Here is a 72,089-nt window from a genome sequence, read left to right as displayed (position 1 = left end):
CCAAACTACACCGACTTAAGCTTTAAGTTCTTTTGTCTTGTCTCAGTGTTAGAACCAGAATGATCGCCGGGACCCATGGGAATTTTGAATGTTCTTCATTAACTCAGAAAATTAATGCTATTCTTCCACTTGTTTCACTTTCTACGTTCACTTCTAGTGGCTCCTGTGGGTCCTGGCTTGGAAAGAGAAGGGAACAGCACTTTCTGGCCCATAGTGCTTTCTCTAGTCTTTGGAAAATGGAATTCACTGTGATACCAGCATTTATATTGTGAGGTAGTCTCAAAGTGTCTAAAATTCCTGCTTTGCTTTTGACTGGTTTAGGACTCTCTGTCTGGTTCTTCGGAAGCAAGTTCGTAATTCAGTAGGTAGACTGTGTTTGATTCATAGCTTGTTTACTTTTCCCACCTGGGCTTGTTAGCAGTCACCTGGTCTTGTTATTAAGAATCACATCCCCAGGCACTTTAAATAGTTAACATGTGCTTCTTATTTCAGACCTTGCACAGATGGTTGGACCATCCATGAGGTCTTTACTCTTTCCTGAGAAATGCTTCTAGCTGTGATCACTTTTGGAGATTCTTTCATTCAACCCACTTAAACCTCCCTCCTGGATTTGACTCACTGTAGTTTAGAACATTAACAAAATAACAAAGAATTTCACTTTCAATTTTACTTTATCTTTAAAGATTAAATTGTAGTCTGGTGAACCATGAGATTTAGAAAATGGAAAACTAAGTGCAAGTGTGAGATGTAGCTTTCATAGGTAATTAATTCAGATATAGACAAATATTAGCACTGAAGATGGACTCTCACCCCATGTGCATGTGCCCTTGATGTATAAGATTGAACTCACAATTTTACTTCCCGAAAGACTTCCTTATTTTTGTCCGACACAGAAAGTTGAATAAAAACTTGACTTGAGTACCTGGGAATGAACTTGAGTCAATTCAATTCTTAATGTTTATCAAATCACTCACAAATCTCATAGATTATTCATCCCAAAGGATCTCTTCTCAATTCTTTTAACTTTAGTCTCCTTGCCACATTAGTCCTGGCTTTTTGTGATGCCTCCTAGACATCTTCCCAGGCTACACTCTAACCTGTATTTTGTTCCTTGTACTTACATTCTCCAGTTTAATCTTTAAGAATGTTGCTTTTATATTGTTCCTTTAGTTATTTCCACACTCCAAGGATTATTTCCAAATTACTTCAACTGACATTCCCTATTTCTCCTTTGCCCTCATTATATTTCTTAATATTCATAATAATGTTGAATTATGGTGTTTGTGACTCCTCACAACATGAAACAAAACACCTATGTAGTCTCATTTCTGCAGTTTCTTTTATCAGACCCCTTTTGCATTTTAATCCACAATCAGCGTTCCTTGTCTGCTCTGTGAGCTTTACTGCCTTTGCTCCCATTATTCCTCTACCATAAACATCATCTCCATTTTCAACATATACAAATCCTATCCCAGCTAAAAGTAAACTCTTCATCTCAGACAATAAGGATCCTGTCTTACTCCTCTTTGTATTCTGGATTCTTAGAAGAGTATATGCGAGTAGTGGACTACCAAAACAAAAATAAAATAATGCATGAATAAACTAATATGAACACTCTGTTGACTCCTTGAATTTTCTGAAAATACCATTTTTGTCTCTCAACCTTTTCTGAAGTTATTTTATTTCCTCAATGTTATCTTCTTCTGCCTCTGTTAACATTCAGGGCTAACTGAGCTTTGCAAAGCCTTCTCTTGCTAGGCTTCATCATATTCCTTCCCTGAGTTCTCATAATTAACTGAGCCATACCACACAATCTGGCCCTTCGTTTTGCAGTCTTTTGTTGTTCTTCAATTGTTTCAAAGTATGTAAATCTCATCTGCCCATGTTGACAATGCTCTACCTTCTCAAGGACAAAGATTGTGTCTTCACTATGCTGCACAAATCTATCACAGTGCAAGGTCAACAGAGGAAAACAGTTGTTGAGATGACCCTCCAGCTGAATGAAGTCAGCCTTCAAAACTTTTAAAAATAGAATGTTGACCTTGCCAACTGAGAGTGTGGTAGCCAAAGCATATGGATCTTTCTTTCCTCAACAACAGAAAATAGCAGCAGCACACCAGGCTCTTGTGACAATGTGTCCTTGAAGTGACTGCTATTTGGCTCCTTTCAGAACTCCAGTTGAGTGATATGTTCATAGAAGGAAGTCTAAGGCAACCATTCTCAACATTGGACTTTACACCAGCTATTTCAGAATACACAGAGAATCTGTTAAAATTCAGATTCCAAGCTTATACTGGTTTATGAGAAAGTTTCTCACCTTAACCTCTGTTTCTTCTAATCCAGACATTCTTAGGTTATGCAATAAATATACTGCCCACTTTTTTATTGCTGGGTGAGTAGCGTCAGCATTGTGTGGTGGCTAGGATAGACTTGCCTCTGGAGGCTGCCTGTGGGCTTGCCTTCATCTTATTCACTTAAAAGGTGTGTACATTTGATCAAGTTACCTGTTAAGCCTCAGTTTCCTCATTTGTATAAGGGGATATTAAATGACTGGCTCTTATGGTTGCTGTGCAGGTAACACACACATTTAGGAAACACACTTAACACTGCCTAGCTTATGGTGAGAATTAATTAAATATTAGCTATGTTTACTACTTAAAATGGCCCATTTTAAGAAGTACAAATAGCTAATATTTATTTTATATGACTCGTGCTTCTGCATAATCTGTAGACTGTTGAAATTACTGCATATTTCAAAGATAAAGAAAAACTTTCTTAAAATTTTATAAAAGTTGTGTTTTTGTTTCCATCTCTAGAAAATGTAGGTTATGGAAATTTTAATTCAGTATGAAAAATATGGTAGGCTGTGTTTTATCAGATCATAAGAATTATATAACTTGATATTTTTCCTTTTTTATGCTTATCTGAAAATTCAGAATTGAATTTAAAAATTACTCACTTAATCCATATTAATTAGGGAGGATGATATACTTCTCATTCACCAACATGAATTTATGTTTTCATTATTTTTAATACAATCTTATTCTCATTGGTCTGAACCTTTTTTGTTTTAAAGAATAGGCTACTTTTAAAAAGTAAATAGTTACTTAATCTCCTCAGCTTGTCAGAAGTTGTCAATTTAATTATTTTTAAAATTTTATTTTTGAAAAGGTAATGGATTCATGTGGTTTAAAGCGTGATACAATAAAATAACTGTTTCTCCATCCCTGCCACCATCTACTCAATCATGAATACTCATTTTTATTCATTTGTATGTATACTTTCAAATTTTCTTGATGCATATAAAAGCAAACATGAATACATATCATTTCATATATTTTACATAAAAAGTTGAATGTTCTGCATAATTATTTGCATCTCTTTTTTTAATCTGAAAGATTTTCTGGAGATCTTATATCAGTGGGTGAAATGCTGTTGCATTGATTTTTAAGCTACATATCATTTCATTATATGGATTTATAGTACATATATTATTCATTATATGGATTTATAATACATATAATGGATTATATACATTATATGTATTTAGCAAGTCTATTTAGTTTGTTTACAGTCTTGTGTTATTATAAATAAGTGCAGTGAGTAACCTTATACATAAGTCTTTTTGTATATATATGTGTATCTGTAGGATACATTCTGTAAGATTACTTCATCAAAGAATATTTATTTGTAATTTTGATAGATATTATCAAAGAGTCTTCAGTAAAAGAGCATATAAGAATGTATGAGAATGTCTATTCCTACAAATTCACCGATACTGTTATCACATTTTTGGATTTTGCCAATTCGATAGGCTTAAGGGAGGTAAGATTTGGCATCTTCACATATTTAAATGTGATTTGTGTTTTCCTTTTATTAATTGCCTGTATATGTGGACTTTGCCCATTTTTAAAAAATTGGGTTGTAAGCCTTTTAAAATCAATGTCTTAGAGTCCTTTATTTATTCAAAAGATTAACGTTTTATTTTCCCGTCCTGCCAGTTTGTCATTTTTCTTTTGTAAACTTTTTATTTTAAAAAGTTGCCAAAGTTTGTTGTTACTGAGTACCATTCGCGTAGGAATTGCTAAAATGAACTTAGCTAAAGGCAGTATTTTCTGGAGCAGCAAGTTTTTATCTAAGTTTCAGGAAGCCTCAGGCTTCCACAAGACATGTCTGTGGAGTTTCTTGAAATACAGTATGGTTACAAGTTAAATGTTAAAAATGCATGTTTTCTATCTCCACCATGCCATGCCAGAAAGCTGTACCCAAGGATGGCATGACAAGACATAGATATATGTAGAAATGTATACAAGTTAAAAAAACTACCCATCTAGTAAATAAAGCTCTGAACTATGGGAAAAGATTTTACATTTCTTTCATTTCCAATTTTCTATTTTTGTGTCTCATTATTGCTCTATGCCAGTAGATTCCTCCCACCCCTCCTTTTTTTTCAAGTATTTGAGCTTTCTTTTTTTTTTCTTCAAAGGGAACTTTATGAGGAGCACTGAAGTGGAGCTTCTGTGGTTGAAGGCAGGATGGAGGGAATGGTAGGCCCTAACGCCTCTTCATCTGTTCATCCCTACTTTTTTCTTTCTCCTTCTCATTCTGCCATACCTAGAGGCTCCAGATGCACTCAGAAAGACCCTAGGACTCCATTGATGTAGTTTAGAAATCTTGGCTGTAGTCTGCCTCCTTAAGAATGATGTAATGCCAACTCTTTCTTCCAGGAACTTTGTGTATTTCCATATCTGTCTACCCTTGCTTAGTAGAAATGGCTTTCTTATGTATAATGTCAATCAAACATCTTGCATAATTATCTTCTTAATCTACTTTTTATTGAAATGGAAATAATGTCTCTATAGTAATCAGATTCATAAAATTTCTAGCAATTTGGTGGTAAGGGAGTGCCTTTAAGACTACTATATAAAGCTCGCACCAGTGGAGGAATTGCTTCTCCAGTATTTCTAGCCCAGCATCACATGGTCTAATCATACATGGTCTAATTTGTGGCTATCCCACAAACAGCTGCTTTCATTTTGCTCCAAGTCTTACTATTTGAAAGTTTCATTTTATATTGAACCTTCTTGTGCCTTCCACCCACGGATCCAACCTTGGCTCTCTAGAGCATCACAGAATAAAATTCACTTTTCTTCAATAAGCACAATTATTTAAAGAAAGTTACCACATCCCCTTCTTTATTCTATTTTCCAATTTCAGTTCTCTCAGTTAACTTTTGTTGTTCCTTCCACTATATCTCAAATCAAAGAGATGGTAATAAAATCCTGACTGCTATCCTCTAGGCTCATTCCAGTGTGTCAATGGCTGCTTTAAAAAGTGGCAGTGCCAAGGGAACACAGTACTGCATGTAGGGACTGGCAGGTACGTAGAACCTAAGACTGGATAATCCATGTAATCTAAATAGTACTTTTTCTGTTCTTTTCCTATTTTGCTTTTTGTGAGGCTTTAATTTGCCTTGAAATCTGAATCATCAAAATTTGTCATGGAACAGTGCATGAAGTTTTGTCTATAAAGACTTAGGTGACCCCAGCCTTTGAAGCTAGAGGAGTATCTAGTGATCATTTAGTCTAACTGGTTCATTTACAGATGGAGGAAAATTTAACAAGATATGCCGAGTGGGAGAGCTTTCTGAAAAATTCACATCTTCCTTAAGGGATGTACACAATGGGACATTCAGAAGGCCTGTAGCCATATGTCATTTAATACTCTCTATAATAACGCAATTTCCCCAGTGCAATATGTGGTAGGCAGAACAATGACCCTCCAAAGACGTGCATGTCCTATATCCCAGAATCCATAAACATGTTACCTTAGATGGCAAAAGAGATTTTGCAGATGTGATTATGGTTCAAACCCCCCTGGGTTATACTGGTAGGCCTGATCTGATTACATGCATCTCTAAAAGTAGAAAATTTTTTCTGGATGCAGTCAGAGAAAAATGTGACAGAGGAAGAAGGACCAGAGATAGGCAACATTGCTGGTCTTGAAGGTGCAGCAAGGAGGCAAGAGCCAAGAAAGGAGGACAACATTCTCCCCCAGAGTTTCCAGAAAGAAATGTAGCTCAGTCAATACCTTGAGTTTAGCACAGTGATGCCCCATATTAGATTTCTTTCCTACAGAGCTCTAAGATAATATGTATTGTTTTAAGCTACTAAGTTTCTGGTAACTAGTTAGCAGAATAGAAGTTGCAGCAATAGAAAACAAATACCAGACAAGCCCAAACACTAAGCCAAATGCATTCACAGCTTTTTGGGCCCCAAACGTTAAAAATATGCAATATGTGCAAAGTATTATGGAGCCAAATTTCCCTTTTTTGATAGCCATATCCTCATAATGAGCTAGGCCCTTTTAGAAATTGCATTAATAACTCAGGATACCATTTAGTCATTATTGCTTCAGTGTGTTAGCTCTTATCCTGATGATGATGGCCTAAATCTCCTAAGACACTCCCAGGGAATTGCTCCTGTACCGGGAAAAGTATCAATTTAGATTAATCTTTCATATTATCACTTTTAAAAAGCATGTTTGTAGAGCATTTTGTAACCGTCTCTGCTTTACACCTGGGTTCACGTGGCACTTGTTTCCATAATAAAGGCCAATTTATACTAAGTATGTTTCTAAACCAAGTTAGAGTTTTATTAATTTACTAAGTGCTTGGAGACAGCACAATTTTCCCTAAGAAGTTGAAAGCAATGGAGGCTGCTTTAAGGCCTTTTTCCAAATATGTAGTTTCACAAATGCACTGCCACCTGGGTTGGGTATTCCTTCATGGGTTGGAGCAGAGATGTGTTTGTATTTCATGGCCTTAAACTGCCTTTCAAAGAACAAAGAATCCTTACTACTTATTATTTTGTGCTAAGTAATGGACATATATTACTGAACATAAATTTCTACATCTAATCATCAAAACTCTATGAGGACAGTATTCTGAAGCCCTATTTCAGATGAGGAAACAAATTTGGTGAGAATAAGTCACATATTCAAGTACACATAATTTATAATTGCTGAAATGAGACTCCCACAATGACTGGTCTTACCCCAAAACCTGTGCTCTATCTATTTCTACATGTTGCCTATTCATTTCTTTATTCCACAGTCTCTGGAATGTGATGGGAACTCTGCAAAGGTTATTATGTGGATAATGAGTGAATGAATGAATAAAGCCTAGAGAGACGTAATGAAGAACTTGTGCTTATATCTTCACAACAGTATTAGGGATTTTTATAGGTATTTATAGGTATTTTTTATAAAGTCATTATGAAGATCTAATTAAGCTAAAAAATTTGAAGCAAAAAATAAACCTTTAAAAATATATATAATGTTTTATATCTGCATTTCACTCTCTTTCTTTCAGTGGTGTAAACACACACACACACTAATGTGGTTAGTGGATTTGTTTTCAAGTACATTGCATGCCTCTGTAAGATGGGCAGTTCCTTGCCCTCATCCAGAATATGTAAATACAAAGATTCCTGGGCAGAACAAGGAGACAAGATGAATGCTATACAGTGGTTAGGCTTTAATGTTAACTTTAGAGCAGCCTTTGACACAATGCTGAAATTTTAAGCTGTTGTAAATTTTGTGTGACAGGTAGGCTTTGAAAAAGTTAAAAAAAAGTCACGGAATTGAACTTTCTTTGTGTGGTTTTCAAACTTTATTTTTTATTTTTTTTAAGCAGCTGAACTCTTTTTTAAAAGAAAAAAAATAGAACCTAGTATATAAAACAGTTATGAGGATGAGCTGCTTTGAATGAAGTGGGGATAAGGGACCCAGAGCCTCACTTGCTCAACTCCAATTCCCAAGTCACCCCCTATTGAAGTTCTAGTGCTCCAGAAAGCCCAGTGTAAAAATTACTGTATTAACGATTCTACCTTTTGCAGAGTTCTTCAAACTATAGTAAACAGAGAATGTTGTGTAAGATTTACTGTTACATGACCTTTATCATTTGACTCATATAAATGTCTATTTTATCACTGGAAATACTTGATATTTCCAAGGTCATTCATTTCATGAAAATACACATATTTTATTTCCTGGACATCCTAGGAATCAAAATGAAATGACTGCTTTTAGATAGCTTTAGTCTAGTGCACATGGAGATTTTTCTGGATGTGGATTCTGTTTCGTATGTGATATGTCAGATACTAAGCATGGAACACACAGGAAAGGGATCCTATTGGTTTGTCTTGTAAACAGGAAGTTCTCAGTACAGCTTTGTTGGATAGACGGTTGAAGTGAATTCATTGTTCTATGGTGAAAATCATCAAGTATCAAGTTCAAAGATGAACAAATATCTTTTTAAGATAATTATCACTGACATGGTTTTCTGCCCCTTCATTATTTGTTCAATATTGAAGTAAAGTAATAGGGCTTAAGGCAGATTTTTAGCTATAGCTTTTAGGGATTTCAGCTAAATACTAGACATTTTCTAGCTAATTCCTGCTACTGTTTATCTCAGCAATTACTAAATGTCAAAGAACCATGAAATGTTGTGTTAGGCACGATATTACTTGATCCTCACAACAACGTTGACAGGAGTTACAGTTATTTCCATTTATATAAGAGAAAACTGACACCAAGAGAGGTCTATTAACTTGTCTGACGTCATCAAGTTTGTAAATGTTAAGGCTGGGACTTGAGGTCAAGTCTTCCTGGCTCTAGAACTCTAATGCTCAACAGCCTGCCTGCTAGGAGTTACTGCATAATTTTTGAAGAACTTACAATGTTCTATTTTGACTTGAGGCATGCTTGGAATTACAATTATGCCAAACAACAGTGAAAGCACATCTAGTACTTTATCACAAGGAAAACTTATTCTACATTATCCTGACCATGGGGAAAGACTTGTATTTTGGTAAGCCAATTGTTGCTTACTTATTCTCTGACCTAACACACTCTCTTTCTAGCACCCCAAGCTGTTTCCACGGGGCTATAATGCAAATTCGGATACACTTCTTTATGGACCTTGAAATCAGACTGTTTGGCAAAGAACATAATCCACATTATTTTGGAAAGCCAGCTGTATCACTGGAGTCTACTTTTATTTAATCTTTTATAGCCAAGAAATCTATGGCATTTTTTTTGCCAGTCTCCCTGATATTTACATGGATGATGAAATGTCCCCAAATTTCACTGAACCACAGCAAACACTTTGACTACTATTGTGGCAGGACTGTAATAACATTGAGTGCCCCTTCAGGAGGTCGAGGGAAAGATGGCTGTGCATACTGAAGAGAAATGGCAGCAATACTAAAAAGGTCCCCAAAGTGGCAGCTGCCTGTTGTGCTCTTTGATGCCTTGCATGGGAAGGTGAGGGGAAATTATTTAAACAAGTGAACTCAGGAGACCAGTACATTACCATTGCCTTATTTCATTGTGGAAGACAAACATGCTCACTGGAGCCAAATAAGAACTAGATACTGCCCTTTAGATTCCATATTGATACTTACTCTAAAATCAGGGCAAATTTTATTGAACTAATCAAAATAATGTGAATTGCATATTTTATTATTTAAAAGCATCACACTCAAAAAAAAATCAAATGAATAAAAAATAAACTATATAGCTATACAGATTAATCTCAGTAAGCATAATCCCAGTAAGCATAGCCTTATTATTTTATTCTCGTCTTCATTTCTACAAAAGTCACCAAAGTTTCTCTTCTCTGCCTTCACATATGGAAGCGTATGTGGGTGGTGAGCAATCTGTTGTGGTGCTTGAAGACTATGAAGCTACATCAGACAGGACAGGGTAAGTGGTGGAAGGAGGCCAGAATCTGACATGAGTAGGATCATCTCTCGGGGTGTTTGAGGTCTAAAGTTACTTTATTGTCCTTTGCAAAAAATATGAAAGGGTTTCATCTCTGAATGTGTATTGAACTGTCTTCACATAAAATCTAAATCCAAGTTGGAATTCAAACTTTTCGTGTCTCCCCTTTCACCTACTCGTCTTCCATTTTATTTCCCTAAGCTTTGTATGGTCTTTTGTCCACCTTCTTTTACAGACCTGCTCCCAACCAGGGACATTCCCTTGCTTCTTTGAGCCACACAAATATTTGCAGTGCTTCACTGAATTGGCCTCCTTGCCATACTTTGGTTAGCACAAACACTGCCTGCAGTGATTATAAGCTTCCTAGTCCCTGGATTCTTATTCACGAGAGGCTTAAAAGACAGGTTAGAAAGTGTTTGTTTTTTTAACTGAGAGACCTGCCCTGCAAAATATTATGCGACTAAAATTTAATGACAGTCTCCATTCAGACGTGAAACAGGCTAATGAGCAGGCTGTTTACATCTTTCTTTTACATTTTATTTTTTTTCAAGCTTTGGAATTATTGTAACTTATGAAAATTTGTCTGTATGCTGTCCCTCATAAATCGTTTGGCCTCACAAACAAGTTGCTTAAGGCCTTGGAGTCATAGGAAATAAAACCATATTTGCAACATTTTTAAAAAGAAAATAAAACAGAAGACAAAGACAAAAAGCAACTCATGCTTTGGTTCTTTAGAAAAATCACTTTAGCAATGATTAGGACAGAAATTACCAGAATCAAGTGAATAGCAAGCAAGAGGTACTTACCTATTTTTAGGAGTAATGAAAAAAACATTGTAGAACACCTGTTATGGCATATCCTTTTTTAGCAAAAAAAAAAAAAAAAAAAGGCCTCATTTAAAATAAAGGTTTTTAAGTAACTATGGAAAATTCCTCACACAATCAGTTCTCTAATAAATATCTGGATGTAGCCATTAGCCAAAAGTTTCTGTAGAAAGCAACTATGTTTTTGAAGGAGACTTAAGACTTTCATCTTAAATCATGTCAAGAAGTGGCCAAGAAATAGAATCTTGTCTAGAATTAACAAAAGGCCACTTTCTCATCTTTAAAAGAGACAACCAAATATTAAAATAAAACAACTGTAGCATCCAAACAAGCAACAGACAAAAAACGCTAGGAGAAATAAGGAAGTTAATGACAGAATACTTTTTTCCTACTTTCTTTTAATTTTGTTTCCACCCTAAAATAACATCAGATCACTGGTGAAAGGCAATAACTCTAATAAGACATGCTGATAACATTGGGTGTGGTTTTCTTTCTTTCACTGTGTAGACTCAGCGTTGAATTTCTAATGGATTGTCTTTTTAAATTATTTTTATTTAATAAGCATTTGTTTTCATTTTAATTAGTTAAAATTATTCTTATACTCTCTCCAAGTTCCTGCATCTCTCAAACACAAGTGTCTACTTCATTTTGAAGGAAGAAAAGAATAATATGAAGAGAATAATGACGAGGTAGTCTTTCTCTCTGCAAAGAATTGAGGATCTGGGTTCCCTACAACATATAACATTAACGGACAGATTTTTCACAAAAGCTTTAAGACCTTAGCACAGATGATGAGTGAGGGGGATTGTGAGACTTTTTCTCCGTGGAGTTATCTACCAATGGGAATCAGAGGCAAACTGCTGGACTATCTGGTGAAGTTAACTCCCTGCTGCCTAAAGCACACAATCTCATACATTTGTTAGTCAATACTTTGTTTTCAGGTAGAATTTGTCAAAGCCCTATCCCCATGTGTAACGATTGAAGATCTGATTGAAGATTCTCAGAGTTTGAGTCATTACAGCTCTGAAATATTTCTGGAAACTTACTCTGCCCTTTTTAGTTACTTTTTTTTCAAATAAGGAAGGAGAGTGAATTTGGGGGCCACCATTATTTACCTGGTAATGTTGCATTTCCTTGCTAAGGGAGGGCTGGGAAAGGCTGACTTTCTGAAGGGCATACATGGATATACTCTGCTACTGTATGCCCCCTCTAGCACTTGGCTTTTAATTTTTATATCTGAATTATGAAATGCCACCTCTACTAGCTACTGCCAGGAGCCTGGAACATTAATATTGATGTCCAGAAAGGTTGGGAGCACAGCTACAGAAGATTTAAAGATGAGAATTATCAGGAACGTCACTCAAGTAAATAAAACCACTATACAGTTTACTTACCTTTTCACACCAAATTTTAAAGGAAATTTATTTTTAAAGAAAGAGAAAAATCACCATATGATCTGAGCCCACTAAATATAGCATAGATGTTTCCCTCTTTTCTTCCAACCACACTCACCTGTCATAATCACATATGATTGGTACGGGCTGAACGCAGCGAAGTATGTTGCAGCACCAAATAATATAAATAGAAAAAAAAATGAGGGGAACAAGAGACAGAGAGAAAGGGCAGGTTAGGACACAACACGTGTCCCCTTGAAATTTTATACTTAGTTATAACCACATCAGTGTACAGAAGGCAAACTGTTGCTTGTGATTTTTGAGAACCATCTGCTGAGCCTAAGGCAAATTTCACATTAAAACCCAATTTCAGTTGTGACCTAAAAATGAGGAGAAATGCTGTGGTTCTGAGCAAATTCCGCTTTGAATGTCTTTTCCCTACCCTTGGCGTTGCGAAGTGAAGCTTATAGGGTAGGAACCTAAATGAAACAAAAGCCACAGGAGGCAAACAGAAAGTGCTTAGTCCTTCCTTCTCTACCCCAAGATTTGCACAGCTGTGGTAGTGTTCACAAACCTGACTGAAGTCCTGAGATGAGGACTGATTGCAAATCTGCTGGACCAGCTCCCACTCACAGTGGAGCAGGATTTGCTTATTTTTCATTTTCAAATATGACTCCAGCTCCCACAGTTTGATTTTCCATCAGGAACAAAGGTTTGGAATCCTCATGTAATTAGGGGAAATCCAAGCATAGTTTTTCTTCAGGAAAAAATTAAAAACACAAAATAAGAAATGAAGGCCAAAGTAGACTTGATTCTAAATTCCCTCTAATAGTTATTTTTCTCCAGCCCTCCCCTCTCCCTCTTAAACAATGGTAGATTACAAAGCCCGATTTCAAAGGATCTAATCAAGTTGAGGAGATAAATACAAGGCAATTTAAGCTATATAAGCAAAATGCAGCGCTACGACTTAAATCAATTAGTACTTTGATGCACATATGTGAAGTCTTTAGAATGGGACAGAAATATCTTCCTAGAGAAGGTAGGAATCTTAAAGAATGCAATGGGTGTGTTTTAATGATGCAAATCGAGGACTTATGCACTGTAAGTGAACCCACCATAACTGAATACCCAAAGTTTGCTTGGGCACTGCATTGTCACAGTGCATGAAAGAAGCTTGTGGGACCCTGGTTCAGTCTCACATGAAACTGAATTGCTGACCATTAGTGAAATCAACACATGGCTGAAATGACTGTAGATGTTCCTCTTGGCAGCTCATTACTCTGTGCTTTAGCACCTGCAGGAAAAGCCTTTGTCAGATCCTTCTACAGACCAGTGTTTCCCAAGCTTGACTGTCCACATGAATTACTGGGGGCTCATGTTAAAATGCGGATTCTGATTCAGTAGTTTGGGGGCAAGGCCTGAGAATCTGCATTTCTCACAATCTCCCAGATGATGTGAATACTGCTGGTCTATGGAACACACGTTGAAGAGCAAAGGTACAGGACTAACAGTACATTTATTTATATAGTTTTGAAAATTTCCAGGTAGAAGTGCATGTGTGTGTTAAGCTAGTGATGGTGATAGGAATACTAAAATCGTGATCCAGATGTCTTTTGAAAGCATAAACTAGCTTGAGAGAATTGTACACATAGTCCTTGGAATTTGGTACCCCAGTGCCTCTTACTAAACAATGGCATTACATTTTGGTCAAAGCCTAGAAGTTTTGTACAGGTGGCATCTGTGACACTTTTATTATTCTTCTTTCCCCCTAAAGTCTCTGTAGAGCAAAAACTTGGATTGCTTTATTAGATGAATTATGACTAAAAATTCCATTTCCTTTTCTGTGGCAATAAAAATGTGTTCAAAACCTCTTCAGAATTCACTGCTGCATGTTTGGTGCAGTTTCTGCAAAGCTGCTTCAGGGTCTTTCACAAACCTATATAGGCCTAATCACAAGGGATTCTGTTGTAATAGCTCTTTCAAAGTCTGGTTGCTAAGCTTTTCTAGGAGTTTATTTCACAATATAACATTTTTGTTGCTTTTCTTCTGCTTTAGCATTCAGCGGTTCAACAAGGATCTTTTGGACACTTTGTGAAAAAAAAACTCCTGGAAACTAGAAAAATGCTTAATACTTGGTCAGGCATCCCTGGGTTCAAATTGTAGTCCTACCTGTATACCCACATGACTTTGGGCAAGTTTATATAACCTAATCCTCAGTTGCCTAGTCTGTAAAATGGGAACAATAATCCCTGTTTATCTGTAAGATTACACAGGATAATGCATATGCAGTACTTATAATAGCATGAAATATGTAAAAACTAAAAGTGGTGTCAATTATATTATTACAATATTCATTCTGAGATAAAAATTAATAATATGCTTTGAAGTATGTGTGTATGATTGTGTTTGTGTGTTTCCCGTAGCTTGCACAAGTGGAGACATTGTCTTATAACCTTGGTTAATATTCAATGGAAGAATTAAAAAAATTTTTTTTTAATTAGAGATGGGGTCTCGCCGTGTTGCACAGGTTCCTCCCAAACTCCTGGGCTCAAGCAGTCCTCCTTCCTCCACCTCCCAAAGTGCTGGGATTACAGCCGTGAGCCACCACACCCAGCCAAGGACTGTATTTGAAGAGAAAAAAAAAATGATGTAGAAAGGAAAGGCTTAAATTTATGAATAACGGATGGTCCCAAAAGGAGCTCCTAGAAACAAGGAAAACCTAAATTACTGAAGTTTTACTTCATTATTTCTTCTTATAATTGGACCAAGGAATATATTGATATTGAAGCAGTAAGTGATTCTTTTGGTATTTTTTTAGGCTACACTAAAGTTATTTTTAATTTTTTTATTTCAATAGCTGTTGGGGTACAAGTGGTTTTTGGTTATATGGATGAATTATATAGTGGTGAAGTCTGAGATTTTAGTGCACCTGTCACCCAGGTAGTGTACATTGTACCCAATATTTTGATTTTTATCCCTCATGAAACTCCCTTTATGAGTCTCCATACCACTCTGTATGTCTTTGTGTACCCATAGTTTAGCTCTCACTTATAAGTATGAACATACAGTATTTAGTTTTCTTCACTTAGAATAATGGCCATCAGCTCTATTCATGTTGCTGCAAAAGACATTATTATTATTATTATTATTATTATTATTATTTTTTTTTTTTTTTTTTTTTTTTTTTTTTTGAGACGGAGTCTCGCTCTGTCGCCCAGGCCGGAGTGCAGTGACACGATCTCGGCTCACTGCAAGCTCCACCTCCTCGGTTCACGCCATTCTCCCGCCTCAGCCTCCCGAGTAGCTGGGACTACAGGCACCCGCCACCATGCCCGGCTAATTTTTTTGTGTGTTTTTAGTAGAGATGGGGTTCCACCATGTTAGCTAGGATGGTCTCATCTCCTGACTTCGTGATCCATCCGCCTCGGCCTCCCAAAGTTCTGGGATTACAGGCATGAGCCACCGCGCCCAGCCTATTTCATATATTTTTATGGCTGGGTAGTATTCCATTGTTTATATATACCACATTTTCTTTATTTACTCATTGCTTGATGGGCGTTTAGGTTGGTTCCATGTCTATGCAATTGTAAATTGTTCTGCAATAAACATACATATGGAGGTGTCTTTTTAATATAGTGACTTCTTTTCCTTTGGGTAGGTACTCAATAGTGGGATTGCTGAATTGAATGATAGATCTACTTTTAGTTTTTTAAGAACTCTCCATACTGTTTTCCATAGAGGTCGTACTAATTTACATTCCCACCAGCAATCTATAAGTGTTCCCTTTTCACCACATCCGTGCCAACATCTATTGTTTTTTGACTTTTTAATAATGGCCATTCTTGCAGGAGTAAGATGGTACCTCATTGTGATTTTAATTTGCATTTCCCTGATGATGAGTGATATTCAGCATTCTTTCGTATAGATTTTGGCTATTTGTACGTTTTCTTTCTAGAAATGTCTATTCATGTCATTTGCCTATGTTTTGATGGGGTTATTTGTTTCTTTCTTGTGATTTTTTTGAGTTCCTTGTAGATTCTGGATGTTAGTCCATTGTCAAATGCAAAGTTTGCAAATATTTTCTTGCATTCTGTGGGTTTTCTGTTTACTCTGATGATTATTTCTTTTGCGGTACAGAAGCTTTTTAGTTTAATTAGGTCCCATTTGTTTATTTTTGTTTTAGTTGCTTTTGTTTTGGGGGTCTTAGTCACAAATTCTTTGCCTAGGCCAACTTCCAGAAGAGTTTTTCCCAGGTTATCTTCTAGGATTTTTATGGTTTCAGGTTTTAGATTTAAGTCTTAAATCTATGTTGAGTTGATTTTTGTATAAGGTAAGATATAGGGATCCAGTTTCATTCTTCTACATGTGGCTATCCAGTTTTCCCAGTACCATTTATTAAATAGGGTCTTCTTTTCCCAATTTTTGTTTTTGTATACTTTGTTGAAGATCAGTTGTTGGTAAATATTTGGCTTTATTTCTAGGTTCTCTAATCTGTTTCATTTTATTGAATATTTGTTCTGTGTCTATTGAGATGATCATATGGTTTTGGTTTTTGTTCCATTGGCCTATGTGTCTATTTTTATACCAGTACCATGCTGTTCTAGTAACTGTAGCCTTGTAGTATAATTTGAAGTCCAGTTAATGTGATGCCTCCAAATTTCTTCTTTTTGCTTTCATTGATTTGGCTACTTGGGGCTCTTTTTTGGTTCCATATAAATTTTAGGATTGCCTATTTTTCCATTTCTGTGTAAAATGATGATGGTATTTTGATAGGAGTTGCATTGAATTTGTAAATTGCTTTTGGTGGTAAAGTTATTTTCATGATATTCTTTCAATTCATGAACATGGGATATGTTTCATTTGTTTGTCTCTTGTACAATTTCTTTTAGTAGCGTTTTCTTTTTTCTATTGCTGCTGCACAAATTAAGTTTTAGTAGTGCTTTGTAGTTCTCTTTGTAGAGCTCTTTCATCTCCTTGATTAAGTATATTCCTAGTTATTTTATTTATTTTTTTGTATCTGTTGTAAAAGGGATTGAGTTCTTGATTTGATTCTCAGCTTGGTTATTGTTGGTGACTAGCAGTGCTAGTGATACATTGATTTTGTAACCCAAGACTTTACTGAATTTGTTTATCAAATCTAGGGGTATTTTGGAGCATTCTTTAGGATTTTCCAGGTATACAATCATATCATTGGTAGGTAGTGATAGTTTGAGTTTCTCTTTTCCGGTTTGGTTGCTCTTTATTTCCTTCTTTTGCCTAATTGCTCTGGCTAGGTCTTCCAGCACTATGTTGAATAGAAATGATAAAAGTGGACATCCTTGTCTTGTTCCAGTTCTCAGGGGGAATGCTTTATACTTTTCCATTCAGTATGATTTTGTCTGTGGGTTTGTCATATATGGCTTTTATTATTTTAAGTCCTTTCTGTTCCTAGTTTATTGAGAAGTTTCATTATAAAAAGATTCTGGGTTTTACTGAATGCTTTTTTTGTGTCTATTGGGATGATCATATGGTTTTGTTTTTAATTCTGTTTATTTCATGTATCATAGACACATTTATTGACTTGCATATGTTAAACCATCCCTGCATCTCTGAAATGCAACACACTTAATCATACTCTATTATCTTTTTGAGGTGCTGTTATTTGGATTAGCTAGTATTTTGTTGAAGAGTTTTGCCTGTATGTTTATTAGGGATATTGGCCTACAGCTTTCTTTTTCTATTAAGCCCTTTCCTGATTTTGGCATCAGAGTAATACTGGCTTCATAGAATGAATTAGAGAGGATTCTGTCCTTCTCAATCTTCTGGAATAGTTTCAGTAATATTGGTACCAATTCTTCTTTGAATGTCAGGTAGAATTCAGCTGTGAATTCATCTGGCCCTTGGCTTTTTTGGTTGGCAGTTTTTGTTTTTTTAAATTACTGATTGGATCTTACTGCTTGTTATTGGTATGTTCAGGGTTTATATTTCTTCCTGACTTAATCTAGGAGGGTTATATGTTTCCAGGAATTTCCATTTCTTCTAAGTTTTCTAGTTTGTGTGCATAGAGGTGTTCATAATAGTCTTGAATAATCTTTTTATTTTTGTGGTATTGGTTGTAAGCTTCATTTCTAATTAAGTTTATTTGAATCTTCTCTCTCCTTTTTTCTTTGTTAATCTAGCTAATGGTCAATCCATTTTGTTTATCTTTTCAAATAATCAAATTTTTGTTTCACTGATTTTTGTATTTTTTTCAATTTCAGATAGCTGTCTTCTCATCTTTGTTATTTCTTTTCTTCTGCTAGCTTTGGTTTAGTTTGTTCCTCTAGTTTCATGAGGTGTAACATTAGGTTGCCAATTTTTTATCTTTCAGACTTTTTAATATAGGCCTTTAGTGCTATACACTTTCCTCTTAGCATTGCTTTTGCTGTATCCCAGAGGTTTTGATAAGTTGTATCACTATTGTCAATTTTTTAAATTTTCATCTCAATGTCATTGTTAAACCTCAAATCATCCAGAAGCAGATTATTTACTTTCCATGTATTTGCATAGTTTCAAAAGTTCCTTTTGGAGTTGATTTCTAGTTTTATTTCACTGTGGTCTAAGCAGATACTTGACATGATTTTGATTTTTTTTAACATTTATTAAAACTTGTTTTGTGGCCTATCCTATGGTCTATCTTGAAGAATGTTCTGTGTGCTGATGAGAATAATGTATATTCTGCAGTTCTTTGGTAGAATGTTTTGTAAATATCTGTTAGGTCTATTTGTTCTAGAGTGTAGTGTAAGTCCATTATTTCTTTGTTGACTTTCTCTCAATGATCTGTCTAATGCTTTTAGTGGAGTATTGAAGTCCCCCACTATTATTGTGTTGCTATCTCATTTCTTAGATCTAGTAGTAATTACTTTATAAATCTGGGAGCTCCAGTGTTAGGTGCATGTAAATTTTGAATTGTAACATACTCTTGTTGGATTGATCATTTTATCATTATATAATAACATTCCTTGTATTATTATTATTATTATTACTGTTGTTGCTTTAAACTCTGTTTTATCTAAGAATAGCTACTCCTGATCATTTTGGTTTCCAAGATATTCCATGCTTTTACCTTGAGTTTATATGAATCCTTACATGTTAAATGAATCTCTTGAAAACAGCAGATAATTGGTTTATAATTTTTCATCCACTCTGCCAATCTGTAACTTTTAAGTGGAGCATTTAGGCCATTTGTGTTTAATGTTAATATTGAGGTGTGAGGCACTGTTCCAAGCATTGTGTTAATTTTTACCTAGATACTTTCTTTATTGTGTTATTATTTTATTGGCTCTGTAAGTTTTATGCTTTCAAGAGGCTCTATTCTGATGCATATCAACCTTTTGTTTCAAGATTTAGAATTCCTTTTAGCATTTCTTGTAGGGCTCATCTGGCAGTGACAAATTCCCTCATCACTTGTTTGTCTGAAAATGACTTCATTTCTCCATCATGTATGAAACTTTGTTTTGCTGGATACAAAATTTTTGACTGGCAGTTATTCTGTTTAAGGAGGCTAAAGATAGAACCCCAGTTCCTTCTGGCTTTTAAGGTTTCTGTTAAGAAGTCTACTGTCAGTCTGATAGGTTTTCCTATTTAGGTTATCTGATGCTTTTGTCTCATTGCTCTTATAATTCTTTCCTTCATGTTGACTTTAGGTAGCTTGATGACTATATGGCTTAATGACGTCCTTATCGCAATGTATCTCATAGGAGTTATTTGAGCTTCTTGTATTTGGATATCTAAACCTCCAGCAAGGCCAGGGAAGTTTTCCTCAATTATATCCTCAAATATGTTTTTCGAACTTTTTTCTTTTTCTTCTTCCTCAGGAACACCAACTAGTCTTAGGTTTGGTCATTTTACATAATCGTATATTGCTTGGAGACTATTCATTTCTGTTTATTCTTTTTTTATTTTTGTTGGACTGTGTTAATTTGAAAACCTCGTCTTCAAGCTCTGAAATTCTTTCTTCCACTTGTTTTAGTCCATTAAAACTCTCCACTGCATTTTGTAAATCCCAAAATGTGTCTTTATTTCCAGAAGTTCAGATTGATTTTTCTTTAAAATGGCCATCTCTTTAGAAAATTTTTCATGCATATCCTGAATTGTATTTTTTTTTAAATTCTTTATGTTGGTTTTCACCTTTCTCTGGTATCTCCTGCAATAGCTTAGTAATCATCATGAGCTCTCATGGGAGAAGTCCCAGCTATGTCTGCAGTGGTGGATGAGGGGGAAAAGAAATCCCCTTCTCCAAGGCCCTTTACAAGGACCAGGGCTGCCTGACTGCTGGGGTAGAGCTGCAGAATTTCCTCGCTGAGCCCAGCACTGGAACTCTGCCTCTGCTGAAAGAAACTTCCCACCAGAAAAAAGATCTGGGACTCAAGCCTGCCTTCTGGATTCTTTTGTCCCACAGAGTATTCTCTTGATGTGGTACACTCCCTCTTCCCCTAAGATTAGGAGTCCCTTAGTGCCAGATTACTGTGAATACTGCTGCTCCTCTCAGTCTAGCTGCCCACTGGGGCTGCCACACTCCAAGCTGGTGTTGGGGAATGTCTGCAAGGAATCTTGAAGTGACCTGTCCTCAAGTATCCCAGCAGTGTGTACCAATACCAGCTCTGATGGGGGTGCCAGGGGAGTGACATAGACTCTGAGAGGTTCCTTGGTTATAAGTAGCCTTAGCATGTTGACTTTCACAAATTCTGGTTGTAGTAGTAATGAACTACTCACATGGAGAGACTCAGGACCTTCTGGTTAACCAGGCTTGTGCAAGCAGTGGTGATAGGTGAGGTTATACACAAGTTTTCTCCTTCCTGGGTGTCATGTTATTCTACCTGGAAATGTTGTAATGGATTGTGTCAGTTGGCCTCCAGCCAGGAGGTGGTGCTTGCAAAGGAGTCCTAGCTCTGACAGTAGGGGTGAGATTTGTGCTTGCCTTATGTTACCCAGGAAGTTACTCTGGGTTCTTAGGTGATAAGTGGGGCTACAGAGCCTCCTAAAAGTTTTTATCTTTTGTATTAAGCTACTATGGCTGGTGGAGGGGCAAAGCCAAGTGAGAGCTGGGTCAGGTAGGTCTGTGCTCTGGTTCTCCATGTGCATAGAAAGCAGTGGCTCCTTGGGAGTTACGGGGGGTCAGGTCTCTGGCCACTGGGGTAATGTTCCAGGGAGAAGTGTAGCTGCCTTTGCTGCCCAGAAGAGTTCATGCAGGCACTGGGGAACAGCAGGCAGCAGTAAACCCCACCCAGCTCCCACATACTTGGCAAGGCAGGTCTCACACCCTCAGTGCCTTAGTTCCAGGCAGTCTATGCTCAGAACTGAAAACTGCCCCAGGCTATAAGCCTTCCCCATGGGAGACAGCAACCATAGCTTTCAGGCCACACCTCTCCCTATCTGCCCACATGGCTGGGGATCCCAGCTCCTGTGCTTGTGGTTGCAGCACGTTTCCCACTCATTTCCCAGTTTCAGTTGGGAGCTCCTCTCAACCTGCTACTGCTGCCTGAATTAGCTAGCAGAATTCCATGAGGTTTCCTGTGAGATAGAATCAGGGATGGCTTCCCTGAGTCCATGCTGGAGACTGGGAATGCCCACAAGGGTCTTCGCACTCCTGCTCCCTAAATCAGCTTCACTGCTGAATAGAGTTAAGGCTTTCCCCCATGGCCTGGATGGTCAGGTTCCCCAGTGGGGGTGGATATCCTGGAGGCAGTTTCTCCCCATCTCACACTCTGGGGATTTACAATTTTTCACCTGGCTCATGGTATAGGCTGCAGCCTGATGCTTCTTTCACAGTTTCTGTGTTTTCTTTCCATTTTCCTCTTATGTTTCTGCATTGCTTCAAGGAAAAAAGCTCACAGTGTAAATCTCTACACTTTATTTTGTCTAAGTGGGAGAGGCATGCTAACGCTGCCTCCAATCTCCCATCTTGGAACAAAATTATCTTTTGGCAATATTAACTTAAACTTCAAAAGAAAAGAGAATTCTCAAGGTAATATGTGAAACTTGAACTTTAAAATTAAAGTTCTGATAGCCTAAAATGGCAGTCCATGCTGTTTGTCCCACCTTCTTCTCCCCAACATCTAGCATATGGTGCCAGAACCAAAACTAACACTCAAATATTTATTGAGATGAGCTGAACTAGATTTTTCACTCATAGTTAAAATGTTTCATAGTAAAAAAAACCCTTCATTTTGAATAATAATTTTTGAAATAATTTAAAACTGGAGTAAATCCCAAGGCTCAGCTTGTGCTTTATAAGCTACCAGTATTTTGGCCAATAGAGAGATAGCTAAAAATGGGGAAAGTGAGTAGATGGGGGTCTTCAGAACCTGCTTTTTGTGATTAGAGGTTGGAGGGATATTTGTGAAAAGAAGAATTAGCACTTTCAGAAACTGCTTATGAAACAAAAGCAACAATATAACCTGCTAGAGAAGTTCTTCCACTAGATGTGTGAACTTTGAAAAATTTATTTTACCTTTTTGAACTCCAATTTTCCCATCTGTAACATTGGAGGATTGTATTAAAATACATATAAATTTTATTCCATCTATGCAATCAGATTATTCTTATTTTTTAATGGACAACACAGTTTGCCATTTAATATTCCTGTCCTCAAACTATTTTTTCAGCCCAACAACTGTCTAGGACCCATATAGCTAGATGTCCATTCATAAATCACAGATGAAAATATGGTAACTAGCATTAGTGACCAAAGACATTTGTAGATTCTATTATTTGTAATGACATTTGTAGATTCTATTATTATTTTCCCATTCTACAGATAAGGAAATACAGATAGAGAAGGTGGCTTGTCAATGATCATACTCCTATCTTTGAAGAGTTGAAGGCAGAATTAGAATATGAACCTGTGTGCTTTCAGATACTACACTTTGAACCTATATGCTGTACTGACACCTAAGTTTTTTTATCATGGTGGGTGAACAAGAAATGAAAACATGCCTTAGCAAAATTTGTTCCAGAGATGCCAAGTATATAAACTTGGATTCAGCAGAGTAGAGATGTTAGAAAATAATAAAAAATCATAGACGAATGCCAAAGACAGTGGGTGATACTGAAGAGAGAGGCTGGTGAAAAGAAAAGAAGTTTACAGCTAGGCAGAACTGAACTCTAAGTACTAGTTTTATCACTTCTCAAACACAGAATATCGCATTGGTCATTTAACTGAAGGTCATAATTTCCTTCACCTGTAAAATGGGCTTGATATTATAAACTTCTGAGGGTTGTTGTGAGATTAAATGAGATAATACAAGCTGAGTATCCCTTATATGAAATTCTTTGGACCAGAGGTGTTTCAGATTTCAGATTTGTTTTTAATTTTTGGATATTTGCATATAAATCATAAATTATCTTAGGGATGGGAACTAAGTCCAAACACAAAACTCATTTATATTTCATGTGCATCTTATAGACATAGGCTGAAGGTAATTTTATACAATATTTTTAATAATATATATGAACTGTCACATAAGGTCAGGTGTGGAATTTTCCACTGGTGGTGTCATTCAAATAGATTCAGTTGTTGAAACATTTCAGATTTTTTATTTTTTAATTGAGCATGTTTTACCTGTGTACATGAAGTGTCTAATCCCTCTTTAGGGAGAGGAAGGAGTTCACAAAGCATCATGGGGCATTTGCAAGGGTATAAATTATATGTTGAAAATGGTTTCTTTTCAGTATCTTAGAGGATGTTTCTTGTTATTGTCCTTTGGATTCCTTGATCTAGGAGAGTTTTCTCTCCTTATCTGGTTTATAACCCCCTTGAGGGCAAAGACAGGCTCTCCTATGGTCTGCACGCCCACAAGAGACACGTGGTACCACACACACAGCCTCAACAATTTCCTATATGCTTCATGAGTGATATTTTGAGGGTATCCCTTTGTCTCTTTCTATTGGAATGGAATAGAGAGAGACTGAAAAAAGGGAGGTCAACCAGCAGGCTGTTGGGGAAGAAAAAAACATTTCCATTTTAAATCTACTAAGTCAGCAGTTCAGAGTCTGTATTGATTTGCTTTTTAAAAAGAATATTAATTTTCCTTAAAAAATGCAGGTGAAAGACTAAACAAATTGGACCTTGGATTTATTTACTAAGATGCAGTCCTTGATTATTCTTCTCTTTAAATCATCCCACTGCTATTCTGAAGGCCCTTTAAACATTAATATTAATGTTGCCTGTGTCTGGCAGAGGCAGGTGGATGTGACATTTTATAATTCAGATGTAAAAGTGAAAAGGTTCTCACAATTTCAACTCTAGTGCCTTTACTGTGCCATGTGAAGAGAAGGGAAATTGGAGTATACACAAAGCGGCTAGAAAAATTATCATTTTTTTTCCTAAGATAACTAATGCCATTAGAAAGTTCTTATGAGAAAGTTCCAGATTTCTATTTGGACAAATGAATGCTTGATGTCCAGTTTCAGTTCTGATCACAGTTGTATTTGTGTGGACATAGCTTTATTTATTTATTTATTTTTAAATAGTGAGGGGGGTTTTGCTATGTTGCCCAGGCTGGCCTCAAACTCCTGACCTCAAGCAATCCTTCCATTTAAGCCTCCCAAAGTGTTGAGATTATAGGTGTGAGCCACTGTGGCCTGACCTGGACATAGTTTTAATACTGGGTTTCTTTGTTTTGTTTTGTTTTGGTTGAATTCATCCTTTCCTTTATTCATTCAATAAATATTTCTTGAATACCTGGTGTTCACCCAGTTGGGAGAGGTAGGAACCAAACAAAGTCCCTGACCTCAGGCACAATACGGAAACTACTCCCCTTAGTATAGTAGAAACCAGCCACACAAAGTCAAAACTTTAATTGGTTCACCCAATTGATGATAATTGAGCACCATCATAAATCAGGTACAGTGCTGAGTAATGAATTACCTACCAGTGAATAACACTAGATTTCTCTGAGGGAGCTATCAGTCTATTGGAGGAAGCAGACACACACAAAGAAAACAGAGTGATAAAGGGAATATAGGAGAGAAGTAGCGATTAGCCATGGGAATGTAGGCAAAGATGGGTGAGGAAAGGTATTTTAGCACAAAAAGCCTCTTATGAGAAAAATGGGAGTCAAAAGAGAATGTGGAGAGTGCTAATAGAGAAACAAAAGTAAGTATGAGTGTATTGGTAAAAGAAAGAATGGAGTGGAGAAGCCAAGGGGAAGGGGGCAGGAGGTTGGAGGAAGAAGCATTTCTAGATTGCCTGACCCTGGTATGTCACGTTGAGGAATTTGATCCCTAATATATAAGCTCCTGGAGTTGAGGTGGGGGTTATGGGTAACTCATCCTGCTTTATTTCTGTATCTGTAGTGCTTATAAAGGCTGAATAAGTCTTCAGGGAGCAAATGGATAAGCTAGGAGACTGAAGGAATGGGATAGGATACAGGGGATGGTGATGACATAAGCTGGTTTTCCATTCATAAAAATTTTCTGGCTATATGAAGGATGTACTTATAGAGAGCCAGGAAGGGGTTGGGGAAACATGTTAGTAGATGACTGCATTGATCTTGGCAAGAAAAGATAGTCTAAACTGGGATGGTGGCAGTGAGAATAGAATTTTCTGCCATGGGGAATGGGAACACTTTTTGCCCATCTTCTATGTAGTCGTCATATGGTTAGGTTTTCTTGGTTTTGATTTCTGTTTGTTGGTTGGTTGGTTGATTATTCTTTTTCAGGGTTTTATAATATTTTTTCTTGTTTTCTATATTTTTTCTTATTTTCTTTTCCCCTGAAAGGAGTTCCCACCTCCAAAATTGCTTGCTCCCAATATCAACGTCAGGTACTCAGCAGACACTTTTTATTTATTTTTATTCAAACTAAATTTATTTTAAGTGTTGATTATATTTTATTTATTAAAATATATATTTAGGGAGTGCAACTGCAGGTTTCTTACATGCATATATTACATAGTGGTGAAGTTTGGGCTTTTGTATATCCGTCATCGGAACGTTGGAATAGTTAACATTGTACCCAATAAGTAATCTTTCAACCTTCACTTCCCTCCCACGTTTTGTAGTCTCCAATGTCTATTATTCCACTCTGTATGTCCATTGTTTAGCTCCTACTTATAAGTGAGAACGTGTGGTATTGTGGTATTTGGCTTTCCAAGCAGATACTTTAAAGAAAAATTGTGTTTTACTAACTAAGCATCCTGAAGTATGTACTCTTTAGGCCGGGCGCGGTGGCTCATGTCTATAATCCCAGCACTTTGGGAGACTGAGGTGGGCAGATCACTTGAGGTCAGGAGTTCAAGACCAGCCAAGCCAACGTGGTGAAACCCTCGTTTTTACTAAAAATACAAAAATTAGCTGGGCATGGTTCTGGGTGCCTGTAATCCCAGCTACTAGGGAGGCTGAGGCAGGAGAATTGCGTGAACCCAGGAGTTGCAGGTTGCAGTGAGCCAAGATTGTGCCACTGCTCTCCAGCCTGGGCGACAGAGCAAAAAACTCCATCTTAAAAAAATAAAAATAAAGTATGTACTCTTCAGTTTTGCAAACATTCCATTTTCACTGTATCTCATTTAGGTAATTGGTAGTAGCTTGGTATTGAGCTGTGGTTCAGAAGTACTTCTCACACTATGATCTTTAAGATCCAAATCTTTCTTAACAAAACTCTTCTTCAGGCCTTATATTTCTCCAATACTCTCCGCTTTACCAGTTGCAGAAATGATTGAATGGCATGACACCTCTCTGTGCTCCTAAAGTGAGCATTTTGTCCTGTATCTGTGGTCTCCTTGCTGGCTTATTTCCCACAGATAAAATCAGCACTCCTGTATTCCTTGGAAATTGGAAATAAATTTTAAACGCCTTGCAGTGGAAAGTAACTTTGTTTAAAGTTGAAGCTAAAAAAAATTTTCACATTTCACATTGCTATAAAGTTTTCTATGTAAACCCCTTTAAAAAAAAGTGCCTTTGGAAATGGTCTTAATCACATGAAGCGAACTATGAGTTCCATGAGGAGAAATAAAGTTCTGTGGGGGCTTATCGGAAACTCTTAAAGTATCTTCCATCAGGTAATTTTTAATGTCTCCAAAGAATTAGATATATGTGTAGATGATATAAGTGATATAGCTTTTAATAGAGAGATATATCACATCCAATAGCATTTTCAAAAAGGAAATGGTTTTAGTGATTATCTTTAACAGATGGAATTTTTGATTACTGAACTCTGTAAGAAAATTTCTGACAGAAGAAAGTGCAAAGACAAGGCACAGACAGAAGGGAAGTATGTGGTCCAGTAAAATATGGAATATGGCCATAGCATAGGTCTGGAGTGGTAGTAGAAGATGCAACAGAAAACTATGTTTAGGTTATAGCTTGGAGGGTGTTTTGTGAAGGACTGAAGGGTCTGCTCTTACTTAGCTAAGCGACAAGTGAATGTGAAAAAACACTGCCGTAGGAGGGCACAGGAATAGAAAGCTTAATGCAAGAACTGGGGTCTTTGAAATGAGTCTTGATAATTCAGAATGTGAAGGACATTCCACCAAGATGGCAGAATAGTATGTCTAGACATGCAGAGGTGTGAACGTACCAAGTACATTTGGGAACTTTAATGTAAGTGGTTGCAAATACAATGCACGCCTCTGTATATGCCTGATTCTTTGTGGGCCTTTCATCCAGTGAAGCAGAAAGATGAAAGCTATGCAAGAAGCTAAAAACTAAGCATACCCCCAAACAAGTCAGAGGAGCTATGGGTAACGAGGTAGGGTTGGGGAAACTATACTTCGGTCATCAACTGTGACTGTGTTCTAGAGTTCCCTGATATGCCTAATGGTATATCACGGTTCTTTTCCACTCATGTGTTTTCATCGTATTTACTGACAATTCCCCTCCCTCTCCAGCACCCTGATACAATTTCCCCTGCTTTTGGGACTTTGACTTTTTTTTTAATCACCAAGTTACCCACTTTGGCCTTATATGACCCTAAATCTGTGTCTGTGATGGGGCCATGCTAATTCATGCTGTAAACTTACAGCTTTTCTTTAAGCAACGGGAGAGGTCATGATACACGGCAAAGGGATGCCTCTTCCTGTAGCTGCTGCTCTAGAGGTCTGACCAATTTACTCATTCATTGCCAATGTGCTATTTGTCATCTTCCTAGAGGAACACGTAGCCCCAGATCTGTGTCTGGGTTCCAGGCAGGAGAAAGGGACAGGGTGGGTGGGAAGGGAGAATGGAAAAGGCTGAGGGTGGGAGGTGGGGCTGGTGGGCAGCTCAACTGGGCCCACTGAAATACCATCTGCCTTGTCACCAAATGGCAAAGGCCAACAATTTGCACAACATGATTAGTACTGGAAAGCAAATTAAACAATTATTACAGGGAGGCAATCAATTGGTACCTGGCAGTAGGCTGTGAGAAGATCTGTCAGTCTTCTTTATTAATTGAAGAAATGTCTTCAGGGGAGCACTTTCTAAGTATGCTTACTTAGTTACAGCAAAGGCTCAATCTCTTAGCAAGTAACCCATTATTATTATTAGCAGTAATATAATAATAATAACAATAATAGCAAATATTTTCTCTGGAATAGCAAATCTCAGAGGGTATTTTTATTGCTGATATTAGTGTTATTATGAGGGTATCTTTCTCATGCTGGGCTCTAATCACCATTTTAATGAGTACTGTATATTCTTTCATTTAGGCAAAAGGATTTATTTATGAAGGGACTTTTTTCCTTCCTGCACTACTGCTCTGAAGCTTAACTGTTTTTAAGAGGAGCATGCCATACTTAGAGGGTGATATATGTTATCAGTGGAATGCTGCCTTCTCAAATAAGGTAGCTGCAATGTCACTAAATGCTCAATAGCATATGAGCATGAATTTTGAGTTTTCTTTCATCTATTTTTTCCAAGTGTAGCTTGGCAATGACTAGCTATATTATGGCAGGGATTCCAGTATCAGGTAAGAAATTGTACTTTTAAAAATGGTTCCTTCTAACCCGAGAATCAACAGTTTTATGTGTAATGATGTGATATGAAGAATGCCAAATGATCAAGAGAGAGATCCGCGCTGCTTTTGGTAGAATAGCATGGCTGAAATCATGCTTCAAATAATCGTGAGAACATTTAGTGAGCTTTCTTACTCTGGGCCAGTGAGGGCAATGTCAGGAAGACTACCTCTGTCAGACCTAGTGCTTGGATAAAGGACAAAAATTCAGGTTATCTTCCTGCCGCTTATGACATTTTGGGAACATCTCAGGCAGGATATAGAAACTAAATATGCCTAGTAGTCAAATAAGAGTAAGTACTAGCAGCTGAGATCCAGAGTGTGCTGAAAAGTTTTAGGCAGAGCTGGTTGGCAGGTGAATCTTGTTACCTCATTTCATCTCTCTATCTCTCTCACACATACACACACATATACACAGGCTCCCCTCTTTGCCCTCCACACTTTTTCTCTCTGTCACCACAGGAGAGTATTTTTTACTCCAAGTTCTGAGACAACTCCTTTCTTTGCCCTTTGTCAGTGGGAGGAGACATTTTCTAGGCCTGTGCTTCTCAGTCTTTTGTTTGTATATGAGTCACTGGGGATCTTGTTAAAATGCAGGTTCTAATTCGGTGTGTCTGGAGTAGGGCTTGACGTTGCGCATTTCTAATAAAACTCTTAGGCGATGGAGATGCTGCTGGTGAGTAGACCAAATCTGGAGTAGGAAGGCTTTACGTGCCTCACAGCTGTGCTGATTTGGGGTGGACAGAGGCAGAGAGTAATTCAGAATCTTATCAGTCCAGTAATCAAAACTGTGGGTGAAAGTGGATTAAAGCTCTAAAACAGCCTTGTCCTTCCTGTGGCCCGTGCTCTGCATGCAGTCCTGGACGGCTATGAATGTGGCCCAATGCAAATTCGTAAACTTGCTTAAAACATTATGAGACTTTTTTGAGGTTTTGTTTTGTTTTGTTTGTTTGTTTTTTGCTTATCAGCTATTGTTAGTGTTAGTGTATTTTATGTGTGGCCCAAGACAATTGTTTTTCTTCTAATGTGGCCCCGGGAAGCCAAAAGACTGGACACCCATGAAAAACATGAGGTTCTCTAAACTCACACACCTGAGGGCCATATTGGTCAAACATCTCAGGGCTATGCTTTCCTTATAACATTAAAAAGCAATCCTCAACAGCTGAGAAAGGGGCCTCTGAGGAGACATTCTAGAATCCTCCCTCCCCCAAATCTGGGTTTACATCTTTAATGAAGGTTCAGGTGTTTTTCTTTATAACTAAAATAATCTTCTAGTATGAGACACAAAGAGATATGGGAAAACAGAAACATAGAGAAAGATAATAAAGAACACATGAAATATCACAAAGGTCATTTTGGTTATGCCTCAATAAAGCTGGAAAAAATATGAAAAGAAAACGGAAATAAAACTTTTAAAATACCATTTCAATAATCTCTCCAACCACCATGTTTTTCTGTTTGGTCTAATGAGTTATATACATAAAGGTATTTTTGAAAGAAAAGCCCACACCATCCTGCCTGCCATCCTTTGTGCTTCCACAGTAGTCAAGCCCAGTACAGGTCATTAGCATAGTGCTCAGTCTGAGATGGCTTTGAGTGAAGTCCCCAAACAAATTTGACTGCTAAAGGGAACAGGGTTAATTGCCAGCCTCAATGCTTACACACAGAGAGGTAAGCATGCCTCACCAGCTCACAAATAACATGAAAATTAAATTACCCAGCCAACAGGCTGGATGTAGTTTGTTGTTTTTTTTTCTCTTCCTTTTTCTAATGTACATCAACAGATGGAAGGGTTAAAGATGTGACGGTTGGCTCAGACTGAACATGTCCTTTCTGATTCTGGAGTGTTTTTAGTTTCATCTTTGAAATTTGTTGTTTGTTTCATGTTCTTTCTTTGCAGGCTTGGGAAATTAGTCATTTCCTCAGAGAAAATCAGATAGTGGACATAAATCATTGAATCTCTAGGTCATTCATTTCAAACTACCTTAAAGTTCTTTTCACTTCCCAAAGTTCTTATCATATACTGACTGAGGAAAGAATGGATAGCTACATTTTTTTGTAGACAGACAGTTGCTCACATAATTTAAAACCCTACCAGACAAGTAATTATACATCATCTCCCCCTTAGTGCTTTCTACCAAGAAGGCGGAGACAGAGGATGTGTTTCAGATGAGGTGGAGAAAGGGGGTCAGTACAGTATCAGGAAAGCTATGTCCTGCTGTCTTTATTACAAAGGAAAAATGTGCTTTCATCAGAGATTTTACCTAGCAAGTGGGTACTATATATGAAAGAAAGAAAGGGATGAATAATATACTCATTTCTCCTTAATAGGACTGATCTAAAACAAAGTAGCAAAAAGCATAAAATGGTAATAATACACATCAATCAGTTGGAAAATTAGAATAATTTAGATTGTCATAGCATGTACAAAAGTCACATAACCTCTTCATGACAAATATTAGCTGTGCAAGATGTTTAAAGTTTCTAAGCCTTACTAAAGTCCTTTTCATCTGTAGAGTGAGGAAAATAATAAATCTGTCCTCCAAGTTTTTGTGGGGGTAAGAGGTGGAGTAAAATGATATTAGCTCAGTGCCTGGAACACAGCAAGCACTTATTAAACATTAATCATCATTATCATTTCATTTTTGTAAAGTTTTGGACTAGATTAAGGATTCCTAACCTTTTTATTACCAGGTATCTATTTTGTTACTTTTTCAAGAACATATGTTTGAGAATATTTTCATACCCAACATACTACATTAAACAAGTAATAATTAAATTGTTCTCCCATTTTAGCTGTTCCGAGACATAGAGCAGTCGATTAGCACTTCAGATGTTTGTAATAATAAGTATTACCACACTGAGTTCACATTCTAATATGAAGTAGAGAAGATCACATTTTAAAATGGCCGAATAGGAACAGCTCTGATCTGCAGCTTCCAGTGAGATCAACTCAGAAGACGGGTGATTTCTGCATTTCCAACTGAGGTACCTGGCTCATCTCACTGGGGCTGGTTAGACAGTGGGTGCAGCCCACGGTGGGTGAGCCAAAGCAGGGTGGTGTGTCACCTCACCCGGGAAGCACAAGGGGTCTGGAAACTTCCTCCCCTAGCCAAGGGAAGCCTTCAGGGACTGTGCCTTGAGGAACAGTGCACTTCGGCCCAGATACTACACTTTTTCCATGGACTTCGCAACCCACAGACCAGGAGATTCCCTCCGGTGCCTATGCCACCAAGGCTCTGGGTTTCAAGCACAAAACTGGGCAGCTGTTTGGGCAGACACTGAGCTAGCTGCAGGAGTTTTTTTTTTATACCCCAGTGGTGCCTGGAATGCCAGCAAGATAGAACTGTTCACTCCCCTGGAAAGGCGGCTAAAGCCAGGGAGCCAAGTGGTCTAGCTCAGCAGATTCCACCCCAACAGAGTCCAGAAAGCTAAGACCCATTGGCTTGAAATTCTGCCTGCCAGCACAGCAGGCTGAAGTCGACCTGGTATGCTTGAGCTTGGTGGGGGGAGGGGCATCCACCATTACTGAGGTGGTTTTCCCATCACAAGCTAAACAAAGCCACTAAGAAGTTCAGACTGGACAGAGCCCACCCCAGTTTGGCAGAGCTGCTGCTGCCAGACTGCCTCTCTAGAGTTTTCCTCTCTGAGCAGGGCATCTCTGAAAGGAAGGCAGCAGCCCCAGTCAGGGGCTTACAGATACAACTCTCATCTCCCTGGGACAGAGCACCTGGGGGAAGGGGCAGCTGTGGGCACAGCTTCAGCAGACTTAAACTTTCCTGCCTACCAGCTCTGAAGAGAGCAGCTGATCTCCCAGCACAGTGCTCGAGCTCTGCTAAGGGACAGACTGCCTCCTCAAGTGGGTCCCTGATGCCCACGCCTCCTGACAGGGAGACACCTCGCAGCAGGGTTTGATAGACAACTCTTACAAGAGAGCTCTGGCTGGCATCTGGCGCATGCCTCTCTGTGACAAAGCTTCTAGAGGAAGGAACAGGCAGCAATTTTTGCTGTTCTGCATCCTCCGCTGGTTGTACCCAGGCAAACAAGATCTGGAGTAGACCTCGAGGAAACTCCAGCAGACCTGCAGCAGAGGGGCCTAACTGTTAGAAGGAAAACTAACAAACAGAAAGGAATAGCATCAACATCAACAAAAAGAATGTGCACACAGAAACCTCATCTGAAGGTCACCAACATCAAAGACCAAAGGTAGATAAGTCCACAAAGATGAGGAGAAAACAGCACAAAAAGGCTGAAAATTCCAAAAACCAGAATGTTTCTTCTCCAAAGGATCACAACTCCTTGCCAGCAAGGGGCAAAAAACTGGATGGAGAAGGAGTTTGATGAATTGACAGAAGTAGGCTTCAGAAGGTGGGTAATAACGAACTCCATCGAGCTAAAGGAGCATGTTCTAACCTGTTGCAAGGAAGCTAAGAACCTCGAAAAAAGGTTAGAGGAATTGCTAACTAGAATAACCAGTTTAGAGAAGAACATAAATGACCTGATGGAGCTGAAAAACACAGCACAAGAACTTCATGAAGCATACACAAGTATCAATAGCTGAATCGATCAAGCAGAAGGATATCGCTTAATGAAATAAAGCGTGATGATAAGATTAGAGAAAAAATAATGAAAAGGAATGAACAAAGCCTCCAAGAAATATGGGACTATATGAAAAGACCAAATCTACGTTTGATTGGTGTACCTGAAAGTGATGGGAAGAATTGAACCAAGTTGGAAAACACTCTTCGGGATATTACCCAGGAGAACCTCCCCAACCTAGCAAGATGAGCCAACAGTCAAATTCAGAAAATAAAGAGAACACCTCAAGAAGAGCAACCCCAAGACACATAATTGTCAGATTCACCAAGGTTGAAATGAAGGAAAAAATGTTAAGGGCAGCCAGAGAGAAAGGTTGGGTTACCCACAAAGGGAAGCCCATTAGACTAACAGCATATCTCTTGGCAGAAACCCTACAAGCCAGGAGAGAGTGGGGGCCAATATTCAACATTCTTAAAGACAAGAATTTTCAACCCAGAATTTCATATACAGCCAAACTAAGCTTCATACATGAAGGAGAAATAAAATCCTTTACAGACAAGCAAATGCTGAGAGATTTTCTCACTACCAGGCCTGCCTTAAAAGAGCTCCTGAAAGAAGCACTAAACATGGAAAGGAACAACCAGTACCAGCCACTGCAAAAAACATACCAAATTGTAAAGACCGTCAACACTATGAAGAAACCATATCAACTAACAGGCAAAATAACCAGCTAGCATCATAATGGCAGAATCGAGTTCACACATAACAATATTAACCTTAAATGTAAATGGGCTAAATGCCTCAATTAAAAGACACCGATTAGCAAATTGAATAGAGTCAAGAACCATCGGTGTGCTGTATTCAGGAGACCCATCTCACATGCAAAGACACACATAGGCTCAAAATAAAGGGATGGAGGAATATTTACCAAGCAAATGGAAAGCAAAAAAAAGCAGGGGTTGCAATCCTAGTCTCTGATAAAACAGACTTTAAACCAACAAAGATCAAAAAAACCAAAGAAGGGCATTACATAATGGTAAAGAGATCAATGCAACAAGAACAGCTAACTATCCTAAATATATATGCATCCAATACAGGAGCACCCAGATTCATAAAGCAAGTTCTTAGAGACATACAAAGAAACTTAGACTCCCACACAATAATAGTGGGAGACTTTAACACCCCACTGTCAATATTAGACAGATCAATGAGACAGAAAATTAACAAGGATATTCAGGACTTGAATTCAGCTCTGGACCAAGCAGACCTAATAGATAACTACAGAATTCTCCATCCCAAATCAACAGAATATACATTCTTTTCAGCACCACATAGCACTTATTCTAAAATCAACCACATAATTGGAAGTAAAACACTCCTCAGCAAATGCAAAATAACGGAAATCACAACAGTCTCTCAGACCACAGTGCAATCAAATTAGAACTCAGAATTTAAAAACTCACTCAGAACTGCACAACTACATGGAAACTGAACAACCTGCTCCTGAATGACTACTGGGTAAATATTGAAATAAAGGCAGAAATGAATAAGTTATTTGAAACCAATGAGAACAAAGACACCATGTACCAGAATCTCTGGGACACAGCTAAAGCAGTCTGTAGAGGGAAATTTATAGCACTAAATGCCCACAGAAGAGAGCAGGAAAGATCTGAAACTGACACCCTAACATCACAATTGAAAGAACTAGAGAGGCCAGGTGTGGTGGCTCATGCCTGTAATACCAGCACTTCAGGAGGCTGAGGTGGATGGATTACCTGAAGTTGGCAGTTTGAGACTAGCCTGACCAACATGGAGAAACCTTCTCTCTACTAAAAATACAAAATTAACTGGATGTGGTGGAGCATGCCTGTAATCCTAGCTACTCAGGAGGCTGAGACAGGAGAATTGCTTGAACCTGAGAGGCAGAGGTTGCGGTGAGCTGAGATCATGCCATTGCACTCCAGCCTGGGCAACAAGAGCAAAACTCCATCCTCCCCACTCCCCCCACAAAAAAAAGAACTAAAGAAGCAAGAGAAAACAACTTCAAAAGCTAGTAGAAGACAAGAAATAACTAAGATCAGAGCAGAAGTCAAGGAGATAGAGACATGAAAAACCCTTCAAAAAATTAATGAATCCAAGAGCTGGTTTTTTGAAAAGATCAACAAAATAGGTAGACCACTAGCCAGACTAATAAAGAAGAAAAGAGAGAAGAATCAAATAGACACAGTAAAAACGATAAAGGCGATATCACCACTGATTCCACAGAAATACAAACTACCATCAGCGAATACTATAAACACCTCTACACAAATAAATTAGAAAATCTAGAAGAAATGGATAAATTCCTGACACATACACCCTACCAAGACTAAACCAGGAAGAAGTCAAATCCTTAAATAGGGATTATCCCTTGGAACAAGTTATGAAATTGAGGCAGTAATTAATAGCCTAGCAACCAAAAAAAGCCCAGGACCAGACGGATTGACAGCCAAATTCTACCAGAGGTACAAAGAGGAGCTGGTACCATTCCTTCTGAAACTATTCCAAACAACAGAAAAAGAGGGACGCCTCCCTAACTCGTTTTATGAGGCCAGCATCATCCTGATACCGAAACCTGGCAGACACAACAAAAAAAGAAAATTTCAGGCCAGTATCCCTGATGAACATCAATGCAAAAATCCCCAATAAAATCTTGGCTGGTTCAACATATGCAAATCAATAAATGTAATCCATCACATAAACAGAACCAATGACAAAAACCCACATGATTATCCCAATAGATGCAGAAAAGGCCTTCGACGAAATTCAACACCATTTCATGCTAAAAATTCTCGATAAACTAGGTATTGATGGAACGTATCTCAAAATAGTAAGAGCTATTTATGACAAACCCACAGCCAATATCATACTGAATGGGCACAAGCTGGAAGTATTCCCTTTGAAAACTGGCACAAGACAAGAATGCCCTCTCTCACCACTCCTGTTCAACACAGTATTGGAAGTTCTGGCCAGGGCAATCACGCAAGAGAAAGAAATACAGGGTATTCAAATAGGAAGTGAGAAAGTCAAATTGTCTCTGTTTGCAGATGGCAAGATTGTATATTTAGAAAACCCCATTGTTCCAGCCCAAAGTCTCCTTAAGCTGATAAGCAACTTCAGCAAAGTCTCAGGATAGAAAATCAATGTGCAAAAATCACAAGCATTCCTATACACCAATAATAGACAAACAGAGGGCCAAATCATGAGTGAACTCCCAGTCACAATTGCTACAAAGAGAATAAAATACCTAGGAATCCAACTTACAAGGGATGTGAAGGACCTCTTCAAGGAGAACTACAGACCACTGCTCAAGGAAATAAGAAAGGACATAAACAAATGGAAAAAACATTTCATGCTCATGGTTAGGAAAAATCAATATCATGAAAATGGCCATAGTTCCCAAAGTAATTTAAAAATTCAATGCTGTCCCATCAAGCTACCATTGACTTTCTTCACAGAATTAGAAAAAACTACTTTAAATTTCATATGGAACCTAAAAAGAGCCTGTGTAGCCAAGACAATCCTAAGCAAAAAGAACAAAGCTGGAGACATCACGCTACATGACTTTAAACTATACTACAAGTCTACAGTAACCAAAACCAGCATGGTACTGGTACCAAAACAGATACAGACAAATGGAATAGAACAGAGGCCTCAGAAATAACACCACACATCTACAACCATCTGATCTTTGACAAAAAACCTGACAAAAACAAGCAATGGGGAAAGGATCTCCTATTCAGTAAATGATGCTGGGGAAACTGGCTAGCCATATGCAGAAAACTGAAACTGGACCCCTTCCTTACAACTTATACAAAAATTAACTCAAGATGGATTGAAGACTTAAAGCTAAGACCTAAAACCATAAAAACCCTAGAAGTAAACCTAGGCAATACCATTCAGATCACAGGCATGGACAAAGACTTCATGAGTAAAACACCAAAAGCAATGGCAACAAAAGCCAAAATAGACAAGTGGGATCTAATTAAACTAAAGAGCTTCTGTGTGGCAAAAGAAACTATCATCAGAGTGAACAGGTAGCCTACAGAATGGGAGAAAAATTTTGCAATCTATCCATCTGACAAAGGGCTAATATCCAGAATCTACAAGGAGCTTAAACAAATTTACAAGGAAAAAAACAACCCCATCAAAAAGTGGGTGAAGGATATGAACAGACACTTCTCAAAAGAAGACATTTATACAACCAACAAACATGGAAAAAGCTCATCATCACTGGTCATTAGATAAATGCAAATCAAAACCACAATGAGATACCATCTCATGCCAGTTAGAATGGTGATCATTAGAAAGTCAGGAAACAACAGATGCTGGAGAGGATGTGGAAAACCAGGTATGCTTTTACACTGTTTGTGGGAGTGTAAATTAGTTCAACCATTGTGGAAGACAGTGTGGTGATTCCTCAAGGATCTAGAACCAGAAATACCATTTGACCCAGCAATCCCATTACTGGGTATATACTCAAAAAATTATAAATCATTCTATGAAGACACATACACACATATGTTTATTGCAGCACTGTTCACAATAGCAAAGACTTGGAACCAACCCAAATGCCTATCAATGATAGACTGGATGAAGCAAATGTGGCACATATACACCATGGAATACTATGCAGCCATAGAAAGAATGAGTTTATGTCCTTTGCAGGGTCATGGATGAAGCTGGAAACCATCATTCTCAGCAAACTAACACAAGAACAGAAAACCAAACACTGCATGTTCTCACTTGTATGTGGGAGTCAAATAATAAGAACACGTGGAGACAGGGAGGGGAACATCACACACCAGGGCCTGTTGTGGGATGGGGGGACTAGGGGAGGGATAGCATTAGGAAAATTACCTAAGGTAGATGATGGGTTGATGGGTGCAGCAAACCACCATGGCACGTGTATACCTATGTAACAAAGCTGCATGCTCTTCATATGTATCTAAGAACTTAAAAGTATAATAAAGAAGATCATATTTTAACTAAATCATGTTAAACTATTCAGTTTTATCTTGAATGAATATGAGCTGATTATTCAAAACATCTCAAGAACCTAGTTGTTCAGAGACCCTGGACAAGGACAGTCTGTAAAGTCCTTTCTATAACTAAAGCTCTATTATCCCGTGGTTGAAAATTCTTCAATGCCAGATAGAACCATTATGTGATTTCAGGGACACTGGAAGGTATCTCCACCCCTTCTGAAATCCCATCAACTGCATGACACCTGCAGTTTATCTTGCAACTGGATCACAATGAATGCAAGAATAATAGGACTGCTGGGATCTCATTCAAAGCTGCTCAAAATACTTACTATACTTACTATGCTTTCTTAACCAAGAAATCAAAATCCAGAAAGTGAACACCAGCATACTCAAACCAGTTAGTGCCGTAGTCAGTATATCATACAACCTTCCCAAGGTGAAGAGGGATGTGATCTTCCTCTAGCAAGAGGAATAAAACTATCAAATCTGAAATAAATAGAAATTATTTTACCTTTCACACATTTTCATAATTTCCCCTGCTGCTTCAGCTAATTAATTATCAATGCTATTTGTGTTTAGACAGAAGGATTTGTCTCCTTCACAGCCCATCTGCTTCTTGGTAACCTTGCTGTGAAGTCATTGCACAGCAGAGTTGCTGATAAAGCTATCATCTCCATGACAACCCGCTGCTATGTCACAAATGCAGGAGTGTGACCTCACTGCAGCTAAAAGGAGAAATCAAACTGGTGTCTGATGTGCGAGGCAATAAGAATTTTTAATTAGACACATAGTTTATTCATTTTTCCCTAGAAATATGAGAAGGATCCTTATAGAGAAATATTACTACAATAACCTTACTGCTAATTATTAAATATTAAATGAACATTTTAATATTAGTGGTACAATATACATGTGCAAGTGGTTATACTTGGGTGAAGTGTCCTATGTAAATATTGTATTCATATCCTGAAAACATTCTATAATTATTTTGTTATATATCTCCCAGCAAAGATGACTCATCTTCTGGTATGATATTTACCAAGCTTGAGAAAGTAAGCAGCTTCTTCCTCACTGATTACATCTATTTGTACAGCAGCCCATATACTGAAGGGGAATTGTGACATGTAGCCACTGTATCTCTCTTAGAGAAGAAGCTAAACACACTGAGTGAGAAGGTGAATTCTGAAATCGACCCACAGGAACTGTTAGCATAAGTTCTGATCAGCGTGTTGTTTTCTTCTTTGGATGGTTGGTTAACTAGTTAGTCAGTTGTAAGATGTGGGCAGTAAATATAACAACCTGGAAATGCTGCATCTCTCTAGCTGTCGGAGAGCTAAGTCAACATCATTCATTGGCCATTTGTTGTGTGTGCATGTACTAGATACTGTTTAGAGGAAAAAAAACAGAAGAGGTGCACAGCCTGTACCCTGTAGTTGTTTACCATGTTATGGGAGATTGGCAGGATCAACAGATACCTGAAAGCACAAGGGGATGTAGAATTGTCATATTTCAAGATTAATTTATATAGGTGCTACGTGTAGAAATAAAAGAAAAAGACATCAGACAAACTTCACATTAGATGGAAATTTTCAAATTGATGATTAGAAAGTAAGAATATAAAACAGCATCTTCTAAGTGTTTACTATGTGTGAGGCACCATGCTAAGCACTTTGCATTCTTCATATCGTTTAATCCTTTCAACAACCCTAGGACATAGGCTTTATGGTACATTTTATAGATGAGAGGATTATGGTATATTTTATAGTTTGGGGGTTAAGTAACTTGTCCAAATCAGTAGGCAGCAAATTGGCAAATTTCAGAACCTGTGTATTCCAGAACCTACAAATTTATGGCAAATTTATGCTGCCTGGGAAGATCAGATAGGAAAATTGCATAAACACAGTTCAGAGATGATAATAGGCAACATCCTATCGAGGACCAGTCAAATCCCCTTTGTTCCACTCTTCTCATTTGAAGTGACCTAAGGCATTGCCGGATGGACTGACTTCCCTACAGCTTTACCCATAATCCCTTCGAATTCAAAAATACCTTTTTCTTTCTTGTAACACTAAAGACATATAGAAGCCAGCATATGTTACTTGAAAATACTTCCATTCTTGTAGTCTTCCACCTTTGAACATTCTGGATTTTTAAGAATTAACTGAACTGTGTGGGAAGACTCAGCAGGATTAATATATTGATGGAAATGATGGATTCTACTTTTTCCTCACTTGCCTGTGTACTTAAAACTGCAGTTATTTATACACTGTGGTTTAGGCATCTTCTCCATTATATAACATCCATTGATCTATAACACTCATATGCTTTCCGATATAAATATTTCATCCAATGTACTTGCGTGTATTGTGCTCTCATTTGTCCCTGGAAACATTAAAGAGGAAAAATACTTGGATGAGTTAAGAGACAACAGGGTATTCTTAAAGCTGAATAAGTTAGATTTGTGTAAATGGGGATGGGAATTACTGGTTGGCCTTAAAGTTTAGGTTCTAAATTGGAGGCAACTGAATGGTACCAAACATTACTTATCAGGAATGTTGTAGGAGCTAAAAGAAATGTTGTTTAGCTTTTCCTTGTTTATATAAACTCATACAAAATTTACATTTTTAAGAGGAAAAAGCAGAAACGAGATCAAACTGTTCCCAGTTACATAATTTGATTTTTTTTTACACAACAGTGTCACCAGGACATTAAGCACACATTATAAATAGGCATACTTCTTTCATTTTAATCAGTGTGTAGTGACTTAATCTGTTTCTTTATACAGATGAAGTTGTTTTCATGGTTTTTGTTTTTATTGTGTGGTTTGTTTTATTTTGTTTTGCTATTACGAAGAATGTTGCAATGAACCCCTTTATACATATATTTTGCAAAATATATGTATACATTTATTTATACTGTAGGATAAGTTCTTAGAAATAGAATTGTTAGGTCAAAGGAAATACGGATTACATATTTTTATGGATATTGCCAAAGACTGTACAAAGTGCATCAATGTAAATGCCCACCAAAAGTGTATCTAGTATTTCAATGTATTTCCCTTCAGTGTTATGTAGCAGAAAAGTTTTAAATTTTTACAGTTTTGATGTTTTGTTCTTCTATAAATTGTCCATGTTATTGTTCTCATTTTTTCTATTGAATAGTTTAAAATTTCATCCATGGCCAGGCACGGTGGCCTATGCCTATAATCCCAGGATTTTGGAAGGCTGAGGCGGGTGGATCACCTGAGGTAGGGAGTTCGAGATCAACCTGGCTAACATGGTAAAACCCCATCTCTACAAAAAATACAAAAATTAACTGGGCATGGTCGCACGCGCCTGTAATCCTAGCTACTCGGGAGGCTGAGGCATGAGAATCCCTTGAGCCTGGGACGCAGAGGCTGCAGTGAGCTGAGACTGCACCACTGCACCCCAGCCTGGATGACAGCATAAGACTCTGTCACCCACCTCCACAAAAATAAATATATAAAATAAAATTTGATTTGTAAAATGATTTTAATATTGAACATATTAATCCTTAGACTATCATATTGGATAGAAATAGCTTTCACAACTATCATTTTTCTTTTGACTTAGTTTATGATAAATTGGAAAGTGGCAGGAGTTTTAAAATTTTATACAAATTTATCAAATGTTTTATGGCTTCTTGGTTGTAATTTTCCCATTCAGGTATTTTAGGAAAAAAATTATATATTTCTATTTCATCCTTATTGGTCTTTTTCTTTCTTTTTTTCTGTTTATATATTTATTTATTATTTTTTCTACTTGGACATTATCTTCATGTATGATATAAGAAAGGGATCCAGTCATATTTTTAAAAATACTAGACCAGTGTTGCAACAACATGTTTTTAAAATCTACCTTTTACTCACCCTTATCAAATGTTAAATCCCCTTAAGTATTTATCTCTCCATATTATTTTCCTTGTTCATTGTCATTCTGAAAACCTGAGCCAGTATAAACTGTATAAAGTATTGTAGCTCAATGTTTTAATATTTAGTAGTCTCAGTTTCCCTTCTTTTATTTTATTTTATTTTATTTTATTTCATTTTTTGAGACAGGATCTCACTGCACTGTGGTTGCCCAGGCTGGAGTGCAGTGGCACAATCTCGGCTCACTGAAGCCTTGACCTCCCAGGCTCAGGTAATTCTCTGACCTCAGCCTCCTGAGTAACTGGGACTTCAGGCATGTGCCACCATGCCTGGCTATTTTTTTTTTTTTTTAATGGTAGAGACAGGGTTTCATCATGTTGTCTAGGCGGGTCTCAACCTCCTGGACTCAGGCAATCTGCCAGCCTCAGCCTCCCAAAGTATTGGGATTACGGGTGAGCTATAGCATCCAACCCAGGCCACCACACCTGGCCGACTTTTCTTTTTTAAATTTTATTTTGTTTTTATCCTGACTTTTCTATGTGCTTTTTTTTCCATATAAAACTTTGGTCATCTTGGTACTTCAGTTGAGATTGTGCTAATTTTATAGAGAAGTGCTATCATTATAATATTGAATCTTGATCCTAGAATAACATGTTTTTCCATTTATTCATTTTTAGATCCACAGGGTAACTAAATATTAATATATTCCTTTCTTAGTTTTTATAATAACCTCTATAAATTCTGAGATAAAATAATATTGATCATCAAACATCTAAAATGTTTTTATTTTCATTGCTCATTCCATTTTCCTGATGTCATTGCTTTGTGTCTTCTCATTTAACCTTGGAAATTTTAAAATTCCACAGCAGTGAATTAGTCCATCCAAATTTTGGAGACTAGCTTTTTAGCTGTGAAGGGTTAGTCAACAGTATTTGAATAATGGCGAATATTACAAACAGTGTAGAGCAACTGCCTCTTATTGCCTTTTACTGGGTGTACAGTCATTACTGGTGCAGAATTGAGTGATTTGGATGAAGTTTGCTTAAGGATCACTGTCATTATATATTTATGAATAACAGCAAACACTATTTAAGATAAGCCATTCCCTGAGAATTGACATGCCACATCAGGGACTGGATGATAGAATTCCCAGGCCTGTGTTTATGGCACTAACAATCTGTTTTATAAGCCAGCCTCTGCAAGCTAATGATCACGGGCACTAACCATTCTATTCTCATTTTAATAAAAATTTCAAAGAGGGAAAAAAATCAGGGAAAAAAGATGATGGATGTAATGTTTAGGCTACCTACCAAACAGTAAAATTCATTTAACCATATTTGGAAGAATAACAGAAATAAACAGGCACACTTCTAGTAGTATCAGCAAGACATTGCCATTTGTACTCATATTCTCCCTTGTATTCTAATCCCATTTTTCTAGAAGAGTAATCAAATCCTCATATATTTTTTCTGTTTTTGCTTTTGTTGTTGATGTGTCTTAACAGCTAATAATCACTGTATCCTTCTGAAGCTATTCAAATAATTGCTTAATGTTCTTTTCCATTACCAGATTTTATTTAATTAGGGAAAAATTTCATCTAAAGGGGGAGGTATCTGATCTTGTGGGGAACACAAGATGATTAACCTATCATTGACCAGGCTATATAGCTTTGTAGAGTTCAGAAGTCAACACACTACCTGCTGCCTGCCCCATCTCACTCTTCTTCAATATTATTTCCTGTTATTATGCCTGTTATTCTACTATCATGTTCAGCATTGCCAATCTTGACAAGTCAACAAATGGGCTTAGTCATAGAATAAGATGAATTTTTTTTTGGCTATTCACTGGGTGCCTGATGTGTCTTAAGCCTATATATCGTCCACTAGCCAGATCTAGAGCTCCTAGTCTTGTAACATATTATCAGACAGCGAATGTTGTTGTAACATTATCTACTAAAAGTTTCTGTTGGTGTTGCCTCAGGAAATTGGGACTGAGGAGACTGAAAAGGATAAGTATCAAGCTATGTCCCATTCAGCCCTTCCTTCTTAGACTCAACTGAAATCACCCCGGTGTCAGGATAAGAGGTAGGTGAGGGCCAGGGATACTGCGTAAGATTCCCTAACACTACACAGAACATGGGACATTCTAAGCTAGAAAGGATGTGGGCTTCCTGGTGTTCAATATTGTGGGAAATCATTTTTTGAATGGTGGCTACATGATGCTGAGGTGCTATTTAGCAGAAATGGGAATCTCTTATGGAAATTACATTGTTTCTCAGGAATAAAGAAGACGTGTGCATTTAATTGAAAAAAAAATGGGAGAAAATATGGAACTATCACAAGGACCCAGGAAGGATGAGCAGAATAATTTGGGTGTCCTCTCTTGGGCATATTGTCTAGTAGCTGGCAGGCTCATGAAAGAATTGCTCCTGGAGAACATACAGCTTTGTTGCCACTCACCTGGCAAAGCTGCAATTCTACCCCTGGGAATTCTGTGGGACCTAAGACTACCCTTCGGAAGTCTAAATTCATTTCAGTTACATAAATGATGGAGAATAACTTTCTATTATCTCCCTGGTACTGTCTCAACTAGTACTCTAGAAATAAAGCATTCAAGAAAAGTTAGGTTATCAGTCCAGAGCAGAATCCAGAATAACAATAAACCTATTACATCACTGTTTAATTCACCACATAATCTAACTCTAGACAAATTTGCCTCACCTCTTTCCTTTCTCAGATGAAAGGTGATTGACAAGTAAACTTAATCATGTTAATATGATCTTATCCATGATTTTCCTTTGTTCTTAAAGATGAAATGTCAAAATTGATACAAAAGAATTTTGTGCAGTCAGGCCCCTACAAATATCTCCAATCTCATCTCCTATCAGGCTATTCTTTACTTCCTGGGATCCAGCCCTATCTGCCTTCTATAACTCCATATACTCATGTTCCTTGCTGCCATCACAGGGCAATTGCCTGGGATATGCTCTCTACCCAGACTCCTTTCCTTCTCCTTTTTGCTCTTTAAGACACCGTTTAGATCTTTGATGAGTATTATTTTTTTAGGAAAGCTTCTTTGACTTCCCTGAGCAGGTCAAATAATACTTATAGATTTTCAGAACATCATATACTTATCTTTGATGGCACTTATCACATTTGCATTTTCACATTTATCTATATGATTCGATCAATGTCTACTTCCCTCTCTAGACTCTAAGCAATTTGAGAAGGGAAATCTAGCCTGTGTTGTTCACTGTTGTATCTCTAGTGCCTACAGGGGTTCCCCGTATATAGCAGCTGTTTAAAAAAAATGTTGAATAATTGAAAGTTGACTTTAACTCCTTTCTGTATTGCCATCAAAAATCACTAGGATTTTGGACAAACAGAAAAAACTTCAGCAGAAATGTTTCACTGGCTTGGCTGCAGAAAGAATATAGGATATTTGGGTTATCTCCTGCCCTTAAAGAACATCATCAGCTGGGCTGAATAAAAAGATGCTGAATTCAGCAGTGGTGACTCCGGATTAATAAAAGCAACGTAATCTAACAGTTGCCAAGATAATGCTTCAAAACCATCAAGAAAAGAGTGACTAAATAAATTTATCAAACAACCATGGAATGTTAAAGCTGGAAAGAATCTTCAACATTACATAGAAATAATCTTTCCCTTTTAAAAATAAGAAAGCAGAAGCCCTGCAGTGCAGAATTGGGACAATTATTCAAGGGTCTCTACATGTAATGCATGCTCTCTTTGCCACACCATTCTGCTTATAAAAAAAAAATAGCTGTCAGAGATACTTGGACTTTAAAAAGAAATTGTAAAAAATAAAATAATTCGGATTCATATACTCTAAAAAGATAATCAGTAGCCTTGTTTTTTTTTCTTGCCACATAAATAAAAAAAGACTGAATACTATCTCTGGAACATATTATGTAGAAAATGGTATTATGGCAGTCACCCAAAAAAGCTTTTACTGTTTCTGGAGTATTGTTTGCATACATTAAAACAATTTTTTAATGTAAAAGGTAGTTCCTCTTCTTGTTCCATCCAATATGATATGATAAATGAGAGAGGTAGGAATTATAGATTAGAACCTCATTCCAGGAGTTGGCCAATCATCTGGTCAGAGATTTCCTGGGCTTTAGGGAAATTTTTTTTTTTTTTAGCAATCCAGTTTGAAGGAGTTAACTTCTGTCAAGATTTTCAGTATACACATGTTAATATATTTCTTCCATCTACAGCAATTTAATTTTCAAAATTCAAAAACTGTATTATTTCAATGTTAAAACCAATATGTTAACATGGAGCTTGATTATAGAATACCACCAAAAATAAACTGACACACATGTAAATAATAAAAAGAGAAAGAGAAGAAAAGTCAACCACCCAGTCTTCTATAAGAATAAAGTGGCATCTGGTAGAATGACTACGTTGTGAATATAATTTGGATACTTTGGATTAAACACACACAGACACACTTATACACACACACTCAGACCTTTGAAAAAACTAGAAATATAATGGCATGATTCTGGTGGATATTTGCTGTATCGCTTTATTATTTAAATTCATTTTGAATTCAATGTACTGTATTTATAATTAAAATTACCTTTTTTTAGTGTCATTTAACATGTCACAATAAATTAGCAAACTAGAACCTCCTTCTCATATTAAATTTTCCATTGCATATCTACTAATTCAAGTTTGGCAGTGTTTTTTTTTGCTAATTCCCAATTCAACCCAGAAAGTTATAGTAAGAGACTATGGGGATGGTGCCCAAAGAAAGCATTCAGAAAGCAAAACATATTCCTCATTGATAACTTTTGAAACAGAGGTGGATTTACTGTCAGGCTAATAAAGCATAAGCCCCTCATTTTCATGTGCCCCTTTCTAGACCTTGAGAAGGACTGTAGTAATGTTATATTTCTAATAATGAATTCTTTTCTTAAAGGGTCCTCTCCCCCAATGTCTAAGTTTTATGTCTCAAAAAATTTAGTCTGACTCTGCTCTAAGTCAAGTGGGGAACAAAAGCATAGGAATCTCTAGCTGGTCATTTATTTTGCCTATTAACTTGAATATTGGTGAATGAATGTCTTCCGTCTCACTCTTTTGATGCTTCCGGTCTTGAGTATACCGAACAAGTTCATTTCTGAGCGTTCTCTTATTATCTGTTAACTACCACACATGTATGGTCCAGCCAGTGATAGATTGCTCTGTAATTAGCTGATTTAGCCCTAGAAATATTATTTTCTTGGACCTCCTCTCATTCCTCCAAAATATTTGAATTGCTATCCATTTTCCAGCCAAATGTATGTATTCTTGCATACATTTAGCTATAAAGGCATGTTCCACTTCTCTATTCATGGCTCCTAGTTTTATGCAATAATCTGCTCAACTTACCACTGCTGCCCTCGGTGATATAGTTCTGAGGCCAATATCTCACTATTAAAGGGAGTCATAATCTCTCTGCCCTCACATTTCATAATGGCTTTCTAGGAGACAAAAAAAAAAAAAATCAATTCCTGATTCCTTAAAGGAGGTCCTCTTTTATCTTTATCATGTCTTCATTCTCTTTTTGTTTCTTTTGCCAAAACCCAAGGGGCCAGAAGGGTAGCAGCAGATGAAGAGAAGTTCTGCATCACGTTGACTCTCTGGCTCTATCTTAGGTCACTTCGAAAGTGCCATATCTCTAGGGGAACATGAAAATAATTTTCTGGGTTTTGTTTGTTTGTTTGTTTAATATATTCCTCTTTTTGTTTTTTAAAAACACTTTACAAAGACAGCCTTTAGTGGAGGTGGCAGGTGGCCACAGGAGGCTCTCCAAAGATTGATTCTTAAAGTGAACTTGACGTTGAAAGATGAAAATGGAGCTGGTGAGATACTTGCTGCCAGGGAGATGCCACTGGCTTGGCACAGTTTCTGATGATAGGCCACATTTAAAGGATTCATTTCTCTCTATAACTGGCAAGAAAAAATGATTCATATTAGTAACATGGCCAGTGAGAGCCATTCTCTCAATGGACCCAGATTTCTCTGTCCAAGGAGTTAGGAAGAAGGAGGACGAGTTTTTTTTTTTTTTTTTTTTTTTAATATATTCTTCTTTCTGTTATTATTGGTTTCTAAGTTCAAGGAGAAAGTACTTGACTTCTTTATTATTTTGCACTTCTGTACCTCTTGCTGAACATAGTAATTCTGCAATAATAGCTCAACATAAAAGAATCTAACAGCAAAGCTCTTCTCTCATACAGTAAGTACTAGGTATTAAGCACCTACTAAGTGTTTCTGGATCAGTTTCTTTTGAGATTATATCTAGTATAATCTCTCTATATTATCTTCTATATATAATATAGTAATATATATAATCTATCAATCTGTGTACCTTCATGATCTCATTTACTCTTCACACTAACCATATGAGGTAAATATGGCCCTTTCTCATTTTCCAATTGAAGAAACCAAGGCCAAGGAAATGTATATGACTTGTTTGAGCTCTATCTAATAAGTGGTGGACCTGGGATCTGACTGTGACTCCAAGCACATGTACTGCAAGGTTACATGCAATTTGTCCTATTTGCCACCAAGTGACACTTACTTTCAGGCAATAAGGCATGCCTGTTGATAGAGATAAGTGTTGGCCATATTATGTTCATATTATACTTTCAGAAACCAGTTAATAGAAGAGAGTAAGAATTGTCCAATACCTGCGAGACAATCATGCTGAAAGTTAGATACTCCAAGTGTTGGTGCCAGCGGTAACACACAAAGAGATTGAGTTTCATGATGAGAGAACTCATATAAGAAAATTACATCTACTTCTTATTGCAACCAAAACCTACCTTTGCTATTGAGAATTTCTGTTTGCTGTCATTGCTAATGCCAGTAATTTACACTGCTTCTGAAAGAAAAAGAGAGGAAAGGAGAGATAGGATGTTGTATCTGGATTCAAAATCAGATTGGATTGTCCCAGATATTGACCTGAAGGTATTGCAGCAGGTAGTAACAATAAATAAGAGTATCTGGGGACAAAGTTAAAGCTCATTAGGTTACATTGTACGTGCTGTGGTGAATGTAGGAGAGACAGGTGTGAGCAAATTATGGCTGGCTCAGTAGTTCCCTAGAAGATGGTAGATTCAGAAACCTTTCAGATTCTCAGTTGTGCCCTGAGCTATATCTAATGAACACTACATTCTGAATTCTTTGGGCTAAGCAGATGAAAAACTGTAGGTGTCGGAAGTGGCTTTAGTATGTGCTTTCATGCCTCATTGCCTAGTTCTTAGCCTGTTGCAGATTGTGTTTGAGGATGAAAGACAACAGTGTAGCAGTAGCTTCCTAACATATGGGAATATTTGTTTCTGTATGCATTGTCCCCCTCCAACTTTGTTTCTATGACAAATTCCCTAAAATGTAGTAAATAATTTGCAGTGTTAGTATCATAGCAACAACAGGTCTGTGTGGGTTGATTGTTGATTTATATCTAAAATGAATGGCATCTTTCAGAATGAAGGATGGTTGCAGCAGAATACATGACTGTATGTACTCGCTGTTGTCAGGCAGTAGCTTTGTACCTGCACATCTGTGCAAGCATACTTGACTATACCTGCAGCTAGCACAACACATGTTCATGTCTGGCATCCTCATGAAATGATTTAAAAAGAATGCGCATAGTATAACCTTATGCATGCTCCTATTCCCATCTCATAGAAATACAGGAAGGACTTATGACAGTACAGCATTTCCCCAATGTAGACCTTCTGTTGTATCCTCTCCAGATGATAAACTACCCATTGCTTTTTGGGGCAAAAGGCAGGATAGGGCTGGATAGGCATTTTCTAAACATAAGTGGGGAGGTAACTGGAAAGATGGCTACTTCTTAAACACTTTCAAAAAAAAAAAAAATCTCCTGTTTTAGTTCTACTGTTACCTTACTTACAGTTGTCCCAGATGCTACAAATACCAAATCCTTGAAGAGGGAAGTTGTTTCTACAGAGTGAATTTGATGTCTCTTAGCTTTCTAGTTTCGAATTTGGTGTTCCCAGTTGTCTATGTCAATTACTACTAGCAGTTTTGTTTTACAGTTTCCAAAGTTTTATTATACTCATCCCTCCCCTTTCCTTTTTTTTTTTTTTTTTTTTGCTTTTATCCCTTTAAAATATTTTTCCCCCTTTTGTCAGTTTAGTTCATATTGGGAAACAAGCAGGGGTAAATTTGGGTGCAACCTGCCATCTTTAATTAGAAGTGTGTTTTATTCTTTAGTTGGTCTCTCCTAAATCTCAATCTTTCTTTGAAAACCATGGTATGATGCTACAGTATGAGTCTCCCTGAATTGTAGTGATGCCAAGGAAGAAATAATTTAGATGAGTTTTTGAAAAGACTTTCAATTCAACTGACTAGTTCTGAAGCCTCTGAGAAGCCATGGATGAATTGGGAACTACTGAATACTTTACCCTTCAATAGACCAAAATTTCAAGGTCTAGGCCTGGGACTGGGAATTGTATTTATCCTGAAATATGCCTTAACCCCCTATTACTAGACTGGGATATAATAGATCATATTTAGAATTATTGCTGTCATCCAATTTGCTACTCATATCCTCAAATGAAAGAATAAGTGTTGACACTGTTGCTTTGACCTTGAAGATAATTTGATTCCACCATATATTGGATTTTTTTATTGTTTTATAAGAAACACTTGTCAGTAAATTTGAGAAGTGTAACAACTGACCCAGGAAAAATTAGACTTGTAGAAATCATGTAAACTAAAAGTGCACATAGTAAAGTTTGTTATAGTTGAAAACTGACTGAGGAAAAATACCTCATGGGAACACTGAGAACTGCAAAAATTGACCCAAAGTAAATTAGAAATAGTAGAAACAAATGGAACAAAACATAATTGAGAACAACTAAAACTCTATAAAATAACATGTTATTGACTGAAAAATTGATGAAAAAATAAAATATTCTTGACAAAATTTATATCTGCAAAAATGGTCCAAAAATTGGATTTTGTAGAATTAATAAACACATATATAAGCACAAAAACTCTACATGTAAAATGCAGAAGCCATAATTGATGAAATTCAATATGAACAAAAGACCTTGATCTTTCAATTATTCATTGTACAATATACACAGAAAAAAAATCATTGATCACAGTAAAGACAATTTTAGCAAAGCAAAAATGAAAATGGAAAAGATGGAAATGGGTTAAAAGGATCATATAGCATATTGATCCAAGAATGAAATTGGTAAATAGAGTTTTGTTCAGAAAATACTATCTTTACAAAAAGCCAACAATGTTGATACAATTTTGATTAAAATATTTGTATGTGTAACAAGGATTTAAAATATCCTTGCTGTCAAAATCTCACTGTCCTTAACATGTTCTCAAGGTAGTGTTTATGGCAAAAATCACTTTTTATACATAAATAATGAGCTATGAAGGCACAGCTACAAAAGTACTAGAGTATGTGGATTAATTCAATACATGGCATTGAAGTTCACCATAAGCTAGAAGTTGTGTCAAATTGAGTCAAGATTGTGGCTTTCTCAGCTCTCTGATCCCATTTTGAGAGAGACATAGCTGGGATAGTATTTTGCATATAATAGGAGTACAATACATATCTTTTGAATTTATGCTTAACCCTTGAGCACATTTTTTTAATGGCCTGGATCACATTTCTCTGTTTTTTGACATGTTTGTATGTTGCCCGTTCTAATTACTTCCTACTTTCAGCCCATGCTGAAGTTCCTCCTCTGGCAATCTGACCCACATATATGTCCTAATTCCCAGTAGATCAAAAGGCCAGATGAAGTTCATATACTTTTTTTTTTTTTTTTTTTAAGATGGAGTCTCACTCTCTCTGTCACTAGGCTGGAGTGCAGTTGCATGATCTCGGCTCACTGCAACCTCTGCCACCCAGGTTCAAGCGATTGTCCTTCTCAGCCTCCCAAGTAGCAGGGACTACAGGCATGCACCACCACATCCAGCTAATTTTTGTATTTTTAGTAGAGATGGGGTTTCACCATGTTGGCCAGGATGGTCTCGATCTCTTGACCTTGTGATCTGCCTGCCTTGGCCTCCCAAAGTGCTGGGATTACAGGCATGAGCCACCACACCTGGCCAAAGTTATATTCTTTTAACTTCTAATTTAACCTCTTGTTCTCCTCTAGCAAATCTACCTTGAAATTTTTTTACCTTTCCTGGGAATCAGCTCTTAAAAAGTGTCCAACTTTGTGCTAGATATCAGATAGGTTAATAATCACATGCAAATTTATGATAATAGATAAATACTTCCTAAATCTATACATAAAAGTAATACCATAGTCCTAAGGGAAAATTGAGAGGTGGAATTTGTCAGAGCAAATCATGGTACGATATATGGCCTATTCTCAAGAGTGAAATGGCCTGCAAAAGTGAATGGTCTTTTCCATGTTGGGTGGGAAAAGCATCCTGTTTTCTGGGGCAGCTTTTAATGTGGCGACGCTTTTTGTTTGAAATGCTATCCTAGAACACAAAGGACACCTGTATGCAAAAGCAAATATATACACAAATCCTATGCCAAATATCCATTACTTGGACTATGTCACTTTGGATTATAATCATTGCTTCATCCTCCCATTCATGCTAATCTTTGAAGATTAGTTCTTTTTTGAAACCACTCTAATCTTGTAATAAACATGCACATATTAAGGATATCATATGGAAAGGAGAGAATATATCCTAAATATATTTATGACTGCTTTTTAAACAAGTGTGGTTATAAAAGGTTGTTTGATTGTGAGAATGTTTGTACTGCTTTGTTGGCAGAAGGAAATTTTTAAAAATGCAATATTTTTAAACAATCCACAGTTCAATAAAATGCAATATAAAAAATTAAATTAAAAGGCATTACTCTTTACCTGGTATAAATATTTATAAGAAAATACAGCTTAGAATTTAAAAGAGCAATCAGTGATCATAATGTAATTATCTTATGTTAAAATTAAAAAATTGAGACCCGAATAGATCCAATAACTTACCGAAGCCTGGGAAGCTAGTGAATAATTGTCTATTTTCTAGGACAAAAATCTTGCATGCGTAAAGTAGTTTTTGTTTAATATAGATGTTATTTGCTAACCCACCTTTATTATCTAAAGCAACACAAAGTGTATATTTGATGAATTGTCTCAGAAGCTGAATGAGTTTGGGAGATAGAGGAAGGCAGGTAATTAAATTGAGTGATCTAATATATGCAAGTCATTGAGCTAAGTTCTTTATTTTAGCTTTTAGAGAGTTGTACAACAATGAAACAATTCATGTATTTAGCTTAGTGGTGTGACAGTGTATGTAAGTTGCCAAAGGTGGTGAAATAAATATAGGAGTTGGGATTTGAACCTAGGTCTTTCTGCCTTGAAGTGCATGTTTTCTGTTAAGCCAGAGTGTTGGGAGATAATTCTCCACAATCCTGACATTATCATGTGTCTTCTCACCCACCAGAAGGGTTTTTGCATTACAAACAGTTTTGGAAGTTAGAGTTAGTGATTCTTTAAAGATAGTTTCAGATAGATGTTTCAAGCTGGTAAAGTCTTCTGCCCTTGCTTTTTTTGTTTGTTTGTTTGTTTTGGAATTTTGCTTAATTTCCAGGGTAAAAAAATCCTAATCTCAGCCAAACATGGTGGCTCAGCCTGTAACCCCAGCACTTCGGGAAGCTGAGGTGAGAGGATCACTTGAGGCCAGGAGTTCGACAGATGCCTGGGCAATATAGCAAGACCCTGCCTCCACAAAATAGTTTTTTTTAAATTAACCATGGGTGATTCCACATGCCTGTAGTCCCAGCTACTCAGGAGGTTGAGGTAGAAGGATCCCTTGAGCCTAGTAGTTCGAGTCTAAAGTGAGCTATGAATGTACCATTACACTCCAGCTTGAGCAACAGAGTAAGACTCTGTCTCAAAAAACAAAAAATACAAACCAAACCTCTCTCTTCAGAGGGAATGATGGCCAGGTTTGCCAGCAGCTCCTTCTAAATGTAGGCATTTACTAACTCCTAAACTCAGTGCCTAGCACCTTCCTGGGATGGCTGCACCTCACTACTCTGGACCCTGAGGGGCAAGGAAAACATACTTGAGCATACTGTGTTGTTATAAGTTAGAAATTATCTGAGTCCATGACACCTCATTGTCTCCTTAACAAACAAATCTGTGAACAAATGGTGAGAAAGCTTTAGGAGTGGCTTGACCACTTGACACTCACAACTTCTCCAAACCACAAATCTGCCTGCTAAATTTGAAGAAAGTGATTCATTCTCTGACAAAGGCAGTGCTCACCCAGCCAAATAATTTAATAATTTAATTCTGGCCATTCCTCTAGCATTTATTTTTTTACAAACATTATTTTAAAAAATAATTAGTTTTGAAAAAATGTATGATTTTCCTTAGGCCAAAAAATGTATGATGTTTTTTGCTCATAGCTTAGATTCCATGGAACTCATTAGAAGTCATGGGAAACCAAATAACAGGCATTAATGCAACATAATAACAAAGAAAATGGCAGTTATTTCCTAATTTAATTTAGTTAATTTTCAGTTTAGTTAATTTCTGAAAGCTCTAATTTTCACTGTGGTGTCAGTGCTGTTTGTTAACATTTGGAAAATTATTCTATGTGCATTTCTTTGGGGCTCCCAGTCAAGAAGGTGGCTACCATTTCCAACCAAATGCGCATCTTTTGCCAACTTTGCAGTTTGAACTACCCTCATTATACTACTACTCCCAGCATTCTTGATAAAACATTCATCTACTCCTATTTTTGCTTTCAATTATTGCTGAAGTCAAATTATCTCTGATTCATGACCCAGCTGACACCTAGCTAAGATGCATACATTAAACATTCTTTAATCTTTCTCATTAACAAAATGTTTGATTCTCATAACTGTTGCAGTTGTTCTTTTGTGAGTTGCTTCACATTTAATAGAATCTTCCAACATGGTAGCGTCTACATTTGAAAAAAAAAATGAATGCTAGAAGCATACTCTCTATGCTTCTAACCCATGAAATGACGCATCTATAAGCTGCTCAGAATAAGTCTTGAACCTATTGGCTACCAGTTCACATAGTTCTATTGAATGCCGTCTGACCTCAGATATGATTATGCCCCTGCTCTGTGCAAGCCTGCCATTACCCACAATTCTGCTACCACTGGATCTGGTGAGTGTGTGCTCCCCAGCCTACTTACCTGGCCTGCCCTTCTCAGCTGTGCCCTCTGGAGCACAAAACCTCTGGGTTTTGAGAATATTGAAGAGAAAAAGGTTAAATTGAGACAGCCGAGTGGGATGTAATTCTCTAGTCTTTTCAGTAATAGCCATGATAAAAAGAAAATGAATATGAGGACCCAGAAGAAGTGTTTGTGTGCGAACAACAGTTTGTGATCAATTTCTTTTCACTGAAATAGTCTCTGGCATGAATCAGACCATGGCAGACAGAAGTACTCTAGTCCATGTCAGGAGAATTAGCTAGTTTTCCATAGTGGAATGATTTTTTTTATGTTAGGCTTCAGAAACAAAATGGTCACAGTTATTCTTTGTCCTATGTTCATACTTTTGTGCCATGGGGGTGAGGCAAATTGAAGATTTTAGGTCACTAATTTCCATGGTATCCTTGTGAGGGAGGACAATGGAAACTAATTTTTCTTATTTCATAGATACTGAGAGAAGCAAACAGAACTCTCTGCAGCCTGTAATTCATTAGTAGTAGAACCCCAAACCTCAATTGAATTTTACAATAGTTCATGGGTATGAGTCGAGCTCTGCAGAAGCCCTAATCCAGGGAGAGAGGGTGTCACTATGCATACTTGCGTGCACTGGGGGTTTGTGATTCTCTCTCATATTCAGTATGATTTCCAAAGAGGGATGGCAGGGTCCAGGCAAGAGAAAATAAGTTAGGGAATTCATATTTGTTTAGAAACAAAGCCAAGGAGAACATTTAAGTAAGTGGCTTATTCAATAAAATAAAGTGCTGTCACCAGTGCCTGATATCATCAAGTTTTTTAGAACCATCTCAGAAAAGGCCTGGCCAAAACCGTCAGCTTCCAGTTTGTTAAAGCGGAAAAGTGACCTGGCAGTGCGTGTTATTATCTTCATGCCTGACATCATTTCACCCGGTTCGCTCCATCCTCCCCTGAAATAAACCTTGCTCAGTATACAGAAGTTCTTTGTCAGGGTTGAGAGAGAAAAAACGAATAATGGGATTGTACAGACGAGTAAGAGTAATGGAGTTGTATAGAAGAGTAAGAGTATAGAAGAGTAAGAGTATGCAATGGAATTGTATAGAAGAGTAATTGTAAATAAGAGTCAGAGTTACATTAGGTGATTTTAAAATCATGGAAGGGAATTTTAGTTCATAAAGCCACAGAAAAAAAAGAGGTGCATAGCATAGCTAGATAATTCGAGGAAATCCCAAAGAACATACAGATGGGTACAAACAGTTGATAAGAAGTATGTAAGAATAAACAAGTAAATAAATAGCAAATTAAACAAAAAAGTAGTAAAATAAAGCTTGTCTCTTCCAAGGGTGAAATAATCAGAAGTTTGGTATATATAATTAAAGTGAAAACAAAAATTCGAGCAAAAACAAAGAAATTTCAGCTCCAGTGTTGCTGTCTAGTGTGCTTTGGTGTAGTCTGGGCATTTATACCAGACCTGCTTCTGGGTTAAACACACACACACACACACACACACACACACACACGTTTTGTTGCTTCTGTTTCTAGTAAATATGTCTATCCAGGCCATGATCACTCAAAAAGTACACTGAAAAACAGCAGTTATGAGCACATGAAATTTTCTCAGGGTGGAGCATTGGAGCATTCGTCAAGCCCTGCATCAGGACAAGCAGAGCAGGCAGGCTGCGAGACCTTGGTAATGAGAATTGGAGAGTGGGGAATCTTCAGTGCTGAGGGCTCAATAATTAATCAAAGCAAAAAGTTGTCTTTAAGAAAGGCAGCAGCCACAGCACAATACAAGGGGAGCATTTATGGAACTATGGCTAAATGCAAGAGAAAAAGAAGAGAGGAAAGAATCTCAAAATCATGTTCCCAGTGAATAAGAATGCCAGACACCTAAATATTTGACTTTTCAAGGTGCCTGAGAGCCTAGTAGAGCAGAAATTTAATGCTATGCATGAACCATGTTAACCTTTTATTTTTTTCAGTAAACACATATTCAGAGCTTGGACGTTTAATGTGGTGGGGATTGGATGCTCACAGCCCCCAGGGTCTGGACTCTTTAATGAGGGCTGGCTATTACCGGCCTGCAAAGAGCCAGCCTAATGTGGGTTTTTTATCATTTACTTATCTCCTGATGTCTAGTAGCTCATGGTTCCCTGTGTAATAATAAAAGCGAAGTACACACGCATTTATATTTTTATTCAGATATTCACTAACGTATTAATCAATAATTATTGAACAACTACTATGTGTTAAGCCAAGGCCTGCACAGTGCAGACAAGAGACAGGATAGTACATCAGAGTCACAACTCCAAAAGAAGCACATAAAATATTAGATTGAATTAAGTGCCATGAGAGAGTTGGAGACAAAGTGACAAGGAAATTTAGAAAAAGACAAGATCAATTCTTTTTTGGTAGAAATTAGACAAGACTCAAGGGAGGGATGGTACTGAAGTTGAGTCTCAAAGAATGGTTAGAATTCTCTAAGGAAGCGACAGTAGCCTCAACAAAACACAAAAAGGAGAAGATAAACATGGTTATATTGTCTTCTTTTATGTGAGGTTCTGCTTCTCTATTTTATCTATTCCATAGTCTGTCTGTCTCCCTCTCTCTCTCTCTCTCTCTATATATATATAGATATATATATCATATATATATCTATATATCATATATATGAGGTATATATATCATATATATCATACATATGATATATATATCTATATAGATATATCTATATAGATATATCTATATATCTATATATCACATATATCTATATATGATATATATCTGTATATATCATATATATCTATATATCTGTATATATCATATATATCTATATATCTGTATATATCATATATATATCTATATATCTGTATATATCATATATATCTATATATCTGTATATATCATATATATATCTGTATATATATGATATATCTCAGTGCCTTGTAAAATAATTTGAAAACACTGAACAACTCACAATGCATAGATTGTATGATTTGACAGAGAAAGACCACAAGGCAAAGCAAATGGGAAAACTTAGAAGTACTTTTATTTATTTTGTTAAGAGTAAATGCTTTTTGACAAACTTTCAGTTTGTTACCAAGGAAGGAAAGAAATAGAGGATCTCTTCTGATGGTTACATCATTACTCAAATCGTTTACAAAACCACTTGTTACTTTCCCTTTGGGTAGCAATCTTGAATTGAAGTTCTTCACAGATGACCTAAAATGGCAATCTGTCCTCTAAGAACTTGCATTTTGAGAGATGACAAATGTTCCCAGGTAACTTAACATCAAATAGGTTTATCCACTGGTGCAGGCCACTTTACAATGTGTAAAGGGTTTTCACAACATCTTGTTCAAGTCTCATGATAACTCTATGAAATAAGTTGGGCCAATATTGTCATTATCCTCATTTTATGCAAGGACAAGGACAGTGAGTCTTTGTCATGACAGGGGCCTCTCTAGCATAAAGCAGATAGAAGTGTGAGCACTCCAGATATATTTATTTTGGCTTGCTTTTTTAGCAATTATCACTAAAAGCATCCATCTTTGAATTTCTTTCAACAAATATTTCCAAGTGTGTTACTTAGCCATCTTAAAGTCTCTTCGTTTTTGACTGGATCTTGGCATGGCTTGTACATGCAATGAAATCTGTTTTCTGATATGGGCAATGGTTGCTTTTCAAGTTTTTCTCTAAAGTCTTAAGAATACTCTACTCAGATATGTTCTTCAGAGGTGGGAAATTGAAAATTATTCAATGGTCTTATGGCATAGATAACCTAAAGGCTTCCTCCGACTCTTCTTTTTAGCAGTCAGGAATGTAGTGGATGCAATGCAAGATGTCTATAAGATGGCTATAGACAATATTGCATACATACATTAAAGTGTTTGCTGTTTTCTGTGTATGTGTTCAAACCATATTTTGGCCTACTGGTGTATATTGTAATTACCTTTAGCACAGAGCTTGAAAAAGAAATCAAACCTAGAGTGTCCCCATTCCCAATTCTTTTTTTTTTTTTTTTTTCCTTTTTTGACAGAGTCTCGCTCTGGTCACCCAGGCTGGAGTGCAGTGGCACGATCTTGGCTCACTGCAACCTCCGTCTCCCAGGTTCAAGCGATTCTCCTGCCTCAGCCTCCCAAGTAGCTGGGATTACAGGCACACACCACCATGCCAGGCTAATTTTTGTATTATTAGTAGAGACAAGGTTTCACCGTGTTGGCCAGGCTGGTCTCAAACTCCTGTCCTCTGGTGATCCACCCACCTTGGCCTCTCAGAGTGCTGGGATTTACAGGTGTGAGCCACCACACGTGGCCCCCATTCCCAAGTCTATCTAGGTTCTCTTCAATTTCTTGGTGCCAATGCTGCATTCCTACTCTTGGATTCTCAAAATCCATAGAGAATGCATCACTGAATATACTTGCAGAGCATGTTGACTTGCAGTGCTAGATGTTCAGTAGCCACAAAGGAAGTCTTCAGCAGTCTCTTTTTTCTGTGTTGTGAAAACCTCCCTGTTGGGGTATATCTAAATTGCTATGGGCAGGTAACAGAGCATTCAGGTCTAGTTAAAAGATTTTTCTTAGTTGTAGAGAAGCAGCGAGATGAACTTTTTTTTTCCTTTTTTTTTTTTTTTAGCTGCCCCCAGTTTTTCCCTGTACCCTGGGAAACTTCTAAAGGCCTCTGAAGCCTTGTAGAGACTCTGGGGTAAGCAGGTACTTTCAGTCAGAGCTTTTCCTTTCATGAACTAATCAGATAGCACAGGGCTGGCCTGAGTCCCTCTCCTGGCTGGTGCCATGGAGATTTATTTCTATAATAGGCCCACCCAGTGGGGCAGTCCTGCCAGGTTGTTTCTCTTGGATAGGGCGGTTCTGGAGCTGAAAGGTTGTCATTGGAGTAACAATTTCTGAGGGGAGAAAATGTGCTTTTCCAAAATCTTGAGAAAGATTCTGAATTTCTGATCCCAGAAAACCCTTCTGCTCTCAATACTTTGGAATATTGATTTGCATATGCTGTGAACATTTAGCAAAAGTGAAGGTCGGAGAAATTATTTGGGGGATTGTATAGTCCTACTCCTCTAACAACCTTAAAAAGGCAGAAGAGAGGGGCTTTGCTTTTGCTAAGACAGATAAAGCTACTCTTCAGTTCTGAAAATCACACACAGCTCCCCACCCTATCACAAAGAATTAGTGTCAGGCTGGAGAAAGATAAAGTCCTTTCTTTTTCCTTTCTCCCCATCAGCCTGGCTGTTCCACATATTTACTTAAAAAAAAAAAGATTCATATTTCAAACCCCATGTATGGTTTGTGAGATAATGGCGCCTCCCTGCAGGGCATGATTGTGGACAGACCTCAGTGCCATGCTTTCATTTTCCTTTCCTGGTAATCTCTAGGCTCATGGATTACACATCAGAGATAATTTTTTGTAATGAAGCTTTCTCTAGGACAGTTTATCTTTTACCTCTGTTTCTTAAAAGTCTATAGTTGATTTTGTTTCTGATCAAAAATATTCAAGCTGACATTATTTCAAAAGATGAATTTAAGAGATTAAATTAAAGAGAGGAGGAAGGAAGATACAGTGTAATTGATAATTAGGTGAACTTCACTGTAGCCTCCTCGGGATAACTCTCTGGTCTTTGAGCTGGATTTTGGAGAGTAATGAGTTTTTATCCAAAACCCACTTTGTAGCCAGTTGGAGTCTCATTCTCTCCTCTCAGTGTGAGCTGTCTTTGGTAAAAGATTTATCAGTGGTAACGGGCCAGCCATTCACCCCTACTCCTCAGACTGCTGTGGACTAATGACCTGAGATGTTCACTGCCACTGAATAATGAGATAAGGATCAAATAGAATCTGGTCTCATCAGCCCACATCAGAATGGGCACATTTTCACAAATTATTCGGGGACAGCAACTGAATTGCTGTCAGCTAACTGGATATATTAGGGAAGGAGAAAGAATAAATTTTTCCCCCAGATTATTCAGGTGAACTTCTCTGGTCTTGAATTATTTCATAGAGATACAGTGTAAAAATTCTATATAATGTCAATTAAATTTAAGATATACTTTGGCTTACTTTGAACATTGGACGAGGATTCTCTGCTGCACATGAAAGAAAATGATTCATGAAATAATCAGATCACATATTCCATAGCCAAATAATGTGTGAAAGGACAATCCTAAGGTCAGCTGGGCTCTATAAGAAATATCTGAAGTATATTTTCCTATTTTGTTAAATCACAAAAAAATCCATAACCAAATAGATTTAAATAGCGGCATGGACTGCAGTTTAGCTATTGATGAAAAAGCATAGTCTCTGAAGCCAGATCATTTGATTCAGAACTTGTCCCTACCATTTTTAGCTATATAATCACAAGTAAGTTACTTTACCTCTTGAAGCTTCAGTTTCCTCATTTGCAAAAGCACAATAACAGTACCTCCTTAGATTGGTTGCTGTGAAGGTGGAATGAGATACTTAGAACTGAAGTGACCAGATCTGGTTTACTCACTGGGCTTTTCTGTTGTTATAATCTCTAATTAAAGAGTCATGCATAGACTTCTGTTCTATTCCCATGTGCTTGATTGAAAATTTCATAGCATAAACATTCAAATACTGAAAGTGGCATTCCTCAGCAAGGTGGAGTCATCTGTGAATGTGAGACCACTGCAGGTAATGTGTATCATGTGCTCTTGCCAATAGTATAATATAAACATCAGTCACATAATGTTCAAGATCCAGATGTGTCTCCAGGCATCCAGCATGGGGAAACCTTTAGATTGTAGGCCCAGCAATGCAGAGCCTTGAGCATAGAAGACAGGGAGCACTGCTCACATCCATGCAATTAATGAGGAGATTTCCTGTACTGCACTGAGAGCACCTTCCAGGCTCTAACCCTCTTAGGAGTCTTAGTTACAGTGCTGAATTCCTTACTTCGAGCTGGTTTGAAATCAGATTCTCTCCATAACTCTGATCATTCTAATCTCTTGATTCATTATTTATTCTTTTATTTTGTCTCTCCCATTCTTCAGACTTCGGCATTGCTTCCCTAGATAGACACTTACTTTCCTCCCTAGATGGCATATAGATCCTCCTTATAGGTTCATTGTCTTAAATATAGTTTATAAACTCCTTCCAGTCTAGCCTAACCTTTAGCACTCTATGCTTCAGTATTTCTGTATATGAGCATCGTTCCCTTTGAATTTGCTGTGATCTTTTATCAGGATTTAGATGTTATGACATTGATATGGGTCTATCTAGCTCTTTGTATAAATCTGTTAGTCCCATACCTGGGGAAGGTCAACTGACTGAGGTTCTTGCTTCCTGTGCATGTTCTGTAGTATCACTTACTGTTTGTAGGAACATGGCTTCTCTTTCAGCCGAGTTCCTCTAAGTCTCTCAACATTAAAAATTATAATCAATTATGAGAAATTAGGTTATGCTGCAGTAGCAAGTGATCCCTTACTTACATCATAATTTTTTATAGTAATAAGTACGATTTCAACTCATTCAATATGTGTAACGTGAGTTGGCTTCTGTTCTGTGTCTTCATCTCAGGATTCCAGCTCATGGAATGGCTTCTATCTGGATCATCGTCATTTGGGAAAACTAAATTATATGGCCATGACTCACTTCAACAAAATGGGAATGTATAATTCTCCCACAAGAAGGGGTCATTGTAAGAAAGATTACTAAATGCAAATGAACAATGTGGTCTGCAATTATAGTGAAGAGAAGGCTTCACATTATAGAGAAGATTCTATCTAGACTTAGAAATTCTTCAGGTCCCTAACACAGGAAGCTCAACTTCTGGCTCTCTGTATCTCCAAATTGCACACGAAGTGGTAAAGTCCAGTAATTCAGAAATTATGGACTTTAAGTTAATAGTGAAGTAGGCTTACGTCCTTTTTTTTAAAAAAAAAAAAAAAACTCCTTATTTTAGAATTTATTTGAAGAAGGATAGTGGCTATTAGAGAGAAATTGCTTGCAATTTTTCCTTTTGTTACTACCCACTTTATCCAGCTACAAAAGATCAGAAAAAGCAAATCAAGGTCATTTTCTAAATTATGGATTTCTTTGATATTATATAAAAATATGATGTAAATATACCATCAAAAGCTGAGCTTGGTTATAAAGAGAAAACACATATATAACCAATTTATTCAGATCAAATGGGTATGGTAAAAACTTCAAATAAATATCTGATAAGAAGGAAATACCTGGTAATAATGAAGCTAAAAAAATAGCAAAATTTTATGTGAACCCATGGGAAATATAACATTACTGTAGTAGAACTGACAACAAAATTAATCTGATGAATGGGAAATGCATAGTATATCAATTCAATAACTCTGTAGTGAAAATACTATTTCACTTTCCCAATACCCAAGTGGCTTATTTTTTTTTTTTTAGGAATAGGAATAAAAATAGAGAATTTTTAAAAACCAGGGCTATCTCAAATTCCTTTGAAGGAATAAAATAAGAGCAATGTAACTGATTTTCTGGGGACCATAGAAAACTTGTTTATTTTAGGTTTTATACGAACAAAGGTAGGTGTTCTCAGATCAGATATTGGCTGAGTTTCAGTGAAACTGCAAGAACATTGAATAATTTGGGCCTTGGCTAGACAAGGCTGTATTCCATTGAGAAAGAAAAATAATCAATTTCTATCTCTAAAGCTCTTTGGCTGTACCAAGGCTTTATTATTATGCCATATTCTCAGTTTAGTATGCATCAAAGATAGTACTTAGTGTATAATTTGCAATGAAATAAATAGTTGCAAGTGAAATAAATAGTTCACAGATTGTGACAATGGCAAATGAATCACAATCCGGTTAGACAAAGGATGTAGGAAAGTAATGAGATTCAATGATGGAACATGTGACTTCACCTGTATTTGTGTTTTACCTTTGTCCAGCATGATGCAACACTTTCTTTAACTTATTACTCATCAAATATTCCTAGGAGGAAGTTGCTACCACCAGATGTTTCTAACACTATTTTGCAAATGGAGAAAATGAAGAAGTGAGTTATGAAGTAGAGATATAATGAAGTTGACTAACAAAGTCTAACACGTTCAACTCTTTAACTCTAGAATAATCCACTAAATAGTCCAAATTGTTCTCCATTAAGCAGAACCCAAAGAGTGACTTGTAATGTCTACCTTACTTATTCACAGTTTCCAAACTCAATCATCTTAATAATGCAATTGCTGATGGGGTATTAACAACCCTAAATCTCTTGAAGTTGGTGGGATGTCATGTGGCAAAAGGCTAATTAGAAGGGCCTTGATTGACTTCAGAGGGAAGTTTGGCCACATGCTCAATACCTCTGTGGCTAAGCCTGAGTTCCAAGAGCCTTGGAGATACTCTGAAATGTTTTGCCATTTGGGAAATTAAAATTTACAGTGACAAAATTGCATATGTTTAAAAAAAAGCAGAACAAAACCAAAAGAATGACTTCAATTAATGGGTTAGCTTTGGGAAATGGATTTTTTATTTGTTAAGAACCAAGGGACTGGATAAAGATTCATCAATATACAGTACCAGGTAATTCTAATTAACTACAGTAAGCAAGGTGTTTGTCTCACTTAGGCTGGGAACCACAGGGGAAAATAGCACTTCCTTCTTAAGGCACAGGCATCATCTAACATTCTGCAAAAGAGAGAATTTTGTCTTCCATGGAAATCTTTGATTGCTCTCCAGCTAATATTTTTGTTAATCAGCATTTGATTAGGTATTTTAATTTTCAAAGTACTTTACAATTTTAAGTTTTATGATAAAAATATTCTTCATCACTACTTTGTTTTTAACAAAGTGTAAAAACTTAGAAAGAAACTGGAACTTGGGAGGATAAAGGGTTAAAGACTATGGAGTTTCACATTATGTAGGAATGTAAAGAAAAACTGTGTCACCTAATTGCCAATGTCATCCATCTAATCTATATCTTCTGCCAATTTGGGGTCTTTTATTACTTTTTATTAAAATGACAATTAATGGGTAAGTTATGAAAATTTAATAAATTGATTATTTTTTAAAATTTCCCTTTATATTTTATACATAGGCATAATTTATATACACAATGGGGTGAATATTAATATCTATTCTGTAATTTTTACCTAATATAATATTTTGCCATTTATCTAAATATTGATTAGTTTATTGTCTATGTAACATTTTGTTGTATTAACGTGTTATAATTTATTAAACTATTCAGTAAAGCAAAATGCTTATATATTGTTTCCTATTGTTGGAGTTTTTTGCAATATTATTGATACTGCAATAATAATTTTTAGATTTCTGCTGAATTATTTCTTAAATACTAGGAGTGAACACACTGAGTCAAAAGATATGACTGTCCTCAGGCTTTTTTGCTACGTATTTTTCTTTTGCTTTATGCATGAATTACCAATATATAATGCAGAGATTAATAAGTTAGTGTACATTTTCACCACAACATTGGCAACTGTGGAAGTTGTGACAGAAAAAAAGGATACTTCATTAAATGCTATATAGTGTTTCAGGATTACTTAAATTTCCATTTCTTTGACAACTAGCTGTTTTTAAGCTAATTAAAGCCTCTGGAATCATTAACGTTTGATTCTTTGAGATTTTCAGGTGAGCGTAAAATTTAGATTCAGGGACTTCATGAATGGAACTTGTTATACAGAGGCATATTACTAAATCAAATTATTTATAAGGTTGAACTCAGTTCCTTATAAAATATACCAAAAGAACCTTGTTAAAAGAATGATCTCATATTAAAGAGGCTTGAAATGAATTCGTTATAACAAGACATGTACCCCAGGGCATGGCTGCAGTATTTCAGATTTTATTTGTCTTTGATTGAAAACTTGATTTATTAATAGCATTTCACTGATTCTATTATCGATGTGCATGGTATAATTCATGTTCATCTTCCTTTCAGAAAGGCCACTGTAAGAAAATTTTGTTTGTTTGATCTTTTTCTGGTTTCAGAGTTTATTAATGAGCTCTATATAAGGAATAAAGGGAAAAATTGAAATACTTTTCAGGAGGTAGATCCTGTTACAGGCACTTTAGGCAGGGCTAGAAAGTGAGAATTGGGTCACTTATTTTATAATGCTAATATCTCCTGGTTTTGAGGGGTCAGTTGGAACCAAGGATCAAATTCCCTCTGCAGTGTTTTTGTTCAGTGGTCACAGAGCCTACACTGGAATATCTCTGTGGAGTGGGGTTCATCGCCCTCTAGTTTTGACTTATTAGTTATTTACATATTCAACTTCATTTCATCTGTGCAGTAGCCCTCATTTAAAAAAAAAAAAGTCAGTGATAGTCAGAGATGTTACATAATGTGTCCCTATTCACATAGTAGGTATCTGTTAATATCAGTATGTTAAAAAAAAAAATTCTGCCCTCAGATGCCTATGTCATGTTGTTTCTGGTCTTTGGCAGCGGACATTACAAATTAAAATGTACTTCCTTATGGCAGCCTCTCATATGTTTGAAGATTTCACTGCTGTCTCTCATGAACCTCCTCACCTGTAAGGTTAGATGTCACCGTATCTGCCAATGCTTCAATCTTGGACTTCCCAGCCTCTGGAACTTTAAGAAATTCTGTTGTGTATAAGACACATAGTTGATTGTGTTTTGTTATAGCAGCCCAAATGGACTAAGACAGAAACTTGGCACTAAAAAGTAGGGTTGCTACTGTAACAAATACCTAAAAATGTGGAGACGGCTTTGGCACTGGGTAATGTGTACAGTCTGACAGAGTTTCGAGGTGCATGGTAGAAAAAGCCTGCAATTGTCAAGAATGAACCATGAAGGGGATTCCACTGAGGGTGAAGAAAGAAAAGAGAGGTGCTGTAGAGAAAGTATCAGTTTTCTTAGAGAAGATCTAAGTAATTCTGAACAAAATGTTGGTAGAAATATAAATGTGCAACCCAGGCAGAGAATCGCCAGGGACATAGGATCACCATAGATGCTCCCAATAGGACAGTGCCCAACGGAGCTGTAAGGGCAGTGTAGCCCCCGAGACTACAGACTGGTAGAGCCACCAGCATATAATACCAGCCCATTAGAGCCGCAGGCACACAAGTTTAACCATGAATGCTGCAGTGTGGGCTATGCCCAGCAAAACCTTGGGGTCAGCACCGCCCAAAGCCATGGAAGCAGGGCCACCTAGAGCCTTGCAGGCAGAACACCTGCCCAGCAAAGCTGCAGCGGTGGGATCTCCACCTCAGTGTGTCCACAAGGTGGAACTTCCACCCAGTGGTTCTGGAAGGCAGTACTGCAGCCCCAGTGGATCCAGTGGGTCTAGAGGACAAAGCATTCAGTTAAAGAAGGTTATTTTCAAGCCTTAAGGTTTAATGTTGTTTGCCCTATTTGGGTATTGGACATGTTCAGGACCTGTCACTCCTTTCTTCTTTTCTATTTCTCCCTTTTGGAATGGGAATGTCTATCCAATGCCTGTCCCAACATTGTATTTTGGAAGCAGATAACTCATTTGATTTTACAGACTCACAGCCAGAGGAGAATTGGCCTCAGGATGAATTATACCTTAAGTCTCATGCATATTTGATTTAGATGACATTTAGATGAGACTTTAGACTTTTGAGTTGATGCTAGAATAGTTAAGACTTTTGTGGCCTTTTGAAATGGAATGAAGCTATTTTGTATATGAGAATGACATGCATTTTAAGGGATAGGGTAAAACACAATGGACTGAATGTTTATGTCCCCTTAAAATTTATATATTAAAATTCTAATCTCTAAGGTGATGGTATTAAGATATGGAGTCTTTAGCTGGTGATTAGTTCATAAGTTCAGAGCTCTCGTGAAGGGAACTAGTGCCCTTATAAAGACAACTTCATAGAGATTCCTCACTCCTTCTGCCATGTGAAATTACAGTAGAGAGATTTCCCTCTATGGGAAAGCAGGCCTCATCAGACACTGAATCTGCTGGCACCTTCATCTTGGACTTGCCAGCCTTCAGAATTATGAGAAATAAATTTCTGTTGTTTATAAGCTACCCAGTCTATGGTACTTTGTATAGTAGCCGAATGGACTAAGATACCATGTCTTTCAATCCTGCTTTATCTGACATTTTTTTCAAATATCTTTCCCACTCTAATTTCACATCAGTTTTCTGATTAGCCTCTTAAAAATCATGCATTATAATAACAGCACTTATTAATTGCAATCCATGTGTAATGCTAAGTGCTTTACTGTAATATAAACATTTTATACCCATGTTATAGATACTGAAGAAACTGAGACATAGGGATTTTAAAACACATCACATCACAGAGCCAAGAATTGGCAGGGCTGAGATTCTGATACAGGATTGTGTTGTTCCAATTCTCATGCTTTTAACTACTTGGCATTATGCATAGTCATGGTGTTACCAGTTCAGAATAAAGTGGGGCTATTGATGGCCTTATTCTAGATACTACCATACTACTTCCATTGAGGCACCCACACTTTCCTTTAGAATTTTTTGACAGTCAAATTAGTCTGTGGGCCCATGGTAGGCCAGCTTCTTGTCTGCCAACTTATCTAAGTGGGCCAACTTCCCTTTGTTTGGTTTTTAGTTTTAAATTTTTTTCTATTAAACTAAGTCATCTACAATTGGTGTCTGAGTCCAAATGGAACACTGTTCCTTTATCTTACTTTATTTACGAAAGTATCTGGGGTAAATACCATTATTTACACCCACACCCTCTCTCTGAGGTTCCAATCAGATACAAAATTTTCAGAACACCTCAGCAATGGAGAAGATAAATGACTTTAAACATATCCTCCAAAAAAATAAATTTTTTAACTAAAATAAAATTGAGAATAAATATGCATTTTCCCTTATCAATAATTGAAACTAATTAGGTTACTTGTTTCTTACTTACTACAGTGATGGATATTGAAAGATATAGTATTAAACAGATGGCTTTTGTAATTAAAATGTAAAAACCAAATTTTTGAGATGATGCTTTACTTACATTAAAGAAGAACTGTCATTTACAAATCCTAGTTATTATTACTGTTTAAATTCAGCACTGTATATGCGGACCTTTTCTTCACCTTGCATTTTCCTAAATCTTCTGATAATAAAACGAGTAAGAGGCTTTTCACATGTAATTCCTTCACAATTTAGGAGAGCATATATGAAAACAGGTTGTGCCATTGCATCAGCACTAGTGGTAGTAGTAGTTAACAGTAATAATAACAGAGACAGTGACAGTAGTAAGCATCTTGTGAGCCCATTGGTAATTCAAAACAGCTTAACTTATACTTCAGTGTTCCCAAAAGCAGAAGATCTGGTCATTGTATAGACTGTCTCTTCCTGTCTCCCTTACCTCTGGGCCAAATCATTTTCCTCAAAAACTACACCTCAATTTTACATGTAAATGAGATGAGTTGAAGAAACTTCTGTCTAATGTTACCTCAATTTTATTTGTTTTTGTAGATTATTTGCTGGAACTGAAAAAAGTAGGAGTTGGATTTTCATAGATAAAGTCTATGAAAATTTGGGGAAAAACACCCTGGAAAATGTACTAAGATGTCAACCAGAGTTATATAGTAAAATTAGGTATTGACAATGAAGATATTTCTTCTACTTCAAACCGAAACATATAGTGGCACATGTCTATACGGCTATGTAATTTTCTTTTGCAGGCCTTAGCAATCCTGGTGTGGAAATAGAGAATGTATTTGTAGAATTAGCGGAGTGCAGTGGCTCATGCCTGTAATCCCAGCACTATGGGAGGCTGAGGCGGGTGGATCATCTGAGGTCAGGAGTTCAAGACCAGCCTGGTCAACATGGTGAAATCCTGTCTCTACTAAAAATACAAAAAATTAGCCAGGCGTGGTGGTGGGCACCTGTAATCCCAGCTACTCAGGAGGCTGAGACAGGAGAATCACTTGAACCCAGGAGGCGGAGGTTGCAGTGAGCCGAGATCTTGCCACTGCACTCCAGCCTGAGTGACAGAGTGAGAATTCGTCTTAAAAAAAGAAAAAGAAAGAAAAGAAAAGAAAAAGAAAATGTACTTGTAGAATTGGTACAAATATGGGAATTTATATGAAGATATAAGCTGAGAAGCAAGTAAAGTGGGGGCATGGAATATAAAGGGTGCAGAAACGGATCCAGGAAGGTGGTGAAAGGAATTGACATTGGGAGAAAGCTGATAGAAAGTTGCAATGTCAAGGGACTCAGTGAGATCAAATGGCAGATCTAATGAGGCTAAGGAAGAATAGAGGAGATAGATAAAAATAGGAGCATATTATTGAAGCAAGACAGTGAAATGTATGACTTTGAAGTAGAGTGTCGACGTTCAGTGAGAGTGGATGCAGATATTGAGAAAGCATAGGGTGAGACTATAGGAGTGATTTGCTCAGATTCAGATATCTGAGAGACAAGATTATTTGACAGGCAGAGATGAAAAATTGAATGTTACCTGAGTAGTAAATGACACAATCTCAGGTAAAATGACGGGGAAGTGCAAGGAATTAGGAACAGAAGGAAAAGAGAATAAAGATTTCAATTTAGTGAGAGCAGACAATTTTTACAAATAATTTTTGTACAATGCTCTCTTCTTCATCTTCTTCAGTTTTTTTTCTTTTTTCCTCCTCTTCCTCTTTCCCCGACCCACTTCTCTTCATTCTTCATTCTTCTCCTCTTTCTTCTGGATCTTTTGATGGTAAGCTGTGTGAGAAAATAGCAATTCTTACTTCAAGGCTAGATAGGCCTCATGAATTTGCAGCAGAGTATTCAACAAAAGAAAAAGCAAGTTAAACTACAGGATTGAGTATTGCCATTATTGTTCAAAAAGAGGTGCTGTGTGTCTGGTTGATCGGTTGTGTACATTCCTCCAAGTCACTTGGTACAGAGGATGCTTAATGGAAAAATGATCTCCACCACTAAAAGAAGAACTAATTACCTTTCTTTCCATTTGGGCAATAAACTAGAACTCAATATTTTAGTAAATATGGTTTAGTATATTTTTAAAATATTATTATTGTAATTTTTAATATATTGATTTTTTGCCTCTTCCCATGATGCATCTAAATAAATATAAATATTCCAGGTAACAACTGACGTTTAGTCTCACTGTCAAGGAAAAGAAAATTCAGATAATTCACCAGATAGTACTTCAAATGTTTGTTTTACTCTCATATCTCTATCTCAATTTCTATGTCTCTCTATCTCTAGATCTATAACAAATAAAATATTATATATGTAAATAAATATAATTATAGAATACAAATATTAAGTCTATATATTACATATAATACATAATATGTAACATACAAAATATATAATACCATCATCCTCTACACAGCAACATTTCAGTCAATGACAGAACAAATATATGACAATGGTCCATAAGATTATAATACCATCTTTTTACGGTACCTTTCTATGTTTAGCTATGTTTTGATACACAAATACTTAACATTGTGTTACAATGGCCGCCAATATCAGTACAGTAACATGCTGTCTAGGTTTGCAGCCTAGGTG

General features: G+C 37.0%; 1 long non-coding RNA gene across 1 annotated transcript; it reads right to left on the bottom strand.

Annotated features, from left to right (window-relative positions):
- Positions 1–26,443: 26,443 nt before the first annotated feature.
- On the bottom strand, positions 26,444–39,186 carry LOC130541349 (uncharacterized). The gene is made up of 2 exons (XR_008955390.2): positions 39,032–39,186; positions 26,444–29,681 (listed from the first exon to the last, which is right to left on the bottom strand). It is a non-coding gene; the product is annotated as an uncharacterized LOC130541349 (long non-coding RNA).
- Between the last annotated feature and the right edge of the window lie 32,903 nt (positions 39,187–72,089).

The sequence above is a fragment of the Pan paniscus genome, chromosome 2 (genome assembly GCF_029289425.2).
Source record: "Pan paniscus chromosome 2, NHGRI_mPanPan1-v2.0_pri, whole genome shotgun sequence".
Lineage (NCBI taxonomy): Eukaryota > Metazoa > Chordata > Mammalia > Primates > Hominidae > Pan > Pan paniscus.
The sequence above is the reverse complement of the archived record's forward strand: the minus strand, read 5'-3'. Positions and strand labels throughout refer to the sequence as shown.